Consider the following 72,089-nt stretch of genomic DNA (forward strand, 5'->3'; position numbering starts at 1 on the left):
GTGACAGTAGGGGCAGCAAGGCACGTATTGTATTGTTGCCATCGAGGATAACAAGATGGGGTTTATATCATATTGCATGAGTTTATCCCTCTACATCATGTCATCTTGCTTAAAGCGTTACTCTGTTCTTATGAACTTAATACTCTAGATGCATGTTGGATAGCTGTCGATGTGTGGAGTAATAGTAGTAGATGCAGGCAGGAGTCGGTCTACTTGTCTCGGACGTGATGCCTATATACATGATCATACCTAGATATTCTCATAACTATGCTCAATTCTGTCAATTGCTCAACAGTAATTTGTTCACCCACCGTAATACTTATGCTCTTGAGAGAAGCCACTACTGAAACCTATGGCCCCGGGGTCTATTTTCCATCATATTAATCTCCCGACAACAAGCTATTTCTGGCGCCGTTTTTATTTTACTTTCTTTACTTTGCATCTTTATCATAAAAATACCAAAAATATTATCTTATCATATCTATCAGATCTCACTCTCGTAAGTGACCGTGAAGGGATTGACAACCCCTTTATTGCGTTGGTTGCGAGGATTTATTTGTTTGTGTAGGTGCGAGGGACTCGTGCGTGGCCTCCTACTGGATTGATACCTTGGTTCTCAAAAACTGAGGGAAATACTTACGCTACTTTGCTGCATCACCCTTTCCTCTTCAAGGAAAAAACCAACGCAGTGCTCAAGAGGTACCAAGAAGGATTTCAGGCGCTGTTGCCGGGGAGTCTACGCAAAAGTCAACATACCAAGTACCCATCACAAACCCTTATCTCCCGCATTACATTATTTGCCATTTGCCTCTCGTTTTCCTCTCCCCCACTTCACCCTTGCCGTTTTATTCGCCCTCTCTTTTTCGTTTGCCTCTTTTTCGCTTGCTTGTCATTATGGCTAGTCCCTTATCTTCTCCGTTGTCTCCCGAGAATGAAGTTCTTAATTTTAAGCAAAGGGAGGGAGAAAATCTAAAAGACGCTTGGTATAGAATTTGCAATGCTCAAAATAGATCTACCAGGAAGCAATCTACTTTCGTTCTTCTCCGCAATTTTTATGTAGGCACTACTCCTTGGTACAGATATATCCTTGATACCATTACCGGAGGGAATTTCTTGGGTAGCCATACTTTTGATTCTTATAATGCTATGATAGATTTGTTTGGCTCACCACCTCTTTTGGTTAATGGAACTATATTAACTTTGGAGCATGTAATGCAAAGACTTGAAATTATTGAAAATAAAGTTGCTACCGTAGAGTTAATTGAAAATTTGGATAAAAAGATCCACAACCAAATTACCCAATATGGATCTAAAGTAGGAGTCACTTTGAAAAATATTAAGGAGAAGGAACCCATAGTTAATGAAAGAATAAATCAGGATTCCACTATCGATAAACTTGAGGGTATCATTACCAACTTGGGAACCGCTTTTTCTTCTGTAAAGAATACTCCAAGTCCTCCAACTAAAATTGCCAAGCTTATGTATGTTCCTAAAAATAAGGGTGAATCCTCTAGTAAGGAAACTGCGGATCTCAAATCTATAAGTATTCATCCCAATCTTTTTGCTATCATTAAGGAACCATTTGCTACAAATGAATTTTTCGGTTATGTGCCTAGAAGTTTGATATTTAATAAAAAGAAAGAAACTCCTAAGGATGATAGATGTCTCATTGAAGAATTGCCTACCAAAGATGGCAATACCTAGATCTATCCTCTCTTTTATGCCTAGCTAGGGGCGTTAAACGATAGCGCTTGTTGGGAGGCAACCCAATTTTATTTTTAGTTTTTTGCTTTTTGCTTCTGTTTGGGAATAAATATTTGATCTAGCCTCTGGTTAGATGTTTTTTTATGTTTTAATTAGTGTTTGTGCCAAGTTTAACCTATAGGATCTTCTTGGATGATAGTTATTTGATCTTGCTGTAAGTTCCAGAAACTTTCTGTTCACGAAAATAATTGTTAAAACTCACCAGAACGTGATAAAATATTGATTCCAATTGCTGCTGATCAATAAAAAAATTGTTTAGGTCGTACTATTTTGGATGAATTTTTGGAGTTCCAGAAGTTTGCGTTAGTTACAGATTACTACAGACTGTTCTGTTTTTGACAGATTCTGTTTTTTGTGTGTTGTTTGCTTATTTTGATGAATCTATGGCTAGTAAAATAGTTTATAAACCATAGAGAAGTTGGAATACAGTAGGTTTAACACCAATATAAATAAAGAATGAGTTAATTACAGTACCTTGAAGTGGTCTTTTGTTTTCTTTCGCTAACGGAGCTCACGAGATTTTTTGCCGAGTTTTGTGTTGTGAAGTTTTCAAGTTTTGGGTGAAAGATTTGATGGATTATGGAACAAGGAGTGGCAAGAGCCTAAGCTTGGGGATGCCCATGGCACCCCAAGATAATCTAAGGACACCTAAAATCCAAAGCTTGGGGATGCCCCGGAAGGCATCCCCTCTTTCGTCTACTTCCATCGGTAACTTTACTTGGAGCTATATTTTTATTCACCACATGATATGTGTTTTGCTTGGAGCGTCTTGTATTATTTGAGTCTTTATTTGTTAGTTTACCACAATCATCCTTGTTGTACACACCTTTTGAGAGAGTCACACCTGATTCAGAATTTATTAGAATACTCTATGTGCTTCGCTTATATTTTTTGAGCTATATAGTTTTGCTCTAGTGCTTCACTTATATTATGGCAATTTGCTTTAATCATAATATCATGAGAAATTTGATGCTTGATAATTGTTTTGAGATATAAAGGTGGTAATATCATAGTTGTGCTAGTTGAGTAATTGTGGAATTGAAAAATACATGTGTTGGAGTTTGTGATTCCGTAGCATGCACGTATGGTGAACCGTTATGTAACGAAGTCGGAGCATGAAGTATTTGTTGATTGTCTTCCTTTGTGTGGCGGTCGGGATCGCGCGATGGTTAACTCCTACCAACCCTTCCCCTAGGAGCATGCATAGTAGTACTTTGCTTCGAGGGCTAATAAATTTTTGCAATACTTATATGAGTTCTTTATGACTAATGTGAGTCCATGGATTATACGCACACTTACCTTTCCACAATTTTCTAGCCTCTTCGGTACCGTGCATTGCCCTTTCTCACCTTGAGAGTTGGTGCAAACTTCGTCGGTGCATCCAAACCCCGTGATATGATACGCTCTATCACACATAAACCTTCTTATATCTTCCTCAAAACAGCCACCATACCTACCTATCATGGCATTTCCATAGCCATTCTGAGATATATTGCCATGCAACTTTCCACCGTTTCATTTATCATGACACGCTCCATTATTGTCATATTGCTTTGCATGATCATGTAGTTGACATTGTATTTGTGGCAAAGCCACCGTTCATAATTCTTTCATACATGTCGCTCATGATTCATTGCATATCCCGGTACACCGCCGGAGGCATTCATATAGAGTCATATTTTGTTCTAAGTATTGAGTTGTAATTCATGAGTTGTAAGTAAATAAAAGTGTGATGATCATCATTATTAGAGCATTGTCCCAAGTGAGGAAAGGATGATGGAGACTATGATTCCCCCACAAGTCGGGATGAGACTCCGGACTAAAAAAAAGAGGCCATAAAAAAAGAGAAAAGGCCCAAATAAAAAAATGAGAGAAAAAGAGAGAAGGGACAATGTTACTATCCTTTTACCACACTTGTGCTTCAAAGTAGCACCGTGATCTTCATAATAGAGAGTCTCTCATTTTGTCACTTTCATATACTAGTGGGAAATTTCATTATAGAACTTGGCTTGTATATTCCAATGATGGGCTTCCTCAAATGCCCGAGGTCTTCGTGAGCAAGCAAGTTGGATGCACACCCACTTAGTTTCTTTTTGAGCTTTCATACACTTATAGCTCTAGTGCATCCGTTGCATGGCAATCCCTACTCCTCGCATTAACATCAATTGATGGGCATCTCCATAGCCCGTTGATTAGCCTCGTTGATGTGAGACTTTCTCCTTTTTTGTCTTCCCACATAACCCCTACCATTATACCTTATTCCACCATAGTGCTATATCCATGGCTTGCGCTCATGTATTGCGTAAGAGTTGAAAAGGCTGAAGCGCGTTAAAAGTATGAACCAATTGCTTGGCTAAAACCGGGGTCGTACATGATATGAATATTTTGTGTGGGGAAGATGGAGCATAGCCAGACTATATGATTTTGTAGGGATAACTTGCTTTGGCTATGTTATTTTGATAAGACATAATTGCTTAGTTAGTATGCTTGAAGTATTATTGTTTTTATGTCAACATTAAACTTTTATCTTGAATCATATCAAATCTGAACATTCATGCCACAATAAGAAGAATTATATTGAAATTATGCCAAGTAGCATTCCACATCAAAAATTCTGTTTTTATCATTTACCTACTCGAGGACGAGCAGGAATTAAGCTTGGGGATGCTTGATACGTCTCCAACGTATCTATAATTTTTTATTGTTCCATGCTATATTATATTCTGTTTTGGACATTATTGGGCTTTATTATACACTTTTATATTATTTTTGGGACTAACCTATTAACCGGAGGCCCAGCCCAGAATTGCTGTTTTTTGCCTATTTCAGAGTTTCGCAGAAAAAGAATATCAAACGGAGTCCAAACGGAATGAAACCTTCGGGAACGTGATTTTCGGAACGAACGTGATCCAGAGGACTTGGACCCTACGTCAAGAAAGCAATCAGGAAGGCACGAGGTAGGGGGCGCGCCTACCCCCCCAGGCGCGCCCTCCACCCTCGTGGGCCCCATTTTGCTCCACCGACGTACTCCTTCCTCCTATATATACCTACGTACCCCCAAACTACCAGATACGGAGCCAAAAACCTAATTCCACCGCCGCAACCTTCTGTACCCGTGAGATCCCATCTTGGGGCCTGTTCCGGAGCTCCGCCGGAGGGGGCATCGATCACGGAGGGCTTCTACATCAACACCATAGCCTCTCCGATGATGTGTGAGTAGTTTACCTTCAGACCTTCGGGTCCATAGTTATTAGCTAGATGGCTTCTTCTCTCTTTTTGGATCTCAATACAATGTTCTCCCCCTCTCTCGTGGAGATCTATTCGATGTAATCTTTTGCGGTGTGTTTGTTGAGACCGATGAATTGTGGGTTTATGATCAAGTTTATCTATGAACAATATTTGAATCTTCTCTGAATTCTTTTATGTATGATTGGTTATCTTTGCAAGTCTCTTCGAATTATCAGTTTGGTTTGGCCTACTAGATTGATCTTCTTGCAATGGGAGAAGTGCTTAGCTTTGGGTTCAATCTTGCGGTGTCCTTTCCCAGTGACAGTAGGGGCAGCAAGGCACGTATTGTATTGTTGCCATCGAGGATAACAAGATGGGGTTTATATCATATTGCATGAGTTTATCCCTCTACATCATGTCATCTTGCTTAAAGCGTTACTCTGTTCTTATGAACTTAATACTCTAGATGCATGCTGGATAGCTGTCGATGTGTGGAGTAATAGTAGTAGATGCAGGCAGGAGTCGGTCTACTTGTCTCGGACGTGATGCCTATATACATGATCATACCTAGATATTCTCATAACTATGCTCAATTCTGTCAATTGCTCAACAGTAATTTGTTCACCCACCGTAATACTTATGCTCTTGAGAGAAGCCACTAGTAAAACCTATGGCCCCCGGGTCTATTTTCCATCATATTAATCTCCCGACAACAAGCTATTTCTGGCGCCGTTTTTATTTTACTTTCTTTACTTTGCATCTTTATCATAAAAATACCAAGAATATTATCTTATCATATCTATCAGATCTCACTCTCGTAAGTGACCGTGAAGGGATTGACAACCCCTTTATTGCGTTGGTTGCGAGGATTTATTTGTTTGTGTAGGTGCGAGGGACTCGTGCGTGGCCTCCTACTGGATTGATACCTTGGTTCTCAAAAACTGAGGGAAATACTTACGCTACTTTGCTGCATCACCCTTTCCTCTTCAAGGGAAAACCAACGCAATGCTCAAGAGGTAGCATTGCGCTAAAGAACTCCTTCAAGGACCATATAATTGGATCAAGATTGTTTAGATTCCGTCCCGAACACCTCTGTACTACCTACGTGAGGGCAGAAGCCGACGACTGGCCAACCCTCAGATTCAATATAACACGGCCGCACAGGAGGAAACAATCAAAACATAACAAACATTATATTACAAACCGGATTTGTTTTCATCATACAAGGCAAAGTCAAAAAAACGAATGTCTTCATTCGAAAATAATGTCCTGCCCGCACTGCGTGGCTGCAAGTCGAGATCCCTCTAGGACATCCGCAAATTACCGCTCGGGTGTGCGGTGCTCCTTGCCCTTCGGCGGCCCCCTGGCCACCTCGACGGCGTCCATCTTCGCCCACCACATCTTGTAACGAGCGAAGGCCATGCGGGCACCTTCGATGCAGACTGATCGCTTGACGATGTCTAGCCATGGACACGCCTCCATCACCCGATTCACGAGGCCAAAATAACTGCTAGGTATAGCTTCGGCTGGCCACAGTCGGATTATTAAATCCTTCATGACCAGTTCGGCCACCCTGTGTAGCTCGACCAACTATTTCAGTTGATCGACAAAGGGCACCGGATGTTCTGGCACAGCATACTGCGACCAGAACAACTTCTTCGTGGAATTCCCTTCTCCATCTCGGAAGAACTCCGCAGCATCGGACACGCTGCATGGCAGATCCGCAAAAGCCCCTGGGCAACTCCGAATCCGGGTTAGTAAAAGGCACTTCTTCTCCGCATACTTGCTTTGCATGTTAAAAGCCTTACCCGCTGCGATCTTCTTGGCCTCCTGGATCTCCTGGAGAGCGCCCCAGGCCTCATTCTGTGCGGCCTCCGCGCTCTGGCGAGCCTTGGTAAGTTCGGTCTCTCGAACCGACGCTTCGCGCTCCAAAGCCTCACACTTTTTCACTGCGTCCTGGAGCTCCTGCTGGATCTCGTCGACCCGGGCCTTGAGCTTCTTACGGGCGGCTTGCTGCTGGACAGCCTTCCCCTCGGCTTCGGTTAGGGCATTTTTCAGGGCCTCGACCTCGGTCGCCGCCCCTACACACATTATGACACTCTGGTCAATACTCACCACTTATTCTTTCCGAATACACAGCAAGTCGTCACTCACCTTGCTTCTCCTGGAGCTTAATCTTCACCTCGCCGAGCTCGTTCTCGGCCCGCTCCAACCTCTGCTTCAGTTCAGAGACTTCGGCAGCATGCGAGGTCGCGGCCAATAGCGACGCCTGCTCAATCATATATATCAAGTTAGTCTCCTACAAGGGTTGATCCCCTGTCCGGCCTTTCTTTCCGAACACCGGACAGTGTCTCAGGGGCTACTGTCAGCACGGGGTGTTCTCTTCCTACGTGACTTACCTCAAAAGCTATCAACAGATTGTTGCAGGCCTCGTTTAGTCCACTCTTGGCGGACTGAATTTTCTCGATCACCGTACCCATAAGGACACGGTGCTCGTCCACAATGGAGGCGCCTCGTAGCGCCTCCATCAGGTTATCCGGTGCCCCTGGTTGGACAGGGGCCACCGGTGGAATCGACGCACCCCCTCCTTCGAAGGAGGTTGCTCGCCCGATTCTGGAGCCATATGGGTCTCCAGAATCGTGTTCGGCTGTGGGCCGAACTGAATACGGCCCTCTTCGCCAGTCTCCAAGGGGATCCGCTCCCCCATGTGCCCGGCAGCGGAGGTTTCGCCTTGTGGCGCCTCCCGGACAGCGTCTTGGGCTCCTCCCCGGCTCGGAGCGGTCCTCCGGGACAACACTTTGGTGTCATCCTGGGCCTCGGGGGAGTGAGCGGTCGGCGGTGACGCACTGGCCATTTCCACCGGATCCAATGAACCTCCAGATGAGGTTCGCTGGATGATGTCGCGGGCCGGACTACAATAGCACAATTAACCATGTCAAGACGATAAAGAGGAGAGGCCGGATATACGGTAGATGTGAGTCGTAGTACTTACGATGCGGCCTGGTGTTTAGTGCGGGGGCGTCGCTCCGGACTGCTGTCGACGTCCCACGTGGTGTTGACCGCAAGGGCGCCCTTCCCCTTCTTGGGCGTTCCCGCCTCCAGATTCATGGAAGCCGCCCTCTTTTTCTTCCCCTCCTCAGGGGGAGGGTTGTTCTCCTCCTCCTCCCCTTCCTCGTCGTCGTCCTCAGGGACCGAGGAATGGGCTTCTTCGTCTTCGGACGTTACGTCCGAAGCACCCTTGCGACGGGGGCCACTTTTGGCCCCCTTGGTCTTCTTCTTGGCCTTCTTCTCCGGCGCCTTATAGGGTGCCGGCACCAACATCTTCGCTAGATGCGGGATGACCGGTTCTTCAGGCAGCGGAGCCGGACACTGGATCCGCTTCGCCCTCTCCATCCAGTCCTAAGAAAGCAATGATAAAAGCTCAGACATCATCCTCGAAACAAACAAGTAGGGGATACGTTAAAAATACCATACCTCGCTGGCGAGGTGTTTAATGTCGTGCCCACGGTCTGAATCTGTGGCCGATGGTTTCTCGTTGCCCTTAAAGAGCAACTTCCAGGCACCTTCGTGAGTGGTTTCGAAGAGCCTCACCGGGGTTTGGTGCTTCTTCGGATTAAACTCCCACAGAGGGCGACTTCGGTGCTGGCACGGGAGAATCCGGCGAACTAGAATCACCTGGATTACATCAACAAGTTTGACATTCTTGGCTATCATGCTTTGAACGCGCGTCTGCAGCGCTATCAGTTCGTCGGACGAACACCAGTTTGGACTCTTCTCGACCCAGGAGGTGAGTCGCATGGTGTTGGGGAACGTAGTAATTTCAAAAAAATTCCTACGCACACACAGGATCATGCTGATGCATAGCAACGAGAGGGGAGAGTATGTCCACGTACCCTCGTAGACCGAAAGCGGAAGCGTTAGCACAACGTGGTTGATGTAGTCGTACGTCTTCACGATCCGACCGATCCAAGTACCGAACGTACGGCACCTCCGAGTTCAGCACACGTTCAGCTCGATGATGTCCCGTGAACTCCGATCCAGCAGAGCTTCACGGGAGAGTTCCGTCAGCACGACGGTGTGGTGACGGTGATGATGATGCTACCGACGCAGGGCTTCGCCTAAGCACCGCTACGATATGATCGAGGTGGAATATGGTGGAGGGGGGCACCGCACACGGCTAAGAGATCAAGAGATCAATTTTTGTGTCTAGAGGTGCCCCCCTGCCCTCGTATATAAAGGAGGGAGTGAGAGGCCAGCCCTAGAGGGGACGCGCCAAGTGTGGGGAGTCCTACTAGGACTCCCAAGTCCTAGTAGGATTCCCCTTTCCTTTCCGGAGTAGGAGAGAAGGAAAGAGGGGGAGTGGGAGAAGGAAAAGGGGGCTGCACCCCTTGTCCAATTCGGACCAGAGGGGGGGCACGCGCCTCCTTCCTTTTGGCCTCTCTCCTCTATTCCCGTATGGCCCAATAAAGCCCAATACTTCTCCCGGTGAATTCCCGTAACTCCCCGGTACTCCGAAAATACCCGAATCACTCGGAACCTTTCCGATGTCCGAATATAGTCGTCCAATATATCGATCTTTACGTCTCGACCATTTCGAGACTCCTCGTCATGTCCCTGATCTCATCCGGGACTCCGAACTACCTTCGGTACATCAAATCACATAAACTCATAATACAATCATCACCGAAACTTTAAGCGTGCGGACCCTACGGGTTCGAGAACTATGTAGACATGACCGAGACACGTCTTCGGCCAATAACCAATAGCGGAACCTGGATGCTCATATTGGCTCCCACATATTCTACGAATATCTTTATCGGTCAAAACACATAACAACATACGTTGTTCCCTTTGTCATCGGTATGTTACTTGTCCGAAATTCGATCGTCGGTATCTCAATACCTAGTTCAATCTCGTTACTGGCAAGTCTCTTTACTCGTTCCGTATCACATCATCCTGTAACTAACTCATTAGTTACAATGCTCGCAAGGCTTATAGTGATGTGCATTACCGAGTGGGCCCAGACATACCTCTCTGACAATCAGAGTGACAAATCCTAATCTCGAAATACGCCGACCCAACAAGTACCTCCGGAGACACCTGTAGAGCACCTTTATAATCACGCAGTTACGTTCTGACGTTTGGTAGCACACAAAGTGTTCCTCCGGTAAACGGGAGTTGCATAATCTCATAGTCATAGGAACATGTATAAGTCATGAAGAAAGCAATAGCAACATACTAAACGATCAAGTGCTAAGCTAACGGAATGGGTCAAGTCAATCACATCATTCTCCTAATGATGTGATCCCGTTAATCAAATGAAAACTCATGTCCATGGCTAGGAAACTCAACCATTTTCGATTAACGAGCTAGTCAAGTAGAGGCATACTAGTGACACTCTGTTTGTCTATGTATTCACACAAGTATTATGTTTCCGGTTAATACAATTCTAGCATGAACAATAAACATTTATCATGATATAAAGAAATATATAATAACTTTATTATTGCCTCTAGGGCATATTTCCTTCACATGGGAGCGCCAGAGCGGAATTCCGCAGCTGCGGCCCAGGTGGTGCCGCGGGGTTCTGTGATGTAGAACCACTGTTTCTGCCACTCCTTTACTGTATCCACAAAGGTGCCTTTTGGCCAAGAGACGTTGGACAATTTACTCACCATGGCTCCTCCGCACTCCGCGTGCTGGCCATCCACCACCTTCGGCTTCACGTTGAAAACTTTGAGCCACAGCCCGAAGTGGGGTTGGATGTGGAGGAAGGCCTCACACATGACGATGAATGCCGAGATGTTGAGGAAGGAGTTCGGGGACAAATCGTGGAAGTCTATCCCGTAATAATACATCAACCCGTGGACGAAAGGGTGGAGTGGAAACCCTAGCCCGTGGAAGAAATGAGGGATGAATACCACCCTCTCGTTGGGCTTCGGCGTGGGGACGGCCTGTCCCTCGTCGGGCAGGCGGTGGAGGATTTCCTTTGCCAAATACCCGGCCGCCCGAAGCTCAGTAATGTCCTCCTCCTTGACGGAGGAGACCATCCACTTGCCCTGACCTCCGGATCCTGACATGGTTGGGTGCTAGCTCGAGTGGAAAGGAGATGAGAACTTGGGCGCTGGAGCTCGAGATTGGAAGGGCGGAGATAGAGAGAAGGCGTGGGAGAAGAAGAGCGATTCCTTATCCCCTTATAAAGGCAGTAAATGTTGAGAGCCTCCCCACTCGCCTTAGAATTCGCCTATTCCCAAGGGCTGTATAAACGGCACGGTTGGGTTACCCATACCCGTATTGATGAGAATCCCGCAATAAAGTGACACGATCTCTGCTTTGACAAGACGTGCCAATGGCAACCGCGTCTCGAAACGTGGAATGGTGAACACAAAACAGTCTGAAGTTATGACCGGGCTGACGTAATGTCATGTTGTAAAAAGCTGTCAGCGGATTGGACTCGTGCAAGTATTATATTCTCTCTACGGTTGTGTGTGGTACGTGTTACAGGTCCGGATACTTTCGTCGCATCCGAAGGCTACCTTGGAGTTCGGAAAAAAGGGGAACCCGCCTTGCAATGCCGAAGACAATCTGCGCGGCGGACTCCTCGTCATTGAAGCCAGGTTCAGGGGCTACTGAGGGAGTCCTGGACTAAGGGGTCCTCAGGCGTCCGGCCTGTTATCCATGGGCCGGACTAGTGGGATGTGAAGACATGAAGGCCGAAGACAGTACCCGTGTCCAGATTGGACTCTCCTTGGCGTGGAAGGCAAGCTTGGCGATCAACTTTGAAGATTCCTTCTTATTTAACCGACTCTATGTGACCCTAGATCCCCCCGGTGTCTATATAAACCGGAGGGTGTAGTCCAGAAAGCATATACTCATTACCATAGTCACATAGGCTAGACTTCTAGGGTTTAGCCATTACGATCTCGTGGTAGATCAACTCTTGTAACACTCATATTCATCAAGATCAATCAAGCAAGAAGTAGGGCATTACCTCCATAGAGAGGGCCCGAACCTGGGTAAACATCGTGTCCCCTGTCTCCTGTAACCATCGACCTTAGACGCACAGTTCGGACCCCCTACCCGAGATCCGCCGGTTTTGACACCGACAGTAACCATAGAAGCATGTTTACCAATGAGTTTAAGTTCACCTTTAAATCTAGACATATAATCACCCAAGTGTTCGATCATATAAGCATTGCGTTTTAATTGTCTACCAAAATAAGCATTGAAACCTTCTTGCTTAACCATAAAATTATCAAACTCATCTAAGCATTGGCTAGCAAACTTAGTAGGCGGGATTTCAGCTTTATCATATCTATAGAGAGAATTTACCTTTACTACCTGTGTCGGGTTATCAAGACCATGTATTTCTTCAATAGGTGGTAAATTAAGGCCATGTATTTCTTCAACAGGAGGTAAATTCTTAACATCTTCAGCTTTAATACCTTTTTCTTTCATAGATTTCTTTGCCTCTTGCATATCTTCAGGACTGAGAAATAGAATACCCCTTTTCTTCGAAGTTGGCTTAGGAGTTGGTTCAGGAAGTGTCCAATTATTTTCATTAGTCAACATATTATTCAATAGCAATTCAGCTTGATCGACTGTTCTTTCCCTGAAAACACAACCAGCACAACTATCCAGGTGGTCTCTGGAAGCATCGGTTAGTCCATTATAAAAGATATCAAGTATTTCATTTTTCTTGAGAGGATGATCAGGCAAAGCATTAAGTAATTGGAGAAGCCTCCCCCAAGCTTGTGGGAGACTCTCTTCTTCAATTTGCACAAAATTATATATTTCCCTTAAAGCAGCTTGTTTCTTATGAGCGGGGAAATATTTAGCAGAGAAGTAATAAATCATATCCTGGGGACTACGCACACAACCAGGATTAAGAGAATTAAACCATGTTTTAGCATCACCCTTTAATGAGAACGGAAATAATTTAAGGATATAATAGTAGCGAGTTTTATCATCATTAGTGAATGGGGTAGCTATATCATTTAATTTAGTAAGATGTGCCACAACAGTTTCAGATTCATAGCCATAGAAAGGATCAGATTCAACCAGAGTAATTATCTCAGGATCGACAGAGAAACCATAATCATTATCAGTAACAAAGATAGGTGAAGTAGCATAAGCAGGATCATATTTCATTCTAGCATTCAGAGATTTTTCTTTCAGCTTAGCTAATAATTTCTTAAGATCGCTCCTATCATTGCAAGCAAGAAAGTCTCTAGAGGTTTCTTCATCCATAACATAACCCTCAAGCACAACAGGCAATTCATATCTAGGAGGAGAATCTTCATCATCACTTTCATCAATATTATCAGTTTCAATAATTTCATTCTCCCTAGCCCTAGCAAGTTGTTCATCAAGGAATTCACCTAGTGGCATAGTAGTATCAAGCATGGAAGTAGTTTCATCATAAGTATCATGCATAGCAGAAGTGGCATCATCAATAAAATGCGACATATTAGAATTAATAGCAGAAGCAGGTTTAGGTGTCGCAAGTTTACTCAAAACAGAAGGTGAATCAAGTGCAGAGCTAGATGGCAGTTCCTTACCTCCCCTCGTAGTTGAGGGATAAATTTTGGTTTTCTCATCTTTCAAGTTCCTCATAGTGATCAGCAGATATAAATGCCAAGTGACTCAAAGAATAGAGCTATGCTCCCCGGCAACGGCGCCAGAAAATAGTCTTGATAACCCACAAGTATAGGGGATCGCAATAGTTTTCGAGGGTAGAGTATTCAACCCAAATTTATTGATTCAACACAAGGGGAGCCAAAGAATATTCTCAAGTATTAGCAGTTGAGTTGTCAATTCAACCATACCTGGATAACTTAATATCTGCAGCAAAGTATTTAGTAGCAAAGTAGTATGGAAGTAACGGTAACAGTGGCAAAAGTAATGAAAGCAGTTTTATAGTAATTGTAACAGTGGCAACGGTAAAGTAACTAAGCGAAGAGCAATATGTGAAAAGCTCGTAGGCATTGGATCGGTGATGGATAATTATGCCGAATGTGATTATTCGTGCAACAGTTATAACATAGGGTGACACAAAACTAGCTCCAATTCATCAACGTAATGTAGGCATGTATTCCGAATATAGTCATACGTGCTTATGGAAAAGAACTTGCATGACATCTTTTGTCCTACCCTCCCGTGGCCGCGGGGTCCTATTGGAAACTAAGGGATATTAAGGCCTCCTTTTAATAGAGTACCGGACCAAAGCATTAACACTTAGTGAATACATGAACTCCTCAAACTAAGGTCATCACCGGGAGTGGTCCCGATTATTGTCACTTCGGGGTTGCCGGGTCATAACACATAGTAGGTGACTATAGACTTGCAAGATAGGATCAAGAACTCACATATATTCATGAAAACATAATAGGTTCAGATCTGAAATCATGGCACTCGGGCCCTAGTGACAAGCATTAAGCATAGCAAAGTCATAGCAACATCAATCTCAGAACATAATGGATACTAGGCATCAAACCCTAACAAAACTAACTCGATTACATGATAAATCTCATCCAACCCATCACCATCCAGCAAGCCTACGATGGAATTACTCACGCACGGCGGTGAGCATCATGAAATTGGTGATGGAGGATGGTTGATGATGACGACGACGACGGATTCCCCTCTCCGGAGCCCCGAACGGACTCCAGATCAGCCCTCCCGAGAGAGTTTAGGGCTTGGCGGCGACTCCGTATCGTAAAACGCGATTAATCCTTCTCTCTGATTTTTTTTCTCCCCGAACGTGAATATATAGAGTTGGAGTTGAGGTCGATGGAGCACCAGGGGGCCCATGAGGCAGGGGGCGAGCCCAGGGGGTAGGCGCGCCCCCCACCCTCGTGGACAAGGTGTGGGCCCCCTGGCCTTGATTCTTTCGCCAGTATTTTTTATTATTTCCAAAAATAATCTCCGTGAAGTTTCAGGTCATTCCGAGAACTTTTATTTCTGCACAAAAATAACACCATGGCAATTTTGCTGAAAACAGCGTCGGTCCAGGTTAGTTCCATTCAAATCATACAAGTTAGAGTCCAAAACAAGGGCAAAAGTGTTTGGAAAAGTAGATACGGCGGAGACGTATCAATAATTGGCATATGGTAATAAATACCTAGAGGTGAATATCTTATGAACGGTTGAGCCCAAGGATATTTTGATTCTGAAATTGATCATTGAACACTGCATTTGTTGGCTTTGACTATCTAGGTTGGTGCCCCTACAAGCAACCACAAAGTCTTTGTTTTTGCCTGGGAGAAAGTGTGCACCAACTTGCATATAGCTATTACCATACCCATTTAGAAGTGATACTTATTATGTTTAAGGTTTGCTATTTGGGCTTCTATACTTTATTGCTTGTTGGTATTGTTCTCAATGGATGTTCCTTTCAGTTTATTGCATTCCCTTTCCACTCTTTGTTCTCACAGCGTATCTGTGTTCCATGTCCTTCATGCCCTTGGCAGGAACTCTTTAAGATTGTTGGAGATACCCCGCAAATCATCCTTTTGTTTTACCCACACTAATGATGGATCCGCTTATGTTTATGTACCCCTTATTGATCCTGTATAAATTCTCCTTTGTTGTGCTAATTTTTTGAGAACTCCACTTTTTTGCTCCTTTTTGTTCCGTAACAATTTTCATGTTTAGTGACTTAAAAGGGACGACAAGACTTGTATGCCTGGGTGTAAAATTTTATTGCAGACCGGCATCATTATATGTTTTATTATTTAAATAATATATTTGTACAAAACTTATAAGATATAGTTTCCCAAATATTCCTAATGTCTTTCCTAAGAGAAGCATGTATCGATCAGCCATCCTAATTCAAATCCCATATGTTTGATTTCACAACTCGAACCAACAAGTTTATTAGATCTAAAAAAGGTTTAACATGTTACTTTCTTGCAGATCAACCAAATTTTCTCTTTAGTTGCATGCCACTATTGCAGATTAACCAGATTCCTCTCTTCAATTACATACCATATTATTTCAAAAAAATGGAATCAAGCACAAGCTACGAGAAAGCATGATACTTTTTGAAGCTGCAAACACATTAATCCCTAACAACTAAGAGGAAAAATAGATGGGTGTAGCAACGCGTGCCATCAATGATCTAGTAGAAACTATAAAACAAGCAACCTATGCACCGAAAATAGAATCTGTCAAAAACAAAACAGGCTGTAGTGATCTGAACAAAGACCATACTTCTGCAACTCCAAAAATTATGAAAAATTAGGAAAACGTAGAAAATTTGCATATAAATCATGTGTAAAAATTTCCGAATTGTTTGACGCTCCAGTGATTTTAAAATACTGGAGGCAAAAGTTTATGTTTTTGCACAGAATCAAGTCAACTATCATCCACACTATCACAAAGGCTTTACTTGGTACTTTAGTGAAACAAAAGCTATAAAACATGATTACTACAGTAGTATAATCATGTTAACACACAAAAACAGTACAGGTAAATATTGGGTTGCCTCCCAACAAGCGCTTTCTTTAATGCCTTTTTAGGTTGGCATGATGATTTAAATGATGCTCACATAAAAGATAAGAATTGAAACATAAAGAGAGCATCATGGATCACATGGCAAACACATTTAAGCCTAACCCACTTCCTATGCATAGGGATTTTGTGAGCAAACAATTTATGGGAGCAAGAATAAACTAGCATAGGAAGGCAAACAAAGCATGACTTCAAAACTTTCAGCACATAGAGAGTAAAATTGATATTATTGAGATATGTAAAAGCACATGTTCCTCTCTCATAATATTTTTTAGTAGAATCATGAATAAATTCAAAAATATAGCTATCACACAAAGCATTCTTCTTATGATCCACATGCATAAAAATTGCATTACTCTCCATAAGCAAATTTCTTCTCATCAATAATAGTGGGAGCAAACCCAACAAAATACTATCATGAGATACTTGATTGGCATAATTCAATTGAAAATAAAAATCATGATGACAAGTTTCATGGTTATCATTCTTCTTTATAGCATACATGTCATCATAGATAGCACCTTTGTTGTCATAATCAATTGAAACCTCTACCGAAATAGTGGAATCTTCATTAAATAAACTCATGACCTCTCCAAATCCACTTTCATAATTATTACAATAAGATTCAACACTGTCCAAAATAGTGGGATCATTATTACCTAGAGTTGACACTCTTCCAAACCCACTTTCATCATTGTAATCATCATAAATAGGAGGCATGCAATCATCATAATAAATTGGCTCATCAAAACTTGAGGAACTAAATATATCATCTTCATCAAACATAGCATCCCCAAGCTTATGGTTTTGCATATTAGCATCAAGGATATTCAAAGAATTCATACTAACAACATTGCAATCGTGCTCATCATTCAAAGATTTTATGCCAAACATTTTATTGAATTACCCTTGTTGGTTTTGGACCGTGTGATCTCTATGTGTACTCGGATCTAGCATATGTGTGACTATATCTTGTTGGTGTGAGAGATCATCTTGTTTTTTCCCTTGTGTTTCCCCGTGTGTTCTTCGTGTTCTTAGTTGGGATCCGCTCCTTTCGTGAAAGATCGGCCGTTTAGGGTTCCACCCTACATCAGGATGACCTAAGGTTTATCAATTCATGGGAGGCATAGGATGAAGATGGTCTCTCTCAAATAACTCTGCAATCAAATACAAGAAATTTCTTGTGTCCCCAACACACCCAATACAATGGTAAATTGTATAGGTGCACTAGTTTGGCGAAGAGATGGTGATACGAGTGTAGTATGGATAGTAGATATAGGTTTTTATAATCTAAAAATATAAAAATACCAAGGTAGCAAGTGATAAAACGATATTGCAATGCTTAGAAACAAGGCCTAGGGTTCATACTTTCACTAGTGCAATCTCTCAACAGTGCTAACATAATTGGATCATATAACAATCAATCAACATGCGACAAAGAATCACTCCAAAGTTCTTATCTAGCAGAGAACATAAGATGAAATTGTTGTAGGGTACAAAACCATCTCAAAGTTATACTTTCTGATCAATCTATTGAGGCATCCCTATAAGTGTCACAAACATTCCTAGAGTTCATACTAGAATAACACCATATGATACGCATTAACCAACTCTAATGTCACCTAGATACTCCAATGTCACCACAAGTATCCATGAGTTGATTATTTGATATGCATCAAACAACTTCAGATTCGTAATATTCAATCCAACACAAAGAACTTCAAAGAATGTCCAAAGATTTTTACCGGAGAAAGTAGGATGAAAACGTGCATCAACCCCTATGCATAGCTTACCCAAATGTCACCTCAGGAATCCGTGAGTTGAGTGCCAAAGCATACATCAAGTGAATCAATATAATACCCCATTGTCGCCACGGGTATTCATATGCAAGACATGCATCAAGTGTTCTCAAATGCATAATAGTATTCAATCCGATAATAGCGAGACCACAAACGTAAAAACTCAATTCATCACAACAAGATAGAGAGGGAGAAACACCGTATGATCCAACTATATTAACAAAGCTCGCGGTACATCAAGATCGTGCCAAATCAAGAACACGGGAGAGAGAGAGAGAGAGAGAGAGAGAGAGAGATCAAACACATAGCTACTGGTACATACCCTCAGCCCCGAGGGTGAACTACTCCCTCCTCATCATGGTGGCTGTCGGGATGATGAAGATGGCCTCCGATGATGATTTCCCCCTCCGGCAGGGTGCCAGAGAAGGCCTCCAGGTGAGATTGCTTCGGTATATAGGCTTGCGGCGGCGGAGCGGAAGTTCTAGGTTTCTTTCTGGGGTTTTCACAATTTATAGGAATTTTTTGTGTCGGTCTCACGTCAGGGGCTGCCCGAGGGGCCCACAAGCTCGGGAGGCGCGGCCCCTAGGCTTGTGGCTCCCTCAGACATCCCCTGGCACTCCTCCGTCACTTCGTGGGCTTCTTTTGTTCCATAAAAATCACCGTAAATTTTCAACCCATTCTGAGAACTTTTATTTCTGCACAAGAAACAACACCATGGTAGTTCTGCTGAAAAAGTGTCAGCTGGGTTAGTTCTAACCAAATCATACCAAAACCATATAAAATTATTGTAAACATGGCATGAATACTTCATAAATTATGGATACATTGGAGGCGTATCAGAGAGCGTCTGAAGAAATATGTTGAGAAGATTGTGCAAGCCCAAAATGAGGGCTTGAAGAGGAAAGCACTTGGTCGTCCTGCCATTGATCCCAAGTTGATCAAGAAGAAGAAGAAGCCAGTGACTTCTGCTTCAGGGGCTTCAAGGCAAGATGTGCCCAAGATCGCCTTTCCCCCTATCTTTGCTGGCACAAGGCCATTCCCTTCTTCTGTTGCTCAAGAGAGGCAGAAGACAAAACTTGCTGAAGCTGAAGCACGCAAGAGAAAGCAGACTGAAGCCTCTGCTCCTTCCCCTTCCCAGAAGTGTCACAAGACGAAAACTTCAAAGGCTTCAAGAAAGGCCCAAGTGCCTCCGACTCCTCTGCCACATGATATAGAGGAACCCATGCTCGTGGACCCTATCTCTAGTGCTCCACCTGCCTCCACAAACACGGATCGACGTGTTATCATTGTTGAGCCTGCTCTCACAGAGGCTCATCCACATGAGTCTGAAGTTATTGACTTCACCGAGCTGAAGACATTTGTCAAGAAGACAATGTAACTCAAGATGATGCAGTTCTTCCTCGGCTCCTGTCTGAACCTAATATGGTATCATCGCGTGTTCCTACGAACAACAAACAAGTGAGTATTGGCGATCCTCCGACACCAGTTCTCCAAGATGAGTTCTGGGATGAGATGCACCCAAACACTCCAGTATATGAAGTCATTCCCCGCACTCCTCCAACTCAAGTCACTACACCTGTGCTTGAGTCACCCGAGCCGCCATTGGAGAGCATGGAGGTTGATGCACAATCACCACGTGCATCGCCCTCTTTTCAAAGGCTTCGCAAAGGCCCAAGGCCCTCCTCCTCCATGACAACCATCCCTGAAGATGCAGTTCAAGATGACACCTCTGTTGCTCAAGAGGTCACACATGAAGCTACTCCTACTAGCACCATGGTGGAGGATGTTTCACAAGGTGAAGCCAATGAGGCTGAACCTAATGTTGTTGAAGTCAATGTGACTGACGCCAACGCTACTAAAGAATCAGCTCAATCTGAGGTCAATCCTGAACGCACTCTGGTTGTCACCACTTAAGCCAATCAGCCTCCTGCAACTAAAGCCAATGATGCTGCAAGGACACCGTCACCACCAAACCTTTTTCGGGTCCTGATCCTTTCTACACAACTTTTGTGCCCTACATGGTCCTCGTTGTTTTCTGTAGGATTTTGTGGCTTCTTTTGGCATTTTTTATCCACGCCCATTCTCTTGCTGCCAAGCTTCTTTCCCCGCCTGTTTTCCTGGGCTATGATTCTGTGTGAAATGCCTCACTCTCTTGGTGTACCAACTTGTCTTGACAAACATCTTCTCTTGATACTTGCCTTGTATCTTCTACTGATGCGGTGTCTTCCTCTGATGTCATCTTCTTCGTTATCCCCTTTGGCTTGACTCTACATGTTTTGAAGACTCTTCATGCTATGATAACACTCTCAAGACACGGATTTTGAATTATCTTTTTTTCTAGTATTACACTTCAAATGTGAATGTTATTGCATGCACCTTGCATTTGATGCAGGGGGTGTTAAGGAGTATTAGTATTTATCTAGAAGTAGTTATTACGCTAAATTTCCTTTCTTGTGCCTCAAGTTTCTTATACTATACATTTGCTTTTTTTCTTTTTTTGTGAAAATATATATTTGCCCCATGGGCCTTGCATCCATAACAGTGACACACTCATGACAAGGTGGCATAAGATTAATTAGTTTATCTTTACAAATACTAAGCTCCCAAGAAAGGGATCTTTGTGGTGAGGCTTGAGCATCGTGTAAGATGTACACGTGTGGACCTATGGTGTATGCTAATTGGGCCCACATGCAGGTATGTGTGACGTGTGTGTAAAGCCCAGTGTATCAGGTGTCATGCTAGTGGGATCTACTCCTTCCGTTCCTAAATATTTGTCTTTTTAGAGATTTTAAATGGACTATCACATACGAATGCATATAGACATATTTTAGAGTGTACAAATACTAAGCTCCCAAGAAAGGGATCTTTGTGGTGAGGCTTGAGCATCATGTAAGATGTACACGTGTGGACCTATGGTGTACGCTAATTGGGCCCACATGCAGGTATGTGTGACGTGTGTGTAAAGCCCGATGTATCAGGTGTCACGCTAGTGGGATCTACTCCCTCCGTTCCTAAATATTTGACTTTTTAAAGATTTCAAATGGACTACCACATACGGATGTATATAGACATATTTTAGAGTGTAGATTCACTCATTTTGCTCCGTATGTAGTCACTTGTTGAAATCTCTAAAAAGACAAATATTTAGGAACGAAGGAAGTAGGTTGCATGGGGTGTAGGTAAGTAACTGTCCATGTGGTTGGCTCCTATCTGGAGTTGGTGGCGCTGCTACATGCCACTCTTCACTAGATATGTGGTTGTGCCTAAGGAATTTAGAGTTCGTTAAAGGTAGCACACATTTCATTCTATTCTTTGATGTTGCCTCTCCTCTCTTCCGCTCGGGAGAGCATTGTTCGTCTACTAGGTGTGTCCCGAGCTGATCGTGTTCTGACCTTAGACTTACAAATGTAGAAAAAGCACCCCTCTAGCAAAAAAACAACAGAAAAGCTTGCGTGTGAGTTATTAGCTTTAACATAATAACAAAAATGTTTGTACCAAACAGTCATCAATGCTCAATGCCACTGATCATGAAATTCCCTAACCCCAGACCTACACAAATACCTGGAATTTACACCACACCACCATCAATACAATTCCATAACAGTTAGACGCACTAGTCTCAGCTTGTAGGAATAAATGCGAGTCCACAACAAGCGAAAAATCGCTAACAAAATAAAAATGGCAAGCTGAGAAAAAAAAGACCTTAAAAAATCTAGCCATGGGTGTCAGAATCTATTATCAATATTTCTCTCAAAAGGATTTCTCTTCTATATAAAGTATAATATTACAAAGGGGCAGCTTAAATATCATGGAGTTGAAATGTAAAAAGGGTAATAATCAACACTACACGAGCCTCTCTTTTCCCAAGGTTGTTTCCTAAGACTGATTGACTGCTTCCCCGGCGATATGATCGCGTCTGCCCCTCCTCAACATCCACCTTCCACCATGGAAGTTAAACCTCCAGCATGGACGCTGATGTGACCATCTGTATGCGACCTAGAAAAAGTCAGTTAGCTTGACCGTTGAATCAAGATAGAGCGCAATAGTGCCCATATGTCATAATTCACACTTTCACAGGCAAAGAAGTTTATGCTCGCAACAAGATCCAAAAGAACCAATCTGCCATAAGGAATGTACAACAATAATGATGCCTTGTGTCTACTTTCAGATAAATTACGGTGCAGTGAAACAGTATTGTAACGTTTGTTTCACTTATGATCACAAAAATGCAAAGGGTTTGCACAAATGGCGACTTAACCACAAATGGGAGTACTAGAAAAAAAATGCAGCTGCCCAATCTTGTAAGCTCCATGCTGTTTGTGCTAAAAACAACAGTGCTACTGAAATGCAATTAGAGAGCTGTGATGTCCTTCTAGTTGATACATACCTAAGGCATCATCGTCTGATTCTAGGCTTGCAACGGAATTCTGCTAAGAGTGCTATGTGATCTGATGACCATTCAGGTGAAGGGAGAGCAGTGTCTTTTCTTAAGCTCTCCTCATCCAGAAGCTCCAATAAAGACTCCACTGACAACGAATCCGCTGAAATAAGAAAGGAAACATGGTAACTGACAATCATCAAACATATCACGGTACTAAATGCTTATTCCAGAATAATGGAGATATCAAAAATGCAAAAATAGCATACAAATACAATGCATCAGGCACCTACCTGTGTAAAATATGTAATCAACAGTACCAGTGAAATCTCTTGTGCAATTTGTGAAAAGTGGTTCATTTGTTCCTGAGTCCATCCTCCTCCGCTGGTGCTCCAAATCATAACCGACACCTACCATCCTTGCAAATGAAGAATATGCACTGACCTATAAACAAGTAAAACCTTTGGTCAGAACAGTTGAAAAGGAGAAAAGATAAACAAGCCATGGTAGTTTTACTGTACCAGAGGAAGCTGATGTGTCAGCTTGCTCACAGGGCGTAAAATTCCAAGGGGGTCAATGGCCAGATCTGGATGCAATTGGTCAACTTTGCCTATCGCAAGAAGCCCGTGTGGAGTACTGAAAGGCAAAAGGAAGCACAAAGGGATTAAGAGTTGGAGAAAACAAATAAGTATGAAAAATATTGCTCCGATGGGATCTTGATACGCACCTCCCAGGGATTGAATTGAAATCCCCACAGACCAACATTGGAATGTCCGCACTGTTAGCTATCTTTTCCAATCCTTTCAAAAGTGTTTGAACCTGCAAAACCATACTTGCTGTTAATCTGAATATTTCAGATGTTGCCGAGTGCTAGCCTACAAAGAATGTGATGATACAGACCTCCCATAGCTTGACATCTTTGAGATCTTGGTGGACATTTACATGTGTATTGGCCTGCAAATTGGAAACATTTGAAAAGAATAAAAAATTGAGACACCCATAACATCAAAAGGCTTTCAAGCCTGGACCACTACGAATAATAACAGAGGTCAAGGACTAACATCATAAACTCAGCGCTATAAGGGGGAACTTGCAGTAAGATGCGCCTTTTACCAAGCACCCATCATTGACATACAGATGCTTTCCATGCATCTCAACTTATTACAGTCATCATATATATGGTAGTATATATACACCCACGTCATCCTATATATCATGATAGTTCACCCATGTCTCATATACTACTATGTGGTACTCCCTCCGTCCCAAAATAAGCGTCTCACTTCGTACAAAGTTGAGACACTTATTTTGGGACGGAGGGAGTAGTATATATACTACTTTATCCTTACATATATAAAACTTCTAATCCCTAAATGTAGTGACTAAACAAGAAAAATAATGTCACGTGCTATTTTGCATTATACTGCTAGCAGTTCAACAGCTAAATATCTATATCTATACCAATATATAAAGACCCAGAGGGGCAGATCCAATTAGTCTCGGCCGTCAAACCATGTCAATCCAATGACCTAGATTGCTCCAATGGTGAGCGCTCAACATGTCTAGCATGCAATTAATAACACTCTTATATTTCTTTACGGAGTACCAAATATCATCACATAGTTAACAGGTAACTGATATCCTACCTAATATGAACATGCAATTAATTTCCTCCCTAATATCAACGTGTATCGCACGTACACAATTACTAGTATAGGAAAAGGTCCACTTTTGATCCGTTAGCTATTGTCTTGGTTTAAGACTTTAACATACAGCCTGTACTTCAAAACTGTCTAATTTACACATCAACTATCTAAATGTTCAAATTACGTCCTAAAGTAGTATTTGTGGGCGGTTTTGTGTGGCCTGGGATAAATGTCAACACGTTTTACCACCTAATTCTCTACTGGCCCACTTCCTTGGCCACTCTATGGCCTCCGCTATAGCTTCCGCTGCTCACAACTCTTTCATCACACCTCTTTTGTTTCAGAGACAGTGCTTTGACACGTGGGGAGCAGGCGAAGAGAGGATGGCCCAGGAGGAAAAGGTGTTAGTGTTAAGAGCTAGGAAGGAGGAAAGGGAACAGAGAGCGCAGACAAGGATAGGGTAGAGAGAACGGGCGCTTCCTGAATTGACATGTGGGGCTACTGCTAAGTAAAGAATGAAGTGCCAAAGTTGACGATAAAGCAGCCTCCTCACCAGGCCCGTTGACAAGGGTGGCCAAAATTGGCCGACCGCACAGGGCCCCCAAATTTTTGGGGCCCCCCAGTCCAGCAGGCAATAGGTATAGGTCAGGCCCAGCACACGGTCCACTTCAAGGCCTGGGATCATGTGCTGTTTATTTCTCAGTGCTGAAAGAAAGATCCAACACACGATACTCCTGATTGGCCCATCAATTCAATCAGTCTGGATCGATTAGCGACCGATCAACCTACGCATATGCACGCACAAAATCAGCGCGTTAGTTTCCCGAATCACAACTGACTAGATCCATTAGCGATCGTATATTGCAGGGATTTGCTCGGCATCGGTGATTCGCAATTTGAGGACTTGGGCAGGGATGCAGGAGACTGGACGACGGCGGCAGGTGCAGGCGGCCACGCCCCACGGCACTCACTGACGTGTACAGTTGCACGGTAGCGCTGTCCGACGCTGAGCGGAACGGAATTAGCCAGCTCAAGCCCTTTCGTGCTTTTCCACATAATATGAAGCCTTACTAATGTAGGCTACTTCATTGTTGAATATATTTTTTAGTAAGTATTAGAGCACTTATTCCATCAGTACATCTTATATTGTTTATGTTAATTTGGTTATTTTCATCTTTTGTGGACATGTGCAGTATTTTTCATCTTCTGCTTTGCAGTCAAATTGTTTGGGTTAGATAGTCAAGCTATCATGCATCCAAGATTTGCGAAGTACAGTAGTTGCTTCAAAATGAGGTTAGTTTATTAGTTTAGCACAAACTTTACTCTTTTAGCATTACTATTTGATATATTTATATTTATTGTAGTAAATAACATATATTTGAACTTATATAATTAAGTGAGACTAAATCTACTTTGGTTCTTCAGTTATATGATTTTTCTCAAAATTTAGGGCTCTGTTTTACTTTTTGCTCCAAGCCCCCAAATATCTGGAGACAGCCCTGCTCTTCTCCAAACACCACTCAGAGAACCCAGCTCCCAAACAGTCCTGAGAGTCTAGGGTGTAAATTGAACAGTAATGAAGTTGATAGACCAAAAGTAGACCTTTAACAATCATGCATATAAAAATGCCATATCTAGTAAGTGCATAGCTACTTTATACGCATCTAAAGAAAGAAGGGTGATTGACGTACCACACAAAGGAGCTGTCTTTTACCAGGGTTTTCAGTTCCTTGGTTGCCAAATTTGGCTTCTAAGACCGCAATCAGTGCAATGTTATCCTTCAAACAGAATGTGTGATAATAAGAAGTCGGTACAGAATCCAATAGCATATAATCTCTTCTAAAATTAATCTTACTTTAATCAATCGATTTAAAGCCACCCTCTTTTGTGCAGGTGGAATAATCGCATCTGTTAAAGACTGTGCAGCCTTATTGAACTCGACCTACACACAAGCAAAGTACAAGAAGTATCAGATAGCTGCAAATCAGCAGGTAGCTGCAACGTACAGTGGAGGTACCTCATATTTCTTTACGTGTGAAAATCTGTCTCTACGGAAGAAAGTAGCACAGCCGTCAATGGCATGAGGAACTCCAGCATACACCTGTGACAACAATGAAGTAGAATCAAATAAGACAACGAAAGGTATCTAACCAATTTGTGACGATAAACTGCAACTCAAAGATACCTCTGTTGTCCTTTTCTTGTAAAGCGCCTGATATCCATGTTTATCAAACTCAGGTGCAAAAAAATCCTCGAAGTGGTTCAATTGTACCTGAAACCAATAGCATTTTGCTTAATTGTCACCTTTTATAATCTTAGGGCACTTCTCATTTTTAGCATTTTTAATATGCAAATTAGTTCAAATAAAGAAACCAATCATGCAAAGAAGAGAAAATAATCATAAGCACCTTCAAGAAAGAAGAAACTGTTCATAACGATCATGCAGAGATATTTTTGAAAGCTTAAACAATGGGCAAACTATGATAAATTCAAATCCAACGTCCCTATAAACAAGGAAAAAAGTGACGACCCAAATGAAAATGAAACAGGCTAACAAGAGTATATAAGAGACATTGTAGGTTGTTGAACAGAGTCATCACGCATAAGTGCACCTTGGATGCAATATTTTTATTATGCAAACAATTGAGACTTTCTCAGTTCATTAAATCAAATATATGATGCAACTGAAGGCGAAACATAGGTCACACAAAAATTAAATTGACAAGAAAGGTTATCACATCATACCTCCTGAAGACATATGATGTCAGCATGATAACCAATAATTTCACGCATCAAATTTTGTCTCCGGTAAGTCCATGAAAGAGCCCATGTTGGGCAGTAGCTATATGCATCGCTTGTAGCATATGCATCTGCAAGAATATTATAAGACAGCACTGTGAATGTCCCGAAAGAAGAACTCTGGCTGTCCATATCCAAGTGACCCAAAACATCTCCATTCACTTGGATAAGGCGGCGTGGAGTAGGGGTTGGTGCTGGAATCACACGTGACGTCATAATTGAAGTTGGAGGTCCTGCTGGTACTTTCTTTTCTGTATCCACCGCTGCACATTCAAATCTCAGAACATGGCCAATATCATCTGCAGTCGGTGTATATGTCTGCGAGCGTCCCACTTCAAACCAAGTTTCACCCGAGCTTTTGTCAGAGCCCGAGGGATACAAAGGAACAGGTCCATTATTAACACCAGGGCTCTGTCCAAGATTTGACATTGAGCCAGACCCAGAACTGAGAATCCCTGAACTACCACTGCCAAATCTACCAAATAGCTCCTCCTCTTCAGCTCCATTTTCATTTAAAGCACTACTAGCTCGCTCATGCAAAACCTTGTGGTGCTGCCACGCATCAGAGAAGCACTTAGCAGAACAATGGTAGCTCTTAGCAGCAGGTATTTTTGACTTGAGACAACCTAGACACTGGATTGTTGCTTGCTCCATTGGATGTACACTGCAGATAGCAACTTTCCGATCGCTTTGTATGCGGTACCTTCAAGAGAAGAGTCAAATCAGTATAACTATGTGTTGTAAGATACACAAAAGCTGTAAGATACCATGAAGAGAGAACAAGACTGGAAAAGTAAAGACACGAAAGAACACCTAAAGAGCTCATTTTAAGTTGTATCAGCTCGTGGTAACTTGCTAACAGCACCTTGGATATCAGTTTGTTAGGGCACTTTGGGAAAATACATTTTCTCTACTCCTATAAAAGACTCAGTTGGTGATGATGGTGTGTCTGCCATCCGTCATTTCTGCCCATTAGATCTGCATCTAACGACTGCGATGCAAGTTGTGGCCTTTTTGCAACAATATCCCACTTCTCTGCTCCAATTTCTCTACTCCTATAAAAGACTCAGTTGGTGATGATGGTGTGTCTACCATCCGTCATTTCTGACCACTAGATCTGCATCTAACAACTGTGATGTAAGTTGTGCCTTTTTGCAACAATATCCCACTTCTCTGCTCCAATTTACAGAAAACCCCTTAGTATCTTGAAACCAACCACATTCCTCCCTTAACTCATCAAAACAGCCCAAGAAATATATTTTGAGTGAAACGTAATATATTTTTAGTGATATATGTATATCAAAACTAGACTGTTTTCTTTCAAATTTGTGAATATGTATTATTCTACTTTGGATCCGTTGCAACGCACGGGCACATTGCTAGCTTCTTATAAATAATGAGGCAAGATGAAGAAAATTGGCAATACATCAGGGGAAAAATTCAAGTTTTCTTGTGCATGTTTTTTTTCTATAAAGGGCACGTTTATTAACTCAAAATGTAGCATAAAGCGGATACACAGCATGATGAGCAACTTCTCAAAAAAGATAATAAATGTACACTGTTATAACATGGACAACAGCAAAAAAAGATCATTCAACAATATGATCAAATAAACCCTGCGCAAAAAACACAACAGATAAATTGATTTCTTTTATAATACAACTACAACCACTTGTATTTTGCGCACAGGACACATTTTTTTTCATATTTTTGCACGATTTTTTGATGGTGCACAATTGTACATATTACATGTGGTTCTGTCAAACTAGCGACTGAAAAGCAAACAGAATGAAAGCTTACAAAAAAAAAGATTTGGTGGGCAATACTAATATTTTACTCCCTCCATCCCAAATTACTTGTCGCAAAAATGGATGCATCTAGACATATTTTTAGTTCTAGATACATCCATTTCTGCGACAAGTAATTCGGGGCGGAGGGGGTATCTGTGTAAAAAAAAGATTTGGTTTGTGTTGTAACAAAATAATATTTTATTTATCTTAAAACACTTATAACATATATCTTAGCAGTGTAACATAGTGACTAGTGAGTTTATTGTAAGTAAATTTGAAGAACTGACATAATGTGTCAGTCTTCTAAAAAATTGTCTATAGGCAGTGTACGAGGAAGAGGCTAATAAAAAGCAAACCAATGAAACTACATGTGTTAACGGACTAGCTCCGCTATCTTCATAAGTCTGCAATACTAAATTCTCAACATATAGCATCCAATTGATGCAATTTAGCATTGTTTATAAGGCGACCTAAGGCGAGCACCATCCGCCCTGATGCCTAAGCGCCTAAGGTGGACGCCTAAACGCCTAAAGCGGGCACACTTGCAAGGCACTGGGCGCCTTGCTGCCTAAGCGTCGGCTAAGCGTCAAAGGTGGGACGCCTTATAAACAATGCAATTTAGACCTACTTGACATGACAAACAATGGACATGATGAAATGATTAACCATCCAAGCAAGAGTGTAATGAGTAATGCACAACAACATTATATATATTCAATAACAGGTAATCGTCCGGACACCCAGCACAACAATATTATATATATTCAATAACAGGTAATCGTCCGGACACCCAGCTGGTAGTGATTGTATTGCCAATTGTATATGTGGCATACGCACAGCTTGTAAGCAACAGGTAGGGCACCGCATCCTCGTACACTGCCTATAGATCATTTTTTAGAACACTCAAGCATTATGTTAGTTCTTCAAATTTACTTACAATACATTCGCTATGATACACTGCTAAGATATACTCCCTCCGTCCCTCAAAAACGCTCTTATATTTTGGGACGGAGGGAGTATGTTATAAGTGTTTTTACATAAATAAAACATTAACTAGGACAGTGCCTGTGTGTTGCAACAGGATATAAATATTCTAGTATGTTAGCTTGTGATTTACCTGCCCATATTAATGTGATGGTGTAAATAAATATTTATCAAATCCTGCCATGATTTACCTTATAGTTTGATGAGAAGTTTGGCAAGTAAACTGAAGTGGAATTGGTTCATAAGGTAAGTAAATTAAGATGATTGATTGTCATACGGGGAAGGTTGGACGGAAGGGTGGTGGGAAGAGAAGTGATGAAAGATGGAACCTTACATTCTTTTTAAGTAGTAGAGATACAGATTTGTTACAACAAAGGAAGAATATGGATAAGGTGGGGTGTGGGAGTGACAAGGCCAGTAAGAGATCAAACAAAAGAGAAGGACACGTGTAGTCAACAAAACAAAAATAATGGAATGTGTGTTCAATCTCTCACTAACCGTAAGCAAGTAAAGTAACTTGCAGCTGAACCTAATATGCAACCAATTTTAATATGCAGTACTTCAAAAGAAGAACATATAATAATCCTTTTTGAGCCCAGAGGCGTCAAAATTCAGTGTACAATCAAGCAGCCTCTTTGTTCAACAAGTGCTGTTCAGCTCAAGGATTGTATCCCAGTCTAAGAATCATGTGACCCCAAGTGAACAAACTGATAGCACTTGTGGAATAGCTATCTCTACAAAACTATTTATATGATCCAGTGCAATCCGAAAATTTTACAATGCTCCCATTTCACCCAAGATGGATAGGACCATTATTGCCCAATGATTGATAGCATTCTACAAGCCAAGCAGCCAAGCAGGCTTCATCTCCATTACGACTCTTACGATCCTATCTAACTGTCGAGAGCTCTAAGCACAACCAAAATCAGACAGCATAATGACTTGCTCGATGAATTACTCAGTTATTCTTATAACCATTCTGCGTTATCCCATGTGGTGGCTTAATATATCATAGACTCAATAGTTTTATCTGTAAGTGAATCAAGATACAACTTCTGAGTCCTGAAAACTGTACTACGTCTCCAACTCAACAATCTAGTTATGTCTCAAAGGCAACCATTGGCATTTAATATTCTCTGTGTTTCCATTCATTCACAAAAACACAAAATTGGCTTGTTAGAGCAATCGATGCTCCGAATTGTCCAGAGCTCGGAGCACAACCAAAATCAGACAGCATATTGACTTGCTCGATGAATTACTCAGTTATTCTTATAACCATTCTGCGTTATCCCATGTGGTGGCTTAATATATCATAGACCTAATAGTTTCATCTGTAAGTGAATCAAGACACAACTTCTGAGTCCTGAAAACTGTTCTACGTCTCCAACTCAACAATCTAGTAATGTCTCAAAGGCAACCATTGGCATTTAATATTCTCTGTGTTTCCATTCATTTACAAAAACACGAAATTGGCTTGTTAGAGCAATCGATGCTCCGAATTGACACGGTTGTGCTTCATATATTCAGGAACTAAGAAGAACAGGACTTTCCTGAGTTTAGCAAGTAGTTAAGCATATAGCAATCTGATCAATACTAAAAGACCCTTCTTTTAACAGAATTAACTAGTACTAACGCACAAGCGGAACTAATCATTCCACAATGCATATCCTATTGAACCAAAAGTCAGAGTCACGAGCTGCTCGCTCACCATCTGTATCGCATGAAGTGACCATCAACAGCCGCGGTCTCAGGTACGTCTTCGGTGGAGATGGCCCCATTGGGCAGACGCAGCAGCACATACGGGGTGATCTCACACCCCACAATCGGGATCTCCGACGGCAGGTGCACCCGTACCACGCTCAGCATCCTCCACCCCTGCTCCTCCTCTGCTGCGCTCTTCTCCACAGCCCCAGCACTAGCACCAGCACCGGCACCAGCACCAGCTCCAGCTCCTCACAGGGGCGGGCTTAACACGGGGCATGGGGGTTCAGTTGAACCCCCAATTTTTTTCTGAAAATAAACTGTTGTTAGTAGTATAATTCGGGATCTCGAAAATTGTAGTCTTAGTTCCGCGAAATGGAGACCAAAATACATGGGTGGGCGGATGCGCCCGCCGCGCCTTCATAGTCCACCCTACCGATGGGATGGAACGGCGTTAACTGAGACAAATCTCGAATAAAGGGATCTGGCTGGATTCGATTGCTCGCGGCCAAGAGGAAACCGGAGAAGAAGAAAAAACGAAGAGCAGTCCGAGCAAAGCTAGGGCTTCCTTACCAACAAAATGAATCGCGTCGAGCCACGCCACACCAGCAGCTGCAGAAGGGATCGGAGGAGGAAGATCAGGAGAGAACCGCGCGAGCTCCTCCGCTTCGAGATGGCAGGCGCGCTTCGGTAGGAGGGGGAGGGAAGGGGTTTCGGCGGCGAGGGACTCCGGGATGGTGCGGTGGATTTGGGAGCAGAAGCATAAACATTTTTTTTAGGACATGCTTCATCACTCCTTCCTCTCCTTGGGCCGAGCCCATTCTCCATTCATTTTCTTTCATGCAGCCACATGTTCCGCCCTAATGGCCCATCGCCACTGCATTGTTTTTCTTTTCACGGGATCGTGACTGCCTTGCTTTTTTTTTTGACTATATAATTGTCGTGCGTTGCAACGGGAGTATAAACATTTTAGTAGATTAGCTCATGATTGCACGTCTATTATTACATTGGTGCGCTAAAATCTTAGCAAATTTTTCAATGCAATTGCCAAGATTTATTCATCATCTTATAGTTAAGCACTTATTTGACAAGAATTTATTGACTTATCAAAGAAAAATAACATTTCTACTACTTGAAAAGAGAGATGGAGGGAAATGCCATCTTATTATGAAGCACTTATTTGGTAGGAATTATTAACTTACCAAAGAATATTATTATTTTTGAGAAAAATCAGAAATGGGAGGAAAAAACAGGAGAAAAGGAAGGGATAATGTTAAATGGGCTTAGAGAGGTTGGACGAAGGAGAGGTGAAACGGGAACTTTACGTTCTTTTTAAGTAGTATATAGTCGTTGTTCCGCGAAATGGAGACCAAAATACATGGGTGGGCGGATGCGCCTGCCGCGCCTTCATAGTCCACCCTACCGATGGGATGGAACGGGGTTAACTGAGACAAATCTCGAATAAAGGGATCTAGCTGGATTCGATTGCTCGTAGCCAAGAGGAGACCGGAGAAGAAGAAAACGAAGAGCAGCCTGAGCAAAGCTAGGGCTTCCTTACCAACAAAATGAATCGCGTCGAGCCACGCCACACCAGCAGCTGCAGAAGGGATCGGAGGAGGAAGATCAGGAGAGAACCGCGCGAGCTCCTCCACTTCGAGATGGCAGGCGCGCTTCGGTAGGAGGGGGGAAGGGGTTTCAGTGGCGAGGGACTCCAGGATGGTGCGGTGGATTTGGGAGCAGAAGCATAAACATTTTTTTAGGACATGCTTCATCACTCCTTCCTCTCCTTGGGTCGAGCCCGTTCTCCATTCTTGCTTCCCATTTTATTTCATGCAGCCACATGTTCCGCCCTAATGGCCCATCGTCACTGCCTTGTTATTCTTTTCACGGGATTGTGACTGCCTTGCTTTTTTTGTTTTGACTATATAATTGTCGTGCGTTGCAACGGGAGTATAAACATTTTAGTAGATTAGCTCATGATTGCACGTCTATTATTACATCGGTGCGTTAAAGTCTTAGCAAATTTTTCTATGCAATTGCCAAGATTTATTCATCATCTTATAGTTAAGCACTTATTTTGCAAGAATTTACTGACTTATCAAAGAAAAAAATTCTACTACTTGAAAAGAGAGATGGAGGAAAATGACGTCTTATTATGAAGCACTTATTTGGTAAGAATTTATTAACTTACCAAAGAATATTATTATTTTGGGGGAAAATCAGAAATGGGAGAAAAAAACAGGAGAAAGGAAGGAATAATGTAAAATGGGCTTAGAGAGGTTGGATGAAGGAGAGGTGAAACGAGAACCTTACGTTCTTTTTAAGTAGTATATTGAATATTGATATATTGATGGGGGTGAAGGTGTCCCGTATTTCGATGAGATGGTAACTAACGTTTTTGGTGGAAGCCGACTTTGACGATCCGACTACAAACATGCGAAGACGTCGCGCCTTAGCAATTGCTAAACCAACTCCGAGAGGTTATTGACCACACAGGAGCATGATCAACCTCACCACGAGGGTCTGTTTCCTACAGGCAAAAGAAAACAAGTAAGAAACTGAGATTACAATCTAGATATTGTGAATTTAAGAGGAAATCTGTATTGATTAAGGTGGGGTTCTGAAACGTCTTGGCCTGGTCGTTAGACACAAACGAAGTACAGGTGTTGCACTATGGCAAACTTCAATCTAAACAAAACACAAGTCTAAAACGACGCCCAGGGGCTGTATTTATAGGGGAGACAAAGGGGAAATTCGTCCAGCCTTGACAAGGTGGGACTAAATTCTGTCCTAAGTCATTTTCCCTATTACTACAGACTTTAAAAACAACTTATTAAGTGTATTTTAAAATTACATGGGCCTGGCCTAAAAATTAGGTGGTGCGGCACCTATATTAAGCTATGGACGAAATTCATGAAAGGTTATCTTATGTATTTCATACATGTCCTGGTATGCCATCATGGTGGCTTCAAAGTGCTGAAAACTACACCGGAAACTCTGTTCTTGTTCTCCTTACGCATGCACCATCTCCATGCTTAATCATGCTCCAATGTTTATCCTTCTTGATAGAGGCTAAGGTGCCTCGTCTTTCGATGAGATGGTGTCTATCGTTTTCAGTGAAGTAGACTTTGACGGTTCGACTATGAACGTGCGAGGACGCCGCGCCTTAGCAATCACTAAACCAACTCCGAGAGGTTATTGACCATGTCGGAGCATGATCAACCTGACCACGGAGGTCTATTTCCTACACGCAAACAAACAACAAGCAAGAAATTGAAATTGCAATCTGAATATTACGAATATAAGAGGAAAGCTTTATTAATGAAAGTTGACGTCTTGGTATGGTCGTTGAACACAAAAGAAGGACGCGAGTTGCAGTTATGGCGGACTCTAGTCTAAACAAAACGCAAGTCTAAACGGTGCCTTAAGGGTTGTATTTATAGGGAAAAAGAGAGGGGATTTTGTCCACCCTTGACAAGGTCGGACTAAAACACCTCCTGGGTCGTTTCCCCTACAATACAGACTCTAAAACCATCCTATGAAGTAGTATTTCGAAATTATATGGGCCTGGCCTAAAACTAAGGTGATGCAACACCTAATATAAGCTACGAACGAAATTTATGATAGGGCATCTTGTATATTTCTTCCATGTACTTGTATGTCATTATGGAGGCTTCAAAGTGTTGAAAACTCCATCAGGAACGTCGTTCTGATTCCCTTCGCGTGCGCCTTCATCTCCACGCTTGATCCTGCTCCAGCGTTCATCCCGTTTGTCGATACTAGGCCCTTATTAGTAATCAACAGAAACGTATCTATCTTAGGCAGCATCATAATCTCATGAATATTAAAATTATTCCCAAGAAACGAAAGTACCTGATAATTTAACGGGTGTGCGCGAGTTCTAATAATTGGTCCAGTATGTGTAGTAAGAGAGGATGTGGGTGTAACTACAGTATTGATGTACTCACTATCCTCCCCTTCTTGAAATGAAGTCGTCCTCGATGGAAGCTCATCTTCCTCACCCAAATATGGCTTCAAATCTACAATGTTAAAAGTGAGACTAACCCCAAAATCTACAGGCAGCTCAAGTTTATATGCATTATCATTTATTTTCTCTAACACCTTAAAAGGACCATTAGCACGTGGCATTAACTTTGACTTTTGCAAATCAGGAAATCTATCCTTGCGCAAATGTAACCAAACAAAATCTCTAGGTGCAAAGACAACACGTTTTCTACCCTTATATCTAGCAAGTTTGTACTTAGCATTCATACGCTCAATGTTTTCCTTAGTTAACTCATGCATTTTTAAGATCAATTCATCACGTTGTTTAGCATCAAAATTAACCTTCTCCGAAGATGGAAGAGGCAACAAATTAATGGGTGCACGAGGTAGGAAACCATACACAATTTCAAAAGGGCACATCTTAGTAGTAGAATGCAGCGAATGATTATAAGCAAATTCAATATGAGGCCAGAATTCTTCCCACATTTTAAGGTTATTCTTCAAAATAGCCATAGGCATAGCAAACAAAGTTCTATTGACTACTTCTGTTTATCCATCAGTTTGGGGGTGACATGTAGTACTGAAAAGCAATTTTGTCCCCAACTTAGCCCATAAGCATCTCCAAAAGTGGCTAAGAAATTTAGTATCATGATCTGAAACAATAGTATTTGTCACACCATGCAAGCGAATAATTTCATGAAAAAACAAATAAGCAACATTAGTAGCATCATCACTTTTATGACATGATATAAAGTCTGCCATTTTTGAAAATCTATCCACGACAACAAATATGTTATCCCTCCCCTTCTTTGTCCGAGACAAACCTATAACAAATTCCATAGATATATCCTCCCAAGGGACACTAGGTACAGGCAAAGGCATATATAAACCATGAGGATTGAGTCGTGACTTAGCTTTTTGACACGTAGTGCAGCGAGCAACAAAGCGCTCAACATCCCGTCTCATCTTTGGCCAAAAGAAATGTGTAGAAAGTACGTCCTCCGTCTTCTTCACACCAAAGTGTCCCACTAATCATCCTCTATGTGCCTCCTACAACAACAAAAGATGAATGGAGCTAGCTGGAATGCATAGCTTGTTAGCATGGAACATAAATCCATCATTAACGACGAACTTGTTCCATGTTCTTCCTTCTTTGCAATTCTACATTACATCTTTAAATTCAGCATCATGCACATATTGATCTTTAATGGTCTCCAAACCAAATATTTTAAAGTCAAGTTGTGAAAGCATAGTATAGCGACGAGACAATGCATTAGCAATAACATTTTCTTTACCCTTCTTATATTTAATGACATGAGGGAAAGTCTCAATGAATTTAACCCATTTAGCATGTCTATGGTTCAGTTTTGCTTGACTTTTAATGTGTTTCAAAGATTCATGATCAGAATGTATAAAAAATTCTTCGGGCCATAAATAATGTTGCCATGTTTTCAAAGTCTGAACAAGAGCATATAATTCCTTATCATATTTTTAAGAGAAGTATGCAACTGGTTTACCATCTTGTAATAACACACCTCCTAATCCGATTCCACTAGCATCACATGCAGGATCAAAGGTCTTATTAAAATGAGGAAGTTGCAGTAAAGGAGCACGTGTTAACGTATCTTTCAATATCGCGAAGGCTTCTTCCTGTGCGGTACCCCAAACAAAAGGCACATCCTTCTTTGTAAGCTCATTGAGAAGCGCAGCAATGGTGATGAAATCTCTCACAAAACGCCTATAGAAACCAGCGAGTCCAAGAAAACTCCTCACTTGTGTGACTGTTTTGGGCTGCGGCCAACTCTTAATATCTTTAATCTTGGCTTTATCAACTTCAATGCCATGTGGAGTAACAACATAGCCAAGAAAAGATACTTGTTCGGTGCAAAAGGTGCACTTCCCAAGGTTACCAAACAAACGTGCATCACGTAGAGCAATAAAAACAACACGTAAATGTTCCAAATGTTCCTTCAAAGATCTGCTATAAATTAGTATATCATCAAAATAGACTACCATAAATCGTCCAATGAAAGCACGCAAAACTTCGCTCATTAATCTCGCGAAGTGTTAGATGCATTAGTTAACCCAAAAGGCATGACTAACCACTCATATAAGACAAACTTAGTTTTAAATGTTGTTTTCCATTCATCTACCAATTTCATACGAATTTGATGTTATCCACTATGCAAATCAATTTTGGAGAATAATTCCTCAAACATATCATCTAGCCTAGGAATAGATGACGATAACGAATAGTAATATTATTAATGGATCTACGATCAACACACGTTTTTAATCTCAAAGTTAGGAACTATGTGCGATGTTGTTTTTAATCTCAAAGTTAGGAACCCGTGCATCCTTCGTTATCTTCATTAGGATGTGTCGATGCTCATTGTAGTCTCGATGAAATACTTTAACCTTCATTGCATGTCCACCAATCATGTACTTTGCGAGGTAATCTTGAGTAAACTGCTTCGGAAACCACTGCAAACGAAAAAGATTCAGACATTGTCTAACAAGTCATTATGGGAAGTAAAAAGAGAAGGCTACAAAGTTCCTACTTACCATCCTACATCTCACTGTTGTGTTGGATAGAGCGTAAACAAATAATTTGATTGCCACCGTTCGTATCTTTTTGCTAATAATCTTTATCAGTTTCCTCACTTGATGCTGGTTCATGAATATCTCATTGCCCCATACACAAAAAAGGGTCGATGCGTGGATCTTTGCCAAGGACATATGTACCTACAAGCAACAAGTCGATATTAGAAGCTAAAAAGTGTCCAGGCCTGGATCTATATGCACTACATTATGGAATGACGGGGGCAGTACAAGCCGAGGATGAAACTAACCTCGGCAGAAAATGCTGATCACTCCCGTTGTTGTCCTGCATTAGTGCATGGAAAAGGCATGATAAGTACAACAACCTTAACATCAAACAAAGATAGACAAGATAAACAACATCATCTCCAAATGATAGCTTGAACGTGTCATTTTCAGCATGCTGTTAAAGCAGATATAAAATGGAAGTGAATGTTAACTACAACATGCTTAATAGGCACCAAATATTGTAATTCAAACTGGAATTGTTGAAAATGAATAGAACGTAACTCATGCTTAAACATCACACTGGATAAATGTGTACAACTGAAATAAAGGGCATGTGTTAACTACACCAGGCATAACAGGAACCAAATATAGCCGTTTAAACAGGTATTGATGAAATCAAACTGCACATTTCCGACTTGCACATAATGAACATCACATTGTGAATAACTGAAATAAACAAGGCATATATGATCAGTATAACAACCAAATATGGCCATTGAAAACTGGACAGTGGCTCACTGTAACCAGAGCATATGCTTGAAAATTGGACAAATGCTCACTACAACCAACCTAACAACCAAATAAAGATAAACAAGGCATCTACTCACTATAAACAACCAAATATAGGCTTTTGTGAAACTAAGTGGACAATTCATACTTAAACATTGCATAGCCCTATTGAACATTACATTTTTGCACAACTAAAATAATTAAACACGGCGTAGTTAAAACACTGCATGACAAAAGATACTACAACAAAGGGTAGCCGTTGGCTAGCTAGAAAAGGTAAGATTTGCTGATAGGATATTGCCTCACTTGTCATGGACGGGATCCTTCCAGTTGGAAGAGCACAGACCCATGGTGCGCTCCCCTAGATGTCGCAGATGGGCTATTTCACCTTCGAAGACCCTTTGTGGGTTCCCTCCTTGTGGTCATGGTCGATGAGATCTGACTTGGCAATTGAGGATCCCAAGCTGCTATCGTAGAATGTGTCCTTCAGAAATGACAAAATGGCCTCGATGGCGTACAAGGATCGCAAATCCTTGACCACGTGGCAGAGAAGATCAGCAGCAGGGCCTTTGAAGAGATCAACGGTGGTTGAACCAGAGGGGTTGGGGATGGACCACTTAACCTGTGACATGGCCCGCGAGAAGTCGTCGCTGTCGACGAGCTTGATGTCATAGCCAACTTTCCCGAGATACAGTAATATGCAAGCCCGCTAACGTGAAGCCTTCGGCATGGCAAAGTAGTCAACGTCCTCGCCGGCTTCCGCGGCGAGGTGTTGCTCCGGGATCGACAGGTCGGGACGAACGGCGGCCACCTCACCATTGTCTGTTGGAGAGGCCATGATAAACCTCTTTTTGGTCGTACGCTCGTCGGGCTCCCCGGGATACGTGGTCGTGCTTAGGCTGCGACTCTCTGGAGTAGGGGATGTGGATCTGGCGGGGAGGGACACCGCAGGCCTCATCTAAAAACTAAGGGGGTGACTGTATGGGAATCGTTGGGTAACCTGAACTTTATTATCTAAGCTAGGAGGCACGGGCAGACCGACAGGGGTTGGCGGCGGCGGCAAGCTAGGGTTCTAGCGGGGTCAGGGTGGGGGTGGACTGTGGAGGGGGGCGGGGTGGTGTTTGAGGATATGCCATGGCTACTGAAAATTTTAGTAATTGTGGGTGGAGATGGTGGTGGATGAGGGAGGGCGACGGTTCAAATGCCTCGGCTACTAGAATTTTACTATAAGGTCGGTGGTGGAGGAGAGGGACCGACAGTTGAAATACCGCGGCTACTAAAATTTGGGTAAAGGAATTTAAGAGGGGCGGGAGCAACCAAGATCGCACACCATGCAAAAAAACAAGATCGCACACCGCCCAAATAGAATATGCATGTATGATAATAAGAAAAAGCGGCGGAACCGCTGATTTTTGCATCACTCAAGGCGGGTAGTTTGTTTTTAGATTTCTAGCTAGCTAGTCTATCGCACACGGTTCGTCCTAATTTTCAAACGCAGACATGGAATTCATCCTAAATAAACTACCCGCCTTGAGCTTGCGCGGTCGTGATGATTTTACAACGCACTAGCATCGCACACGGTTAAGCCAGTACCTCCACCCTTGCTCACACTTGTGCAGTTGTGGTGATTTTAAAGTGCACTAGAATCACACATGGTTAAGCCAGTACCTCCACCCTTGCTCGCGCTTGCGCAATCATGGTGATTTTACAGCGCACTAGCATCACACATGGTTAAGCCAGTGCACCCGTGTATGTTGCGCGTCATCCGAGTCTTCATATATAGCACCATTTGGAAGAAAACAAAGTGAGAGAGGGTCAGAAGAAAACCACACTAGCATGTGGCCCAAATGTATATGAATTAAAAGGGTGGTGTGTGATGTTCAAATTCCCAATGCACAACTTTGACCGCGTGGGCCCACGGGTGGGCGCCTCGCTGAAGATTGGTGAGAGGGCCAGAAGTCAACAACCACCTGAAAGTGGCCAAATATATGTAGGAATAAAGGGTGTGATGTTTAAATACACAATGCACAACTTTGGTGGCACCTGCCTCATAAACCGGAAAGCCCTGCTTGGATATATTATAGTGACAGTCTAATAAGGTCGTAGCTAGTTAGGGTGCTTGCTCCACCCCCACTTCGTGTTGGCGGGACGCATGCACGTACTCATACTTTGGTCATACATGCATATTGCCATGACCTACCATAAGACAGACCAGTGAATCTATCGCTTGGTCAATGACCACTGTTCTTGTCGATAAAAAATGGATAGAATACACCGCTTGGGCCAATAGATTAGACCATCATAAAAAATCGCACGAGAGGGCCCACAAAACTAGCACCGCCTGCATGCGGCCCAAAATGATCTACATTGGGAGGGGTGATGTGTTTTACATATCAAATAATGTACAATTTAGATGTGGTTCCTAACTCTCGTTACAGACAACCCCCGTGAAATCCAGGTAATTAAGGACGACATACGTAGGGTACGGTGTCGGCCCAACCCACCAATTCGAGCGTGTGGGAGGGAATCCTGATAATGCATGAGCTCAAACTTTGCTCGAACATGTCACCGTGACCCACCCTAATACAAACTAGGAGGAATATTCATGGCCAAACCCTCCTTGTTATCGGTAAAAGGGATGATTGATGACCCACAAGTATAGGGGATCAATTGTAGCTCTTTTCGGTAAGTAAGAGTGCCAAACCCAACGAGGAGCAGAAGGAAATGACAAGTAGTTTTCAGTAAGGTAATGTCTGCAAGTGCTGAAATTGTAAGTAACGGAGTAGTTTGATAGCAAGATAATTTGTAACGAGCAAGTAACGATAGTAGTAAAAAAAGTGCAGCAAGGTAGCCCAATCCTTTTGAGGCAAAGGACAGGCCAAAACAGTCTCTTATGATAAGCAAAGCATTCTTGAGGGTACACGGGAATTTCATCTAGTCACTTTCATCATGTTGGTTCAATTTGTGTTCGCTACTTTGATAATTTGATATGTGGGTGGACCTGTGCTTAGGTGTAGCTCTTACTTGAACAAACCTCCTATTTATGATTAACCCTCCCGCAAGCATCCGCAACTACGAGAAAAGTATTAAGAATAAATTCTAACCATAGCATTAAACTTTGGGGTCCAATCGGTCCTTACGGAATAGCTCATAAACTGGGGTTTAAGTTTCTGTCACTCTCGCAACCCACCATCTAATTGCTACTCCACAATGCATTCACTTAGGCCCAAATATGGTGAAGTGTCATGTATTCGACGTTCACATGACACCACTAAGGGAATCACAACATACATACTATCAAAATATCGAACATATTTCAAGTTCACATGATTACTTGCAACATGATTTCTCCTGTGACCTCAAGGACAAAAGTGACTACTCACAAATGATAAACATGCTCATGATCAGAGGAGTATTAAATAGCATATTGGATCTGAACATATAATATTCCACCAAATAAACCATATAGTAATCAACTACAAGATGTAATCAACACTACTAGTCACCCACAAGCACCAATCTATAGTTCCGGTAACAAGATTGAACACAAGAGATGAACTAGAGTTTGAGATGAGATGGTGCTGTTGAAGATGTTGATGGAGATTGCCCTCCCCAAGATGGGAGAGTTGTTGGTGATGATGATGACGATGATTTCCCCCTCCGGGAGGGAAGTTCCCCCGGCGGAATCGCTCTGCCGGAGGGCAAAAGTGCTCCTGCCCAAGTTCCACCTCGAGGCGGCGACGCTTTGTCCGGAAAGTCCTCCTTTTATTTTTTTCTAGGTCAAAACGACCTATATACCAGAAGATGGGCACGGGAGGTGGGCCGAGGAGGCCACAACCCCTCAGGGCGTGCCAGGGGGGCCTGGCACGCCCAGGTGGGTTGTGCCCCCCTGGTGGCTCCCCTCTTGTGGTTATTTGTTCCAGTAATTCTTATTTATTCCATAAAAAATCCCCATGAAGTTTCAGCTTGTTTGGAGTTGTGCAGAATAGGTAGCCTAACGTAGCTGTTTCAGGTCCAGATTTCCAGCCGCCAGAATTCTCCCTCTTGTTGTGTACCTTGCAAATTACGAGAGAAAAGGCATTGGAATTACTCCAAAAAGCATTATTATGGATAAAAACATTATAAATAACAGTAAGAAAACATGATGCAAAATGGACGTATCAATGATATATATAGACCTCGCGGAGCCCATAGATATGTGTGTCACCTAAAACCGCACAAGGGAGACGGGTTCGATCAGAAGACCCCCTATACCATGCATGCGGCCCAAAAATATGTATGGGTGGTGTGTGATCTGTTCAAATCCCCAATGCACAACTTTGATGGGGCACCAATTACATTACAAACCAAACACCATACCCCCAAGCCAGGTTCAAGACGTACGATGCCAGTTCCCCAACTTCGAGGCGGGGTGGGGGGAGGGTATCGTCCAACGCATGTGCTCAAACTTGATTTGGTCTAACATGACACACAGAGCAAGAGGAAACTGTCATGGTCAAACCCTTCTCGTATGTTGGGTCAAAGGGTTAGACGAGGAACCCGTCATGGTCAAACCATTCTCGTACGTTGGGTCAAAGGGATAGGTTATGTGGGCCCATAGATCTCGATCATTCTCCGATTTTTTAGAACAAGAAATAACAAAAAAAACATCATTCTACAAATTACCAAAACAAGGATCCCAAGGTTTATATAATCGACATGACAGGTCACTACAGACACATATTTAGATGTTAAATGTCTGACCGTATCATGGCGCTTAAATGAAGAGGGATAGATTGTGTGGGCCCACAGATCTCGACCATTCTCTGATTTTTTAGAACAAGAAATAACAAAAAACATCATTCTACAAATTACCAAAACAAGGATCCCAAGGTTTATATAATCGACATGACACGTCACTACATGCACATATTTAGATGTTACATGTCTGTAATGACCGTATCATGGCGCTTAATGAATCTTGAGATATGCAACTTCCCACTGGGTCACCCATCCTTAGACTCCTCCGGCCCTAGCACGCTTAACTTCTGCGTTTTATTCGACTCGGATAGCGGATGGGAAGCCGTCCCTTGCTGATAAGAGTTGTCTCCTTACCTTTAAGGCATTTCCCGCTGGTCACCGTGTGGGTCCTACTCCCTACTATCACACACGTTTGTGCCTTTAGAAACCATGTGCAATATTTACATGGCCGGTGTGTCGCCGCTTAGTCTTCTATGAGCACTGACACTGGCAGCGGGAAACCGATGGGAGCAGTGGCGGGAAATGGTAGCGTGGTTGGATATATAACACCATCGATATGGAAAACTTAGTAAAGAAGGAAGCACGAGCTAGTAGGACGCGTGCGCACAATGCTTACCCACGGGTGCCAGACGGTTGACCAGAACTGCTTTAAATATTCAGGGTTTGTTTGGCCTTTTTTATACATTATAACTAAGTTTTCTAAGCATTAATTTAATGTGCATAATTCAAATTTGAACTACAAATACATGCTCCAGACACCAAAATTGCTAAAAAATAATACATGTGTCCTTGGATGCATGTTTAGGTCCCATGCAAAGAACATGCATGAATTACAACCGTCTCGGCGTCTAGCTCGGCCTCAAACATTGAGAATCTCTGTTTTAAAATCCCCATAAATCCGAATCTCACCCAAAAATCATGAAACTTGGCATGGTGTCACGACATGGCACATATATGTCGTGGTCAAAAAATTGTCTAATTTGGGGCAAGTTTTATTACAAGCCTCTTACAAATTGGAGCTTCTCTCAAGAAGCCTTGTGGTTCCGATAGGGAAACGTGTCCCCCCTTGTGGGCGGAACGATAATCGTTGCATCTTCTTGCCTTGTATTTTTTCTATAGGCAACATGAAAAAATAGGAGATTCATGCTGAAATTTGAAATTATTTAGGGTTTGTTTGGCCTTTTTTATACATTAATTGAGTTTTCTAGGCATTTAATGTCCATAATTCGAATCTGAACTACAAATACATGCTCTGGTGCACCAAAATGGCTAGAAAAATCATATATGTGTCCTTGGGTGCATGTTTAGGTCCCATGCAAGGAATGAGAATGAATTACAACCGTCTCGGCGTCCTGGCTCGACATCAAACATTGGGAATCTCGGTTTTTAAATCCCCGTAAATCTGGAACTCACCAAAAAATCATGAAACTTGGCATGGTGTCACGACATGGCACATATATGTCGTGGTAAAAAAATTGTCCAATTTGCGGCAAGCTTTATTACAAGCCTCTTACAAACCGGAGCTTCTCTCAAGAAGCCTCATGGTTCCGATAGGGAAACATGTCCCCCTTGTGGGCGAAACGATAATCGCTGCCTCTTCTCGCCTTGTATTTTTTTGTACGGGCAACATGGAACAACAGGAGATTCGTGCTGAAATTTGAAATTATTCGGGGTTCGTTTGGCCTTTTTTATACATTAATCGAGTTATCTAGGCATTTAATGTCCATAATTCAAATCTGAACTACAAAGACATGCTCCAATGCACCAACATGGCTAGAAAAACCATACATGTGTTCTTGGGTGCATGTTTAGGTCCCATGCAAGGAATGAGAATGAATTACACTCATCTCGGCATCCTGGCTTGGCCTCAAACATTGGGAATCTTATTTTTATATCCCCATAAATCCAAAACTCACTAGAAAATGATGAAAGTTGGCATGGTGTCACGACATGGCACATATATGTGGTGGTAAAAAAATTGTCCAATTTGGGGCAAGCTTTATTGCAAGCCTCTTACAACCCGGAGCTTCTCGCAATAAGCCTCGTGGTTCGGGTAGGGAATGTGCCCCCTTGTGGGCGAAATGATAATCGCTGCCTCTTCTCGCCTTGTATTTTTTTCTACAGGCAACATAGAATAACAGGAGATTCATTCTGAAATTTGAAATTATTCAGGGTTCGTTTGGCCTTTTTATATATTAGTTGAGTTTTCTATGAATTTAATGTCCATAATTCAAATTTGACCTACAAGCACATGCTCCAGTGCACCAAAATGGGTTGAAAATCGTACATGTGTCCTTGGGTGCAGGTTTAGGTCCCACTGAAGGAATGGGAATGAATTACAAACGTCTCTCGTCCTGAAACATTGAGAATCTTGATTTTTAAATCCCCGTAAATCCAAAACTCACCCAAAAATCAGGAAACTTGGCATGGTTTCATGACATGGCACATATATGTCATGGTAAAAAAACATCCAATTTGAGACAAGGCGCACACATTAATAGCCAACATTGTCCTTTTGGAACAAATAGTTGATACTTTACTATCGCAAACGGTTGTATTTTCATTGGTCCTCTTTCTATTTTGTGCCAAAATTTAACCATAGTTGGTGGCATGCGTGCAGCTATTTGATTAGATGGGATGAGCGCGAGAAGTCCGACGTGCAGGCTCGACGGGATGCGTGCGAGCAATCCGCCGCGCAGGCTCGACGGGACGCCTGCGACCTATCCACCGCGTAGGCTCGACGGGACATGTGCGACCTGTCTGCCGCACATGCTCACTGGGAAGCGAGCTCTTTGACCTCCATCCACCAGCCGCTCACCTCGCTCACAACTTCTGCATTAATGGCATTCGAGCCGCTGGTTAACATGCGTTTAATTACAGCACTTGGACGGAGGATGTTTGCTTGTGATCCCATGGCCCCGCTCAATATTAGCATTTGCTTTGTTCGTGCCTCGCTGAGAATGTGGCTTTAACTTGTTTTCAATTCGTATTCCGGATAGTTTAAAATGCCACATGCGGCATGATACGTCTCCAACGTATCTATAATTTTTGATTGTTCCATGCTATTATATTATCATTCTTGGATGTTTTACAATCATTTTATAGCAACTTTATATCATTTTTTGGGACTAACCTATTGACATAGTGCCCAATGCCAGTTGCTGTTTTTTGCTTGTTTTTTACTTCGTAGAAAATCAATACCAAACAGAGTCCAAACGCAGTGAAACTTTTTGGAGATATTTTTGGACCAAAAGACACAAGTTGGGCCAAGGAAGTACCAAAGGGGGCTTTGAGGGGAGCACAACCCACCTGGGCGCGCCTGGGGGCCCAGGCGCGCCTTGGTGGGTTGTGCCCACCTCGACCGCCTCCCGCACCGCCTCTTTGCTCTATAAATACCCCAATATTCCAGAAACCCTAGGGGAGTCGACGAAAATCAATTCCAGTTGCCGCAAGTTCTAGAAACCACAGATCCAATCTATACACCATCACGGAGGGGTTCATCATCCTCATTAGTGCCTCTCCGATGATGCGTGAGTACTTCATTGTAGACCTATGGGTCCGTAGTTAGTAGCTAGATGGCTTCCTCTCTCTCTTTTGATTCTCAATACAATGGTCTCTTGGAGATCTATTTGATGTAACTCTTTTTGCGGTGTGTTTGTTGGGATCCGATGAACTTTGAGTTTATGATCAGATCTATGTTTTTATCCATGAAAGTTATTTGAGTCTTTTGATCTCTTATATGCATGATTACTCATAGCCTCATATTTCTTCTTCGAATCTTTGGTTTAGTTAGGCCGACTAGATCGATTTTCTTGCCATGGGAAGAGGTGCTTTGTGATGGGTTCGATCTTACGGTGCTTGATCCCAGTGACAGAAGGGGAGACGACAAGTATGTATCGTTGCTATTAAGGATAACAAGATGGGGTCCAGTTCTACATAAATAGATCTTGTCTACATCATGTCATCGTTCTTATTGCATTACTCCGTCTCTCCATGAACTTAATACACTAGATGCATGCTGGATAGCAGTCGATGTGTGGAGTAATAGTAGTAGATGCAGGCAGGAGTCGGTCTACTAATCTTGGATGTGATGCCTATATAATGATCATTGCCTGGATATCGTCATGATTATTTGAAGTTCTATCAATTGCCCAACAGTAATTTGTTTACCCGCCGTATGCTATTTTTTTTCGAGAGAAGCCACTAGTGAAATCTACGGCCCCCGGGTCTCTTCTTTATCATATTTGCCTTCAAGATCTATTTTTATTTGCTTTTATTTTCAGATCTATTAATCCAAAAACACAAAAATACCTTGCTGCAATTTTTTGTTATTTATTTTATCCCGCGTTCCCGCGAGATCTATTTATCCAATCTACTGCAATTTTACCTATCTTTTTACCCGGGAGGGATTGACAACCCCTCTTTACGTCGGGTTTCAAGTATTTGTTTTTTTGTGCAGGTACCGTTCACGTAGTGTTGCGTGGTTCTCCTACTGGTTCGATAACCTTGGTCTCATCACTAAGGGAAATACCTACCGTAGCTGTGTTGCATCATCCCTTCCTCTCTGGGGAAATACCGATGTAGTTCAAGCCGCATCACGACAACGGATAATACGATGACAAAATAAAATGGCAACGATAATACAACGACAAATTTACAATGGCGGGGAAAATAATTGTCTTACATATTACGGGTAATTTAAAATGCCAGATGCGGTAACGCCCGAAAGACACAGGACAAGAGAAGAAAAAAATCACAGACAACGATCTGGGTCAGTATTGTCTCTACTCCTCGATGGATCGTTGGGCGAAGAGTTCCTCCAGCTTCTTCTTCAAATCCTCACGAGTTTGCTTGACAGTGGCCACTGATTCCTCCACCTCTAGCTCGCGCTCGATACGGGGCTTCCTCAAGTCACCCATCAGTTCCTCAACGACCGCTTTCAGCGTCATTCCTGAGGCACTGCTCTGCTCATGCAACTTCTTCCAGCCGGCGGCCGCCTCCTCCTTCTTGGCGAGCTCCTTGAGGAGCTCTGCATTGCCACCCATGAGTTTCATGACGAGGCCGATCACCTTCCCAACCGAGGCATCGCTAATCTCGAGCAGCTTCACAAAGTCGTCGACCAGCTCCTGCTGCTTAATTAGGCCAGCGAGACTGTTGTCATTGCTGGCCAAGGACTTCAGCACTGCCAGCTCATCGCGATTGCCGACGCAACGAGTGTGCTTGTGAGAGCCCTCGCCTACCGGTGAGACCTCGTTTGAGGACTCCGCAGTGCACCAGGACATCATTGATGCGGCTACCGCGTAGCGGCGGGACCTCTCTAGTGCTTCCACGGCTTTGGTCTTTGCTTCCTGGTTATATGTCGACCCGAAACTCCTCCTACCGGTCATGGCGGAATGACTTGACAGGAAAGACCTATTTTCTGGGTGATGAGGAGAGGAATTGTGAAGTAATTTTCGAGTGGGTAGTTTTATAGCCCAGTGCTAAGTGGGAACACATTTAGGTTTGATCGGTGTGAACATATTTGCAATTACTTATTGCATGGTAATATGGAATGTGACGAGAAAAAAGCTCAAAATATATTGATGGTTCTGGGCTTGAAGCCCGAAACGGTCCTGGATGGCGTACGTGGGCCCGCGTTCTCGGATGTGTACGTGTCTGCCCACTATCACATGGGGTCCAGATATCACATCGTATCCGATGGATGGGCCGTCATGCCTGCCACGGGGTGCGAGAAGGTTGACCAGAATTGCAATATGCAGGTGTGGTTACTCGCCGTTCAGGCGGCCGCGGCGCTCTGCTCATCGTTGAGGCGGCCGCGACACGCTATCCTCGCGTTTGTCCGCGCGTTTTGCTCGCCATTGAGGTGGCCGCGACGCGCTCCACTCTGGCGTCCCTGAGCGCTCTCCGCTCGCCGTTGAGGCAAATTTACAATGACAACAGTTAATAATTGTCTTACATATTCAGGATAATTTAAAATGCCACATGCGACAACGCCCAAAGCACACACGAGCTACTGATGTCTACTACACAACTTGTTCTTGTAGACTCGTGTTGGGCCTCCAAGCGCAGAGTTTTGTAGGACAGTAGCAAATTTCCCTCAAGTGGATGACCTAAGGTTTATCAATCCATGGGAGGCATAGGATGAAGATGGTCTCTCTCAAACAACCCTGCAACCAAATAATAAAAAGTCTCTTGTGTCCCCAACACACCAAATACAATGGTAATTTGTATAGGTGCACTAGTTCGGTGAAGAGATGGTGATACAAGCGTGGTAATGATAGTAGATATTGATTTTTGTGATAGGAACAATAAAAAACAGCAAGGTAGCAATTGATAAAACGGAGCACAAATGATATTGCAATGCTTGAAAATGAGGCCTAGGGTCCGTACTTTCACTAGTGCAATCTCTCAACAATGCTAATATAATTGGATCATATAACCATCCCTCAACGTGCAATGAAGAATCACTCCAAAGTTCCTATCTAGCGGAGAACATAAGAAGAAATTGTTGGTGGGGTACGAAACCACGTCGAAGCTATTCTTTTCAATCGATCTATCCAAGAGTTTGTACTAAAATAACACCAACTTATCCTTTCCGGTTGATCTATCCAAAGTTCGTACTAAAACAACACCAAGTTATCCTTTCCGATCGATCTATCAAGAGTTCGTACTAAGATAACACCAAATACTTTCAGATTCATAATACTCGGTCCAACACAAAGAACCTCAAAGAGTGCCCCAAGATTTATACCGAAGAAACAAAGACAAGAACATGCATCAACCCCTATGCATAGATTACCCCAATGTCACCTCGGGAATCCGCGAGTTGAGTGCCAAAACATATATCAAGTGAATCAATATGATACCCCATTGTCACCATGGGTATTCATAGCAAGACATACATAAAGTGTTCTCAAATCCATAAAGTATTCAATCCAATAAGAATGAAATCACAAAGGGAAAACTCAATTCACAACAAGATAGAGAGGGGAAAACACCATATGATCCAACTACATTAACAAAGCCCGCGATACATGAAGATCGTGACATCTCAAGAACACGAGAGAGAGAGAGATTAAACACATAACTACTGGTACAAACCCTCAGCCCCGAGGGTGGACTCACTACTGCAGGGTGCTGCTAACGCGACACTACGATCAGAGACCCTTCGATGAAACTGTGTGCGATGTAATAATCACAAACGATGATGTAAAAAAACCATCAAAAAAGATGCAAAACATTTGCGATGACGGATGCATCAAACACGGTTCAGGATTGAGTTGCGTGTGCGATGAGGGGCATAAGGTTCAGTGTAATGAACTGTTTGCGATGAGGCAAAAGAACAGAAACGGGCAGCCAGATGAAGGTGTGTGCGATATACAGCATACGGTTCACTTGGATGAACTCTTTGTGATTAGGCAACACAAAAGAAACGGTCAGCCAGATCAAGGTGTGTGCGATATATGGCATACGGTTCACTCGGATGAACTGTTTGCGTTGAGCCAAGAGAACGGAAATGGTTCAATTTAACAAGATGTGTGTTGTTGTGCGTTGGGATTGCATACATAACAACAACATATATATACACACACACACACTTATAAGGACATGGTTGCATAACCAAATTAAACATCCAATTACATAGGTGGTTACTACAACCATGGCATTTCCACACACCAAAGTAAACTATTACATGCATAATTACATAAGTGGCTACTACACACATGACATTTCCACACACCAAAGTAAACTATATATTACGTGCATGATTACATAGGTGGCTACTACACACATGACATTTCCACACACCAAAGTAAACTATATATTACATGCATGATTAACTAGGATAAACGATCATCTGATCATCATCTACTTCTTGTGATGCTTGCTCTGCTTGTGGCTCGATCCGGCCTTGTCGATTTGGGTAACGAGGCACTTCCTCATGTCAACGATCTGCCTGTGCATCTTGTAGCATGTGTACATACTCTTGGCCGTGAACCCGAGGTGAGGTTCATCCAGTTGCCGCATCCAGGCCCCGTGCCAGGATACGGGACGTGTTCTGTTGGCATCCTACTTCATCTTTTCGTAGTATGGGTCGATAATGGCCGAGGCGAGTTCAACCAGGGAGTCCTGTCGGTGTTCTGGGAACTGGGGTACCCAGACTTGCCTGCCTGCGGCCCACGGCGTGGCTCCATCGATGGCATGGTACAACCCACCTTCAACATCAACAACTCAAGACCCTCGCGAGGCGGACGACACCAAGACCTCCAGAAGGAGCGGCCTCCTTAGGCAAGCTCCTGAGGAGCGGAGATTTCTATGCAAGCCTCACCTCGTGAGGTTCAGATGACGTGAGCCGTGACGACCAAGGCCAGGCGGGCGCCAGCAGGCACAGGACAACAGTTTCCTCCTTGGTGCTAAGGAGGCAAGCGCAGGCACGGAGTCCCGAGGAATCAGCCAAAGGTTTCCATTCCCATGCAGCAAGACCAAGACCGCCAGGACGGCAGGACGAAGGTCATCGTCGAGCCCACCATGGCGTCTGATACGTCTCCAACGTATCTATAATTTTTTATTGTTCCATGCTATATTATATTCTGTTTTGGACATTAATGGACTTTATTATACAGTTTTATATTATTTTTGGGACTAACCTATTAACCGGAGGCCCAACCTAGATTTGCTGTTTTTGCCTATTTCAGAGTTTCGCAGAAAAAGAATATCAAACGGAGTCCAAACGGAATGAAACCTTCGGGAACGTGATTTTCGGAACGAACGTGATCCAAAGGACTTGGACCCTACGTCAAGACATCAACCAGGAAGGCACGAGGTAGGGGGCGCGCCTACCCCCCAGGTGCACCCTCCACCCTCGTGGGCCCCACGTTGCTCCACCGACGTACTTCTTCCTCCTATATATACCTACGTACCCCCAAACTACCAGATACGGAGCCAAAAACCTAATTCCACCGCCGCAACCTTCTGTACCTGTGAGATCCCATCTTGGGGCCTTTTCCGGAGCTCCGCCGGAGGGGCATCGATCACGGAGGGCTTCTACATCAACACCATAGCCTCTCTGATGATGTGTGAGTAGTTTACCTCAGACCTTCGGGTCCATAGTTATTAGCTAGATGGCTTCTTCTCTCTCTTTGGATCTCAATACAAAGTTCTCCACGATTCTCTTGGAGATCTATTCGATGTAATCTTCTTTTGCGGTGTGTTTGTTGAGACCGATGAATTGTGGGTTTATGATCAAGTTTATATATGAACAATATTTGAATCTTCTCTGAATTCTTTTATGTATGATTGGTTATCTTTGCAAGTCTCTTCGAATTATCAGTTTGGTTTGGCCTACTAGATTGATCTTTCTTGCAATGGGAGAAGTGCTTAGCTTTGGGTTCAATCTTGCGGTGTCCTTTCCCAGTGACAGTAGGGGCAGCAAGGCACGTATTGTATTGTTGCCATCGAGGATAACAAGATGGGGTTTATATCATATTGCATGAGTTTATCCCTCTACATCATGTCATCTTACTTAAAGCGTTACTCTGTTCTTATGAACTTAATACTCTAGATGCATGCTGGATAGCGGTCGATGTGTGGAGTAATAGTAGTAGATGCAGGCAGGAGTCGGTCTACTTGTCTCGGACGTGATGCCTATATACATGATCATACCTAGATATTCTCATAACTATGCTCAATTCTGTCAATTGCTCAACAGTAATTTGTTCACCCACCGTAATACTTATGCTCTCGAGAGAAGCCACTAGTGAAACCTATGGCCCCCGGGTCTATCTTCCATCATATTAATCTTCCAACACTTAGCTATTTTTATTGCCTTTTATTTTACTTTGCATCTTTATCATAAAAATACCAAAAATATTATCTTATCATATCTATCAGATCTCACTCTCGTAAGTGACCGTGAAGGGATTGACAACCCCTTTATTGCGTTGGTTGCGAGGATTTATTTGTTTGTGTAGGTGCGAGGGACTCGTGCGTGGCCTCCTACTGGATTGATACCTTGGTTCTCAAAAACTGAGGGAAATACTTACGCTGCTTTACTGCATCACCCTTTCCTCTTCAAGGGAAAACCAACACGGTGCTCAAGAGGTAGCAAGAAGGATTTCTGGCGCCGTTGCCGGGGAGTCTACGCAAAAGTCAACATACCAAGTACCCATCATAAACCCTTATCTCCCGCATTACATTATTTTCCATTTTCCTCTCGTTTTCCTCTCCCCCACTTCACCCTTGCCGTTTTATTCGCCCTCTCTTTTCCGTTCGCCTCTTTTTCGCTTGCTTCATGTTTGCTCGTGTGTTGGATTGCTTGCTTGTCACGATGGCTCAAGATAATACTAAATTGTGTGACTTTACCAATACCAACAATAATGATTTTCTTAGCACTCCGATTGCTCCTCTTACCGATACTGAATCTTGTGAAATCAATACTGCTTTACTGAATCTTGTCATGAAAGATCAATTCGCCGGCCTTCCTAGTGAAGATGCCGCTACCCATCTAAATAGCTTCGTTGATTTGTGTGATATGCAAAAGAAGAAAGATGTGGATAATGATATTTTTAAATTGAAGCTATTTCCTTTTTCGCTTAGAGATCGTGCTAAAGCTTGGTTTTCGTCTTTGCCTAAAAATAGTATTGATTCTTGGAATAAGTGCAAAGATGCTTTTATCTCTAAGTATTTTCCTCCCGCTAAGATCATCTCTCTTAGAAACGATATTATGAATTTTAAGCAACTTGATCATGAACATGTTGCACAAGCTTGGGAGAGGATGAAATTAATGATACGTAATTGCCCTACACATGGTTTGAATTTGTGGATGATTATACAAAAATTTATGCCGGATTGAATTTTGCTTCTAGAAACCTTTTAGATTCGGCCGCGGGAGGCACTTTTATGGAAATCACTTTAGGAGAAGCTACTAAACTCCTAGATAATATTATGGTTAATTATTCTCAATGGCACACTGAAAGATCTACTAATAAAATGAATGGAAAGATGGATGAACTTATGAAATTATTTGCTACTAAAAGTGTTTCTTCTGATCCTAATGATATGCCTTTGTCTACTTCGATTGAGAATAATAATGAATCTATGGATGTGCATTTTGTTGGTAGGAATAATTTTGGTAACAACGCGTATAGAGGAAACTTTAATCCTAGGCCGTACCCTAGTAACTCCTCTAATAATTATGGTAATTCCTACAACAATTCTTATGGAAATTTTAATAAGATGCCTTCTGAATTTGAGACTAGTGTTAAAGAATTTATGAATTCGCAAAAGAATTTCAATGCTTTGCTTGAAGAAAAATTGCTTAAAGTTGATGAATTGGCTAGGAACGTTGATAGAATTTCTCTTGATGTTGATTCCTTGAAACTTAGATCTATTCCACCTAAGCATGATATCAATGAGTCTCTCAAAGCCATGAGAATTTCCATTGATGAGTGCAAAGAAAGAACCGCTAGGATGCGTGCTAAGAAAGATTGCTTTGTGAAAGCGTGTTCTTCTAATTTCTATGAAAATAAAGATGAAGATCTAAAAGTTATTGATGTGTCCCCTATTAAATCTTTGTTTTGCAATATGAATCTTGATAATGATGGGACTGAATATGATCCACCTTTACCTAGAAGGCGTTCCAAAAATTCGGAGTTTTTAGATCTTGATGCAAAAATTGGTAAAAGTGGGATTGAAGAGATCAAAACTCTAGATATTAATGAACCCACTATTTTGGATTTCAAGGAATTTAATTATGATAATTTCTCTTTGATAGATTGTATTTCCTTGTTGCAATCCGTGCTAAATTCTCCACATGCTTATAGTCAACATAAAGCTTTTACTAAACATATCGTTGATGCTTTGATGCAATCTTATGAAGAAAAACTTGAGTTGGAAGTTTCTATCCCTAGAAAACTTTATGATGAATGGGAACCTACTATTAAAATTAAAATTAAATATCATGAGTGCTATGCTTTGTGTGAATTGGGTGCTAGTGTTTCCACGATCCCAAAAACTTTGTGCGATTTGCTAGGTTTCCGTGATTTTGATGATTGCTCTCTAAACTTGCACCTTGCGAATTCCACCATTAAGAAACCTATGGGAAGAATTAATGATGTTCTTATTATTGCAAATATGAATTATGTGCCCGTAGATTTTATTGTTCTTGATATAGATCTCAATCCTTCATGTCCTATTATTTTTGGTAGACCTTTCCTTAGAACGATCGGTGCAATTATTGATATGAAGGAAGGGAATATTAGATTCCAATTTCCGTTAAGGAAAGGCATGGAACACTTCCCTAGAAATAAAATAAAATTACCTTATGAATCTATTATGAGAGCCACTTATGGATTGCCTACCAAAGATGGCAATACCTAGATCTATCCTTGCTTTTATGCCTAGCTAGGGGCGTTAAACGATAGCGCTTGTTGGGAGGCAACCCAATTTTATTTTTAGTTTTTTGCTTTTTGCTTCTGTTTAGGAATAAATATTTGATCTAGCCTCTGGTTAGATGTGTTTTTATGTTTTAATTAGTGTTTGTGCCAAGTTTAACCTATAGGATCTTCTTGGATGATAGTTATTTGATCTTGCTGAAAATTCCAGAAACTTTCTGTTCACGAAAATAATTGTTAAAAATCACCAGAACGTGATAAAATATTGATTCCAATTGCTGCTGATCAATAAACAAATTATCTAGGTCGTCCTATTTTGGCTGAATTTTTGGAGTTCCAGAAGTTTGCGTTAGTTACAGATTACTACAGACTGTTCTGTTTTTGACAGATTCTGTTTTTCGTGTGTTGTTTGCTTATTTTGATGAATCTATGGCTAGTAAAATAGTTTATAAACCATAGAGAAGTTGGAATACAGTAGGTTTAACACCAATATAAATAAAGAATGAGTTCATTACTGTACCTTGAAGTGGTGTTTTGTTTTCTTTCGCTAACGGAGCTCATCAGATTTTCTGTTAAGTTTTGTGTTGTGAAGTTTTCATGTTTTGGGTAAAAGATTTGATGGATTATGGAACAAGGAGTGGCAAGAGCCTAAGCTTGGGGATGCCCATGGCACCCCAAGATAATCTAAGGACACCAAAAAGCCAAAGCTTGGGGATGCCCCGGAAGGCATCCCCTCTTTCGTCTACTTCCATCGGTAACTTTACTTGGAGCTATATTTTTATTCACCACATGATATGTGTTTTGCTTGGAGCGTCTTGTATGATTTGAGTCTTTGCTTTTTAGTTTACCACAATCATCTTTGCTGTACACACCTTTTGAGAGAGACACACATGATTCGGAATTTATTAGAATACTCTATGCGCTTCACTTATATCTTTTGAGCTATATAGTTTTTGCTCTAGTGCTTCACTTATATCTTTTAGAGCACGGCGGTGGTTTTGTTTTATAGAAACTATTATTCTCTCATGCTTCACTTATATTATTTTGAGAGTCTTAAACAGCATGGTAATTTGCTTAAATTGGGAAATTAATCCTAATATGTTAGGTATTCAAGACTAGTAAAAAACTTTCTTATGAGTGTGCTGAATGCTAAGAGAAGTTTGATGCTTGATGATTGTTTTGAGATATGGAGGTAGTGATATTAAAGTTGTGCTAGTTGAGTAGTTGTGAATTTGAGAAATACTTGTGTTGAAGTTTGCAAGTCCCGTAGCATGCACGTATGGTAAACGTTATGTAACAAATTTGAAACATGAGGTGTTCTTTGATTGTCCTCCTTATGAGTGGCGGTCGGGGACGAGCGATGGTCTTTTCCTACCAATCTATCCCCCTAGGAGCATGCGCGTAGTGCTTGGTTTTTGATGACTTGTAGATTTTTGCAATAAGTATGTGAGTTCTTTATGACTAATGTTGAGTCCATGGATTATACGCACTCTTACCCTTCCATCATTGCTAGCCTCTTCGGTACCGTGCATTGCCCTTTCTCACATTGAGAGTTGGTGCAAACTTCGCCGGTGCATCCAAACCCCGTGATATGATACGCTCTTTCACACATAAACCTCCTTATATCCTCCTCAAAACAGCCACCATACCTACCTATTATGGCATTTCCATAGCCATTCCGAGATATATTGCCATGCAACTTTCCACCATTCCGTTTATCATGACACGTTCATCATTGTCATATTGCTTTGCATGATCATGTGGTTGACATCGTATTTGTGGCAAAGCCACCGTTCATAATTTTTCATACATGTCACTCTTGATTCATTGCTATCCCGGTATACCGCCGGAGGCATTCATATAGAGTCATACTTTGTTCTAGTATCGAGTTGTAATCATTGAGTTGTAAATAAATAGAAGTGTGATGATCATCATTCATAGAGCATTGTCCCAATAAAAAAAGAGAAAGGCCAAATAAAAAAAGAAGGCCCAAAAAAAAAAAGGGGGACAATGCTACTATCCTTTTTCCACACTTGTGCTTCAAAGTAGCACCATGATCTTCATGATAGAGAGTCTCTTGTTTTGTCACTTTCATATACTAGTGGGAATTTTTCATTATAGAACTTGGCTTGTATATTCCAACAATGGGCTTCCTCAAATGCCCTAGGTCTTCGTGAGCAAGCAAGTTGGATGCACACCCACTTAGTTTCTTTTGTTGAGCTTTCATGCATTTATAGCTCTAGTGCATCCGTTGCATGGCAATCCCTACTCCTTGCATTAACATCAATCGATGGGCATCTCCATAGCTCATTGATTAGCCGCGTTGATGTGAGACTTTCTCCTTTTTTGTCTTCTCCACATAACCCCCATAATTATATTCTATTCCACCCATAGTGCTATATCCATGGCTCACGCTCATGTATTGCGTGAAGGTTGAAAAAGTTTGAGATTACTAAAGTATGAAACAATTGCTTGGCTTGTCATCGGGGTTGTGCATGATGAGAGCATTCTTGTGTGACGAAAATGGAGCATGACTAAACTATATGATTTTGTAGGGATGAACTTTCTTTGGCCATGTTATTTTGAGAGGACATAATTGCTTAGTTAGTATGCTTGAAGTATTATTACTTTTATGTCAATATTAAACTTTTATCTTGAATCTTTCGGATCTGAATATTCATACCACAATTAAGAGAATTACATTGAAATTATGCCAAGTAGCATTCCACATCAAAAATTCTGTTTTTATCATTTACCTACTCGAGGACGAGCAGGAATTAAGCTTGGGGATGCTTGATACGTCTCCAACGTATCTATAATTTTTGATTGTTCCATGCTATATTATATTCTGTTTTGGACATTAATGGGCTTTATTATACACTTTTATATTATTTTTGGGACTAACCTATTAACCGGAGGCCCAGCCCAGAATTGCTGTTTTTTGCCTATTTCAGAGTTTCGCAGAAAAAGAATATCAAACGGAGTCCAAACGGAATGAAACCTTCGGGAACGTGATTTTCGGAACGAACGTGATCCAGAGGACTTGGACCCTACGTCAAGACATCAACCAGGAAGGCACGAGGTAGGGGGCGCGCCTACCCCCCAGGCGCCCCTCCACCCTCGTGGGCCCCACGTTGCTCCACCGACGTACTTCTTCCTCCTATATATACCTACGTACCCCCAAACTACCAGATACGGAGCCAAAAACCTAATTCCACCACCGCAACCTTCTGTACCCGTGAGATCCCATCTTGGGGCCTTTTCCGGAGCTCCGCCGGAGGGGGCATCGATCACGGAGGGCTTCTACATCAACACCATAGCCTCTCCGATGATGTGTGAGTAGTTTACCTCAGACCTTCGGGTCCATAGTTATTAGCTAGATGGCTTCTTCTCTCTCTTTGGATCTCAATACAAAGTTCTCCACGATTCTCGTGGAGATCTATTCGATGTAATCTTCTTTTGCGGTGTGTTTGTTGAGACCGATGAATTGTGGGTTTATGATCAAGTTTATCTATGAACAATATTTGAATCTTCTCTGAATTCTTTTATGTATGATTGGTTATCTTTGCAAGTCTCTTCGAATTATCAGTTTGGTTTGGCCTACTAGATTGATCTTTCTTGCAATGGGAGAAGTGCTTAGCTTTGGGTTCAATCTTGCGGTGTCCTTTCCCAGTGACAGTAGGGGCAGCAAGGCACGTATTGTATTGTTGCCATCGAGGATAACAAGATGGGGTTTATATCATATTGCATGAGTTTATCCCTCTACATCATGTCATCTTACTTAAAGCGTTACTCTGTTCTTATGAACTTAATACTCTAGATGCATGCTGGATAGCGGTCGATGTGTGGAGTAATAGTAGTAGATGCAGGCAGGAGTCGGTCTACTTGTCTCGGACGTGATGCCTATATACATGATCATACCTAGATATTCTCATAACTATGCTCAATTCTGTCAATTGCTCAACAGTAATTTGTTCACCCACCGTAATACTTATGCTCTCGAGAGAAGCCACTAGTGAAACCTATGGCCCCCGGGTCTATCTTCCATCATATTAATCTTCCAACACTTAGCTATTTTTATTGCCTTTTATTTTACTTTGCATCTTTATCATAAAAATACCAAAAATATTATCTTATCATATCTATCAGATCTCACTCTCGTAAGTGACCGTGAAGGGATTGACAACCCCTTTATTGCGTTGGTTGCGAGGATTTATTTGTTTGTGTAGGTGCGAGGGACTCGTGCGTGGCCTCCTACTGGATTGATACCTTGGTTCTCAAAAACTGAGGGAAATACTTACGCTGCTTTACTGCATCACCCTTTCCTCTCCAAGGAAAAACCAATGCAGTGCTCAAGAGGTAGCAGCGTCACGACCAGAGGCTTTGCAGGCAAAGACTACTTTTGTCAGGATAAGATGTACTAGTTGTCTCCCTTTGAATTTGGCCATTGTGGGATCCCTTCCCGCCTCCATTTTGGGGGAAGAGGACCAAGGCCGCTATAAATAGGACCTAGCCACCACCGTAGAGGGGGATCTGGATCATTCAGATCATCCTCTCCCCCACCAGCTCAAGAACACACCTCCTGAGGTCGTTCTTCCACTGTACTAGTTCATCCTCAGCCCATCTCGAGGCCAATCCACCACAAAGCAGGAGTAGGGTTTTACACTGCAAGGTGGCCCGTACCTGGGTAAACTGCCGTGTCCCATTTCCTTCCTGTTCATCGAGCTAGGCCATGAGATCGGCGAGTAGGCAGACTGGGGAGGTTTAATTCTTCGCACGGACCCCAGAGTTCAAATCTATCAAGGGTCTGCGAAGCCCGAAATCTGACATTTGGTGCGCCAGGTAGGGGTGCATCAAAGATCCGCCTCTCTGTCCGTTGTGCTCCGCTGTTCGGCCCTCATGGCGAGCGCTGCTCCATCGACCGGATCGGCGGGTGCCTTTGGGGGTGCCGTGGGCCTCCGAGCTTTCACCCCCACCCTGCGCAGGTGCAATGTCCACCCAAGTTCAGGCCGGAGCTGCCGCCCTGATACGACAGCGCGGCGGATCCGGTAGGTTTTCTCCGAGCATATGCAGAGGCTGTTTGGCAGCCGCCGGCGACGGCAAGGTTATGGCAAACTAGCTTCCCATGGCCCTCACGGGCGCGCCGTGCCCTGGCTTCTCAACTTGCCAGAGTCTTTGGTGGCCTCCTAGGAGGAGCTGCGCGGCCTCTTCATCGCGCGCTTCGCGGCACCAACAGCCCACGCTATCGCAACCCTCATCCGCGGTTCACAGCCGCCGCCCTCGGACCGCCACGCCAAGCAATTCTTTCGCTAGGTGGGTGTTGCCCGTGTGCAACGGTGAGCTCCTCGGGGCTGGGCGGCGCCTAAGGCCGACCTCACCTTCGACTCGAGGGACCACCCTGCGACCACAGCAGGCGCCGCCGCGCTCCCGATGCTCTGCGCCCCCACCATCTGCAACGTAGCGGTCACCAAGACCCTCATCGATGGTGGAGGCGGCCTCAATGTGCTTTCCGTGGAAGCATTCGACTTGCTTCATGTGCCCCATGGCCGGCTCCGCCCCACCAAGCCTTTCTCTGGAGTCGTCGACGGCTCCACCTGCTCCCTAGGGCAGATCTGCCTCCCCGTGACCTTTGGCACCCGCGACAACTACCGCACAGAGCTTATCAACTTCGACATCGCCCGCATCGGCCTCCCGTACAACGCCATTCTCGGGTACCCGGACTTGGCCAAGTTCATGGCAGCAACTCACCCTGCCTACAATCTCATGAAGATGCCGGGAAGCAGCGACGTCCTCACCATGGTGGGGGACACCAAGGACGCGCTATTGGCCCTCAAGCTCGCCTTCAGGGCCGCAGCGGCCGCACGACCAAGTGAGGAAGGAGCCCCGGGGGCTGCACCAGCGAAGAGGAAGCAATTGTTCTCTCAAGATCATGCTGAGACGAAGCACGTGCTGGTTGATGAAGACGGGGCATCAGGTGCCACCTTCACCATAGGTGCCGGACTCCCTCCAGATCAAGAAGAGGCGTTGGTCAGCTTCTTATGCACGAACAAGGATGTGTTCGCATGGGAGCCCAAGGATCTGGTTGGGATCCTGTCGTGGAATTGTCACGGCAGATGTCCTCGAGCTAGGACTTAGTCGTGGAGCCATCGCAACCAGGAAGCTTGAAGGGGTTATGCGGGACAAGGAACACGAGGGTTTATACTGGTTCGGCCCCTTACGGTGAAGGTAAAAGCCTACGTCCAGTTTGAGGTGATATTGATTAGGGTTACGATCGCCAGGGAGCTAAACAGCTATGCCCGGCTCTCAATGAGGTTGTTGTCCTTGAACCGCTGCCGGGTCGTCCCTTTATATAGGGAGGCTGACGCCCAGCAGCCCTTAGAGTCCTGGCCGGCTCATAAGAACGTCCGGCTCGGACTCTAAACTATACTTGCCTTACACTACAAGTCTACTATAATAATGATTGTAACTACATGCCCTAAGCCATATCCGGGTCTCAGCCCATCTCTGGCCCATCGTCTTGAAACATGGCTCCGGGCTTCTGGCAATGACCATCCGAAGAGTAACCCGGCCCCTCCTGGCGGGTGACTCTAAGGTCTATATCCTCAACATTAGGCCCCAGATTGACTTGAGCCGGCTCGTGTCAATCTTCAACTCTGCAGACAGAGAAAATCTCCGGCTTACCATTCATGTGAAGGCCATGACCCGGAGTGACGTCATCCTCTGGACTCCGGATAATCCGCCGTGACGTCATCCTCCATTAAGTCCGTTTTTTACTCCGCCAGACCCGCAACGGATCTTTGCTTTTACTGTCGTTCCAAAAATCGAGGCGTCGTGAGGGGGAGATAACCACGCCGTGGTCTCCTTGAATCTCGCGCCCACTTATGACTTCGTCTTATAAATAGGCCGGCCCAACGTGCTCTTCTCACGCTCTCTTCTTCCTCCTCGCGCCGTCGCTCTTCTGCCCGAGCTCTGCCACTACCGCCGCCGTCGCGCCCCTGATCTTCATCAACCCGGCCGCTGCATCACCCTGACTCGGACCAGATAACGGCGGCGACTTCCGCTCTTCCCCAACTCCGGTGAGTCTCCTCTGCCTTGCTAGAACAGATCTGTGGTAGAGTTCGTCTGTGTTCTTCATGTTCGTCACCATAGCCACAAGCTTCGGTAGTTCCTGTAGTCACTGCCCTTGTTGATCTTCAGCCTTACATAGAACTAGTGCGGTAGTTGTTTAGGCCTCATTTTGAATGCCAGTAGATCTCTTTCCACTGCATAGATGCTTCGTTTGAGCTTAAGAACATCCGCTCGTCTGTTTCTAGGTCTAGAAAATTTCCATTTCACCCGACCATTTTGATCCAAAAAAGTTACCGCAACCTGTGAAACCTGTTTTACCACACTTAGTAAAAACTGCAACCATTGAATCTTGGCGGCTTACATTTCCGGCTTAAAGAAAACACGCGCCGTAGAATCCTCCGGTTTAAAGAGAATCGTGCTTTGTAGAATTCTCCGGCTTAATTGAGTATATATCATTAGTCCCCTTCATAAGCCGCCACCTTAGTTTGAATGATAATCTCCGGCTTATAATTAACCCGGACACTTTCTCTTTATCATAGACCACCAACTTTCACCATGCCTCCCAAGGCTCCCATCACTTGCAACTGGATGAGATCCAACGTCACTGACGAGACCCTGGCCAACTTCGTTAAGTCCGGATATTTACCTAAGAAGGAAATCATGTCCTACCGTGCCCCTGACCCGTCGGAAGAGAGACCACAGCCAAGGGACGGGGAGGTAGTGATCTTCGCAGACCATATGAGCCGGGGCTTTGCACCGCCCGGCTCAAAGTTTTTCAGGGACGTGCTCAACTTCTTTGACCTACGGCCTCAGGATATAGGACCCAACTCCGTATCCAACATCTGCAACTTCCAAGTCTTTTGTGAAGTGTACCTTGGAGAAGAGCCCAGTTTGCTGCTTTTCAGAGAACTGTTCTACTTAAACCGCCAAAACGAGTGTGCCAACGGGCCAAGTCTGGAATTAGGCGGCATCTCCATCCAACGGCGTAGGGACTGTCTGTTCCCTTACGCAGAGCCGCCAAGCCACCCCAAGGACTGGAATATGACTTGGTTCTACTGCCAAGATACGTCCCCGGCTGACGAGAACCCGCTGCCCGGCTTTCGCCCAACACGCCTAGAGCCGACTCATCCGCTATCCGACAAACTGACTGCCGCGGAACGCCAGCCTCTGCTTCCAACGATCAATAAGATCAAGGCCCTGCTAGGCAACGGTCTGAACGGAATTGACCTGGTCCGGGTCTGGATCTCATGGCGGGTGATCCCATTGAGCCGCCGCCCCGGCTTAATGTGTGAGTACACCGGGCGAAAGGATGACCCGCAGAGGCACAGTCGCAATGATCTTCCAGAAGACGTTGCAGAGGAGGAGACCAAGGCTCTTCTAAACGAGAGCTTGGCAGATTGCGGAAGAACCGGGCTAGCCCCCTTCTGCAAGATCAATCCAGCCCCAGCGGTAAGCCGCTGACTTTAACCTTTCAACTTCTTTTGCAGGTCACCTTGATCTGAACCATTTTAAGAATTCATTGCTGTATTTCTCAGGCTGATGATAAATTCTGGCGGGTCAAGTATGACCATGAGGCGGCCAAGAAGGCCAGGAAGGCGAAGAAAGCCGCCAAGAAAGCCGCCCCTCGCAAAAAGGGAAGCAGACCCACTGCTTCGGAGCTACTGCAATTAAGCGACAGCTCCGAGTCAGAGGTAACCCTTAAACCTTTAAACTCTTGCCATATTTGTTGTTTGTTGCTGTCCGCCTTATCAACATTTGCTCATTGACAGGATGACACCGGCGCCAGTAACCCGGTGGTTGAAGAGGTAATGTCACTTTCCTCCGACTCGGAGCCTTTGCCACAGCTGAAAGTCCGAAGAGTAACCCGGAAAGTAAGCTTTTCACATCCATTAGCTCATCAAGACCCTCAATTTCTTTTGAAGCAGCAGGTTCACGAAAGTCGGCGTCACACCCGGGCCCGCAAAGACACCGACCTCTCCGCCGGGTTACCCGACGCAACCAGGAAGCGTCGCACTGAGGTTTTTTCTCACCTGTACCCCTTTCATCCGTTGGCGGGTGTTATCCGTCAGCCACTCAACTCTTCTGACTCCAATTATCAGGAGACCTCCCCCTCTTCGGGTGACTCCATGCAGTCGAGTCTGCCGGCCTTCAAGACTGCACCCGGGTAATAACAATCTCCTTACATTATCTGTCTGTACTTACTCTTTGTGTGCCTAACACTTCTGTCTTTTCAGTGCCCAGGCAAAGCTCACTAAAAGAGCAAAGAAAACCAGGTCAGCCGGAGTGCCAGACTTGCCTGACCCGGAGGCGACGGCTCAAGAGCCGCCAGCTACCTCCGCCCCCGAAGCCACCATTCCAATGGACACGGCGCCTGAAGCCCCTGCCCCGACTACCAAGACAACGACCGAAGCGTCGGTTAACCCGGAGGCCTCCGGCTCAGCCCCACCAGCAGACGACCCGGACGTGGTAATCACCCGGACGGAATTCGTTGAGCCGGGGAGACCGACCGCGTTGGCCAAATGCTCCGCGAAGGGGGAGTTGCTGCAGCCCCACCGGGTGAATCTGGACCTCTCCAGCTACACCGACTTGAGCATTGGAGAGCTCGTCTCTGGCTACATCAGCCAAGTTCACAAGAGCCGGGACGCCGAGATCGCCATGGTCAACCAGATCCAACAAAAATCTGAGGTATCCTTCTGCTGTCTTCTTACTTACTGCATAGTGACCCTTGTCATGCTAGCCCCCAAGTCGACGACTTATACTTGAATATGTTGTAGACTTAGGTCCCGGCTTACTCAACTGAGCCGGCAGTACGTAGATAGATACGTTCAATATGCATTAGCCCCCAAGTGCCAAGTGTCTTTGCTTGGAAAGCGCTTGGGACTTATATAATGACTGTTAATAACCCGGAAATATATGCAGGCTGTTGGCAAGAAATTAGAGTCGGACCTTGCGGATCTCAAGAGCCGGCTGAAGACACAGGAGATGGAGACCCGGAAGGCAAACGCCAAGTTTGTCTCCAGCATCGCCGCTCAAGAGAAGCTGAAGACCGAATTTGATGCTGAGCGGAAGGCCTGGGCTGAGGAGAAGGCCGCACTGGTGACCCGGGCGGAACAGGCGGAGAAGGCGCTCTCTGAGAAAACCGCCGAGCTCTCCGGCCTAAAGCGCCAGGTTTCCCAAATGGTAGCCGCCATCTTCGGTAAGTCGCCTCACCGGCTTTCATCCATGTTAGAATGTTTACATCTCCTGATTCATCCTTGTCACCGGCTTATCTGATGTTGTTAAACAGGTCCCAGAAGCGCCAACCTTAACCAGAGCGTGGTCACCAAGTTAAAGGCCGTGTACACCCTGGTGGAACAGCTCTACACCGGGTCACAGCGTGCCTTAGCTGTGGTGGCCCTATCCAACGAGGTGCCAACTCATCTGGCCGAAGTCCTGCGCCGGCTCGCAGTTCTGCCGCAGCGGATCCAGGAGCTACGACGAGCATCCGCGAGAGCCGGAGCAATCGCCGCGCTGAGCCGGGCCAAAGCATTCCTGCCGGAGCTAGACCCGGCAGACATCGCCCTGGGTTACCCAAGCCTGAAGGAAGACGGCTCAGCCTTCGACCAGAGGGATTTCGCGGCGTGTGTGAAGGCTGTACGCCCGGTGGCCACCATCATCGGGAATGACACCGACTTAACCAAGTATCAGCCGGGGTACAATGCGGAGAATCAGAGGATTCCAACCCCTCGCTATGAAGCTCTCAATCTGATTCCTCCGGCTCGTCAGCACACCTTCGCCCCGGAGATTGACCCGGCCGGGTTAATTGACGAAGAAGCCCAGTTCGAAGCTCTCAGCGGCATCGACTGGAAGTCGTCAACCTTCGAGGTCTTGGGATCAGCCGGAGCAGAAGACAGGAACGAGCCGGGGACTTCAACTCAGCAGGCATCATAAAGCGGCTGGCGGTTCACCGAACAACGCTCCATCCTTGAGACTTGATGAATTTTGTAATAGAATAGGTGCAACAATTTATCTCTGCCGTGCCATCGTGCACGTAATGAATGCTGAAATCCCTTGAAGTTATCCTTTTGGTGTTCCTCCGGGTCATAATTATCCCTTTGTCCTTCTCAACCTTAAAAGGTGCCTTTAAGTATCTGCATAGAAAGGCAAATCACAAGTCTCAAGGCGGCTTACCACCCTGAGAATCAGGTGTTTGAGATGGATAACCCGGAATATGAATCAAAAAAGACTGGTCCTTAGTTATACTCTGAACATAGCCGTGATAACACACTTAACGGCCTGTAAGCATACTTCCGGATTAAATAACCCGGGTAGCACGGTTGGTATCTTAACTCTAATTTACTTGCCTTGATGACATCCATGATGTTCAACTAACAAGATAAACCAAAATTAAGCCGGCAAGTGAGACCCGGCCATGCACACTTTGTCATAATCAGAGTAAACTTGTGATAAATCAGAACTTAGGGGCTTCCAGTTCGAATACGACCAGAGACCCGGCCCAAAAGGGGTTAAGCCAAGATTCGGATACGATCATATAGCCCCCAGTGGGTGTGGCGATGCCAATCAAGAGGGTACCGACAGCTATGTTCTCTTTGGTTCGAATACGACCCATGTTTGAACAGGAAGCCCCCAAATGATTCTTAAAATTGTTTAACGACGCTGATTCGAATACGATCCACGTCGGTTCTCAGAGGGGTTAAACTGTGATTCAAATATGACCAAAGTTAACTTCCCAATGAGCTCGGCACTTTGCCAATCAAGTGGGTATCGACAGCTATGTTCTCTTTGGTTCGAATACGACCCATGTTTGAACAGGAAGCCCCCAAGTGACCTTACTGCTTACGGCTAGACTCGAATACGATCATAAGCCGGATCCTCCTTTAAATCAGCATGTAAAAAATAACACACGCATAATTGGAGGAGAAAAAAGGACAGAGGTCCTGCTTTATTGCTTATCATAATATATACATGTCTGAGATAAATATGTACACCACGAGAGCCGGTAGCTCAAGTGTAGTAAGGCCGAAGCTGAGCTATATTCCACGGCCGACGGGTCTCCTCCTCAGATTTACGCGAATCTTTATGTTCCCGAATATCAATGAGGTAATATGACCCGTTGTGCAAGTTCTTACTGACCACAAAGGGCCCTTCCCAAGGTGGGGATAACTTGTGTGCATCTGTTTGATCCTGGATGAGCCGGAGCACAAGGTCGCCTTCCTGGAAGACCCGGGATTTGACCCGGCGGCTATGATAACGGCGCAGGTCTTGTTGGTAAATCGCTGAACGGGCTGCTGCCACATCACGCTGTTCGTCCAACAAGTCCAGAGCATCTTGGCGCGCCTGTTCATTATCCGTCTCAACATAAGCCGCCACACGAGGTGAATCGTGACGGATGTCGCTGGGGAGGACTGCTTCTGCTCCATAAACCATGAAGAAAGGCGTGAAGCCTGTAGACCTGTTAGGAGTAGTGTTGATGCTCCATAAGACGGAGGGCAACTCCTCCACCCAACAACCCGGCGTCCGTTGCAAAGGGACCAAAAGCCGGGGCTTGATGCCCTTCAGAATCTCCTGGTTAGCTCTCTCAGCTTGACCATTGGATTGGGGATGAGCCACTGAGGAAACATCAAGTCGGATATGCTCTCGTTGACAAAACTCTTCCATAGCGCCCTTGGATAGATTGGTGCCATTGTCAGTTATGATGCTGTGCGGAAAGCCGAAGCGGAAAATCACCTTTTTCATAAATTGAACCGCCGTGGCTGCATCGCACTTGCTAACTGGCTCAGCCTCCACCCACTTCGTGAATTTGTCAACTGCCACCAAGAGGTGGGTCTTCTTATCCTTGGACCGTTTAAAAGGCCCAACCATATCAAGCCCCCAGACCGCAAAGGGCCAAGTGATTGGGATCATCCTCAACTCCTGAGCCGGCACATGAGCCCGTCGTGAGAACCTTTGGCAACCATCACATTTACTGACCAAGTCCTCTGCATCAGCGTGAGCCGTCAGCCAATAAAAACCATGACGGAAAGCCTTGGCCACAAGAGATTTTGAACCGGCATGATGGCCACAATCCCCTTCATGGATCTCGCGCAAGATCTCTTGACCTTCCTCAGGGGAGATACAACGCTGAAATGCCCCTGAAACACTGCGATGATGCAACTCGCCATCGATAACAATCATTGACTTAGCCCGCCGGGTTATTTGCCTGGCCAGAGTTTCATCCTCAGGCAACTCTCCCCGGGTTATATAAGCCAGATATGGCATTGTCCAGTCTGGTATGACATGAAGAGCCGCCACCAGTCGTGCCTCCGGGTCAGGGATAGCCAAGTCCTCCTCTGTAGGCAACCGAACCGAAGGGTTATACAGGACATCCAAGAAAGTGTTAGGCGGCACCGGTTTTCGCTGGGAGCCTAGCCGGCTTAAAGCATCAGCCGCCTCGTTCTTCCTGCGATCAATGTGCTCCACTTGGTATCCCTGAAAGTGCCCAGCAATGGCATCAACCTCGCGGCGATAAGCCGCCATGAGAGGATCCTTAGAATCCCAGGTGCCTGATACTTGTTGAGCCACCAAGTCTGAGTCACCAAAGCACCTTACCCGGCTTAAGCTCATCTCCTTAGCCACCCGAAGACCGTGGAGCAAAGCCTCGTATTCAGCCGCATTGTTAGTGCAAGGAAACATCAACCGTAGCACATAATGGAATTTGTCACCTTTAGGGGAAGCCAATACAACACCAGCCCCCGAGCCCTCCAGCTGTCTGGACCCATCAAAGTGAATAGTCCAATAAGTGTTATCTGGCCTTTGCTCAGGCACTTGTGACTCTGTCCAGTCATTGATAAAATCCACCAAAGCCTGAGATTTAACAGCAGTGCGTGGCACATATTTGAGGCCATGAGGTCCAAGTTCTATAGCCCACTTAGCAATTCTCCCTGTAGCCTCTCTGTTCTGGATAATATCCCCAAGAGGGGCAGAACTGACCACAGTGATGGGATGACCCTGAAAATAATGCTTGAGCTTCCGGCTCGCCATGAACACACCATATACGAGCTTCTGCCAATGCGGGTACCGCTGCTTGGACTCAATAAGCACCTCGCTGACATAATAAACCGGCCGCTGAACCGGATGCTCCTTACCCGTCTCCTTGCGCTCCACCACAATAGCCACACTGACGGCTCGTGTGTTTGCCGCCACATACAGTAGCAAGGGCTCCTTATCAACCGGAGCAGCAAGGACGGGGGGCTCTGCCAGTTGCTTTTTCAAATCCTCAAAAGCGGTATTAGCTGCATCATTCCAGACAAAGTTATCAGTTTTCTTCATCAACTGATATAAGGGCATAGCCTTCTCACCCAAACGGCTTATAAACCGGCTTAAAGCAGCGATACGACCCGCCAAACGCTGAACGTCATTTATACACGCCGGTTTAGCTAGGGAGGTGATGGCCTTGATCTTCTCCGGGTTAGCCTCAATGCCTCTGTCAGAAACCAAGAAGCCCAATAGTTTGCCTGCAGGAACACCAAAAACACACTTGGCCGGGTTAAGCATCATCTTGTAGACCCGGAGATTATCGAAGGTTTCCCTTAAGTCATCTATCAGGGTTTCCTCCTTGATGGATTTAACCACAATATCATCCACGTAAGCGTGAACATTGCGCCCGATCTGTTTATGAAGACAATTCTGTACACAACGCTGGTAAGTCGCCTGTGCACACTTGAGTCCAAAGGGCATAGACACATAGCAGAAGGCTCCAAAGGGAGTGATGAACGCCGTCTTCTCCTGGTCCTTAACTGCCATCTTAATCTGATGATACCCGGAATAGGCATCCAAGAAACTTAAGCGTGCACAACCTGCCGTAGCATCAATGATTTGATCAATACGGGGGAGAGCAAAAGGATCAGCCGGACACGCCTTGTTCAAGTCCGTGTAGTCCACACACATCCGCCAGGTGCCGTTCTTCTTGAGTACGAGCACCGGGTTAGCCAACCACTCCGGGTGAAAAACTTCAACAATGAACCCGGCCGCCAAGAGCCGGGCCACTTCTTCACCAATAGCTTTCCGCCTCTCTTCGTTAAACCGTCGAAGGAACTGTCTGACCGGCTTAAATTTTGGATCAACATTGAGAGTGTGCTCAGCGAGTTCTCTAGGTACACCTGGCATGTCAGAAGGTTTCCACGCGAAGATGTCCCTATTCTCACGGATGAACTCGATGAGCGCGCTTTCCTATTTCGGGTCCAGATTTGCACTGATGCTAAACTGCTGAGACGAGTCACCTGGAACAAAATCAACAAGTTTAGTCTCATCAGCTGATTTAAATTTCATTGCTGGTTCATTCTCCGTGGTTGGCTTTTTCAGAGAGGTCATATCTGTTGGGTCAACATTGTCTTTGTAAAACTTCAACTCCTCTGTAGCACAAACAGACTCTGCATAAGCCGCGTCGCCTTCCTCGCACTCTAGAGCCACCTTTCGGCTGCCGTGAACCGTAATAGTCCCGTTGTGACCCGGCATTTTGAGCTGTAAGTACACATAGCACGGCCGTGCCATGAACTTGGCATAAGCCGGCCGTCCAAATATAGCATGGTATGGACTTCTTATCTTGACCACCTCAAAGGTCAGCTTCTCCACCCTGTAGTTGTTCTCATCACCAAAAGCCACTTCCAATTCGATCTTGCCGACTGGATAAGCCGACTTACCGGGTACCACACCATGGAAGATAGTGTTTGACTGGCTGAGGTTCTTATCGACTAGCCCCATACGACGGAAAGTCTCATAATAGAGGATATTGATGCTGCTGCCTCCATCCATGAGTACCTTTGTGAACTTATAGCCTCCCACCTGAGGAGCCACCACTAAGGCCAAGTGGCCCGGGTTATCCACCCGGGGAGGGTGATCCTCCCTACTCCACACTATAGGCTGCTCAGACCACCGTAAGTAGCGTGGAACCGCCGGCTCAACAG

General features: G+C 44.0%; 1 protein-coding gene across 3 annotated transcripts; it reads right to left on the bottom strand.

Annotated features, from left to right (window-relative positions):
• Nucleotides 1–21,889: 21,889 nt before the first annotated feature.
• LOC123180866 (carbon catabolite repressor protein 4 homolog 1) lies at nucleotides 21,890–33,287 on the bottom strand. 3 transcript variants are annotated; one of them, XM_044593038.1, is made up of 13 exons: nucleotides 33,162–33,287; nucleotides 31,611–31,912; nucleotides 27,075–27,831; nucleotides 26,515–26,601; nucleotides 26,347–26,430; nucleotides 26,185–26,271; nucleotides 26,021–26,107; nucleotides 23,584–23,637; nucleotides 23,411–23,502; nucleotides 23,205–23,319; nucleotides 22,977–23,127; nucleotides 22,693–22,846; nucleotides 21,890–22,301 (listed from the first exon to the last, which is right to left on the bottom strand). In XM_044593038.1, the coding sequence occupies exons 2-12, from the start codon at nucleotides 31,766–31,768 to the stop codon at nucleotides 22,701–22,703; spliced, it is 1,818 nt and encodes a 605-aa protein (XP_044448973.1). In that variant the 5' UTR covers nucleotides 31,769–31,912; nucleotides 33,162–33,287; the 3' UTR covers nucleotides 21,890–22,301; nucleotides 22,693–22,700. The 3 variants fall into 3 exon arrangements, with proteins under 3 accessions (XP_044448973.1, XP_044448972.1, XP_044448971.1); XM_044593037.1 differs by lacking the exon at nucleotides 33,162–33,287 and adding an exon at nucleotides 32,177–32,413; XM_044593036.1 differs by lacking the exon at nucleotides 33,162–33,287 and adding an exon at nucleotides 32,177–32,394 and having other exon boundaries at nucleotides 21,890–22,290.
• Between the last annotated feature and the right edge of the window lie 38,802 nt (nucleotides 33,288–72,089).

The sequence above is a fragment of the Triticum aestivum genome, chromosome 1D (genome assembly GCF_018294505.1).
Source record: "Triticum aestivum cultivar Chinese Spring chromosome 1D, IWGSC CS RefSeq v2.1, whole genome shotgun sequence".
Classification (NCBI taxonomy): domain Eukaryota; kingdom Viridiplantae; phylum Streptophyta; class Magnoliopsida; order Poales; family Poaceae; genus Triticum; species Triticum aestivum.

What these genes read in the sequence shown, in the direction of transcription:
- LOC123180866 (XM_044593038.1), bottom strand. Translation starts at nt 31,768, where the DNA reads ATGCTGAGCGTGGTACGGGTGCACCTGCCGTCGGAGATCCCGATTGTG. An exon ending in CACTTCATGCGATACAGATG is followed by an intron (nt 27,832 to 31,610) that starts GTGAGCGAGCAG and finishes CTTCTCTTGAAG; the next exon opens with GTACCGCATACAAAGCGATC. An exon ending in ACATCATATGTCTTCAGGAG is followed by an intron (nt 26,602 to 27,074) that starts GTATGATGTGAT and finishes TATTGGTTTCAG; the next exon opens with GTACAATTGAACCACTTCGA.